Source organism: Triticum urartu, chromosome 7A (assembly GCF_056163025.1).
Source record: "Triticum urartu cultivar PI428250 chromosome 7A, HENAU_Tu73, whole genome shotgun sequence".
Taxonomy (NCBI): domain Eukaryota; kingdom Viridiplantae; phylum Streptophyta; class Magnoliopsida; order Poales; family Poaceae; genus Triticum; species Triticum urartu.
Genome location: NC_141879.1, coordinates 36,144,001 through 36,215,676, shown reverse-complemented (window position 1 = coordinate 36,215,676; position 71,676 = coordinate 36,144,001). Strand labels below are relative to the sequence as shown.

Genomic DNA, 71,676 nt, shown 5'->3' with positions numbered 1-71,676 from the left:
ATTCATAATCAAGTGATTCCAGAAGTCCATCAGAATGGTGTTTCTTCATGCGCTTTACACCAATATGAACCAAATGGCAGTGCCACAAATAAGTTGCACTATCATTATTAAACTTATATCTTTTGGCTTCAATACTATGAACATGTGTATCACCACTATCAAGATTTAGTAAAAATAGACCACTCATCAAGGGTGCATGACCATAAAAGATATTATTCATATAAATAGAACAACCATTATTCTCTGATTTAAATGAATAATTGTCTCGCATCAAACAAGATCCAGATATAATGCTCATGCTTAATGTTGGCACCAAATAACAATTATTCTGGTCTAAAACTAACCCCGAAGGTAGATGTAGAGGTAGCATGCCGACGACGATCACATCGACTTTGGAACCATTTCCCATGTGCATCGTCACCTCGTCCTTAGTCAATCTTCGCTTAATCCGTAGCCCCTATTTTGAGTTGCAAATATATTAGCAACAGAACCAGTATCAAATACTCAGGCGCTACTGCGAGCATTAGTAAGGTACACATCAATAACATGTAGATCAAATATACCATTCACTTTGCCATCCTTCTTCTCCGCCAAATACTTGGGGCAGTTCTGCTTCCAGTGACCAGTCCCTTTGCAGTAGAAGCACTCAATCTCAGGCTTAGGTCCATACTTGGGTTTCTTCACTTGAGCAGCAACTTGCTTGCCGTTCTTCTTGAAGTTCCCCTTCTTCTCTTGACCCTTTTTCTTGAAACTGGTGGTCTTGTTGACCATCAACACTTGATGCTCCTTCTTGATTTCTACCTCCGCAGCCTTTCACTGCGAAGAGCTCGGGAATAGTCTTATCCATCCCTTGCATATTATAGTTCATCACGAAGCTCTTGTAGCTTGGTGGCAGTGATTGAAGAACTCTGTCAATGACACTATCAACTGAAAGATTAACTCCCAGCTGAGTCAAGTGATTGTGGTACCCAGACTTTCTGAGTATATGTTCACTGACAGAACTATTCTCCTCCATTTTGCAGCTTTAGAACTTATTGGAGACTTCATATCTCTCAATCCGGGCATTTGCTTGAAATATTAACTTCAACTCCTGGAACATCTCATATGCTCCATGACGTTCAAAATATCGTTGAAGTCCTGGTTCTAAGTCGTAAAGCATGACACACTGAACTATCAAGTAGTCATCAGCTTTGCTCTGCCAGGTATTCACAACATCTGGCGTTGCTCCTGTAATGGGTTTGGCACCTAGCGGTGCTTCCAGGACATAATTCTTCTGTGTAGCAATGAGGATAATCCTTAAGTTACGGACCCAGTCTGTGTAGTTGTTACCATCATCTTTCAACTTAGCTTTCTCTAGGAACGCATTAAAATTCAACGGAACAACAGCACGGGCCATTTATCTACAACAACATAGACATGCAAAATACTATCAGGTACTAAGTTCATGATAAATTAAAATTCAATTAATCAAATTACTTAATAACTCCCACTTAGATAGACATCTCTCTAATTATCTAAGTGATCACGTGATCCATATCAACTAAACCATGTCCGATCATCATGTGAGATGGAGTAGTTTTCAATGGTGAACATCACTATGTTGATCATATTTACTATATGATTCACGCTCGACCTTTTGGTCTCAGTGTTCCGAGGCCATATATGCATATGCTAGGCTCGTCAAGTTTAACCCGAGTATTCTGTGTGTGCAAAACTGGCTTGCACCCGTTGTATGTGAACGTAGAGCTTATCACACCCGATCATCACGTGGTGTCTCGGCACGACGAACTGTAGCAACGGTGCATACTCAGGGAGAACACTTGTGCCTTGAAATTTAGTGAGAGATCATCTTATAATGCTACCGCCGAACTAAGAAAAATAAGATGCAGAAAGGATAAACATCACATGCAATCAAATAAGTGATATGATATGGCCATCATCATCTTGTGCCTTTTGATATCCATCTTCAAAGCACCGTCATGATCACAATCGTCACCTTGATCCCCATCGAAGCATCGTTGTCGTCTCGCCCACTATTTCTTCCACAACTATCGCTACCGCTTAGTGATAAAGTAAAGCAATTATATGGTGATTGCATTTCGTACAATAAAGCGACAACCATATGGCTCCTGCCAGTTGCCGATAACTGTGTTACAAAACATGATCATCTCATACAACAATTTATATAATCATGTCTTGACCGTATCACATCACAACATGCCCTGCAAAAACAAGTTAGATGTCCTCTACTTTGTTGTTGCAAGTTTTACGTGGCTGCTACGGACTTAGCAAGAACCGTTCTTACGTACGCAAAAAAAACCACAACGCGGTATAGTGATTGCTTTTTGATCTTCAGAAAGAACCCTCTTCATTGAATCCGATTCAACTAAAGTTGGAGAATAAGACACCCACTAGCCACCTGTCTTGCGTAAGCGTACACGTAATGTTAGTCTGAGCCGCTTCATCCAACAATACCGCTGAATTAGGAATCAACTAGTGACGACAAGCAATATGCATATACCCATGCCCACAACTCCTTTGTCTTCTACTCGTGCATATAACATCTACGCATAGACCTGTCTCTGATACCACTGTTGGGGAACGTAGTAATTTCAAAAAAAATCTACAAACACGCAAGATACATCTAGGTGTTGTCCACGTACCCTCGTAGGCCGAAAGCGGAAGCGTTATGACAATGTGGTTGATGTAGTCGTACGTCTTCACGATCCGACTCATCCTAGCACCGAAGGTACGGCACCTCCGCGATCTGCACACGTTCAGCTCGGTGACGTCCCACGAACTCTAGATCCAGCTGAGGTCGAGGGAGAGTTTCGTCAGCACGACGGCTTGATGACGGTGATGATGAAGTTACCGTTGCAGGGCTTCGCCTAAGCACTACAACGATATGACCAAGGTCGAAATCTGTGGAGGGGGGCACCGCACACAGCTAAACAATCAACTTGTGTGTCTATTGGGTGCCCCCTCCCCCATATATAAAGGGAGGGAGGAGGACATGGCCGGCCTAGGAGGAGGCGTGCCCAAGGGGGGACAATACTACTCCAAGTATATCTGCCCCCCCCCTTTCCTATTCCTACTAGGAGAAGGAGGAAGGAGGAGGAGAGGAGAAGGAAAGGGGGGCCAGCCCCCCAAACCCTAAACCAATTCGGTTTGGGCCTAGGGGGGCGCGCCCCACCACTTGCGTGCTGCCCTATTTCTTCACTAGGGCCCATTAAGGCCCATTGACTCCCCGAGGGGTTCCGGTAACCACCCGGTACTCCGGAATATGCTCGAACCCATCCAGAACCATTTTGGTGTCCAAACATAGCCTTCCCATATATCGATCATTATGTCTCGACCATTTTGAGACTCCCCGTCATGTCCGTGATCACATCCGGGACTCCGAACTACCTTCGGTACATCAAAACACATAAACTCATAATACTGATCATCATCGAACGTTAAGCGTGCGGACCCTACGGGTTCGAGAACTATGTAGACATGACCGAGACACATCTTCGGTCAATAACCAATAGCGGAACCTGGATGCTCATATTGGCTCCTATATATCCTACGAGGATCTTTATCGGTCAAACCGCATAACAACATACGTTGTTCCCTTTGTCATCGGTAGTATACTTGCCCGAGATTCGGTCGTCGGTGTCATTATACCTAGTTCAATCTCGTTACTGGCAAGTCTCTTTACTCGTTCCCTAATGCATCATCCTGTGACTAACTCATTACTCACATTGCTTGCAAGGCTCATAGTGATGTGCATTACCGAGAGGGCCCAGAGATACCTCTCCGGCAATTGGAGTGACAAATGCTAATCTCGATCTATGCCAACGCAATAAGAACATTGGAAACACCTGTAGAGCATATTTATAATCACCGAGTTACGTTGTGATGTTTGATAGCACACTAAGTGTTCCTCCGGTATCCGTGAGTTGCATAATCTCATAGTCATAGGAACATGTATAAGTTATGGAGAAAGCAATAACAATAAACTACACGATCATAGTGCTAAGCTAACGGATGGGTCAAGTCAATCACATCATTCTCTAATGATGTCATCCCATTCATCAAATGACAACTCATGTCTATGGCTAGGAAACTTAACCATCTTTGATTAACGAGCTAGTCAAGTAGAGGCATATTAGTGATACTCTGTTTGTCTATGTATTCATACATCTACTAAGTTTCTGGTTAATACAATTCTAGCATGAATAATAAAAAATTACCATGATATAAGGAAATGTAAATAACAACTTTATTATTGACTCTAGGATATATTGCCTTCAGTTGGACATTTTGAAATATGGACACAATAATCCTACAATGTGTATGAGTGTCCCTTTGTGATGCAAATCAAATATAAACAATTCTTTGTTGTTCGATACTAAGGTTACACTTTCTTTGTTGAAGTGCAAACATTCTCCATTCCTAACGCATAGCAGTTTTCCTATGATGGAAGAAGAGACAACCTTTCGGTATTTGTGAAGCTTAGAGTCCTTCGTAATCCTACGAGCAAATTCCTTGAAGAAACTAGTAGGGAAATGAATCTTATTCAAACGATCCTACTCCCAAAGTGAGAGATTGTTCGTCTAGAATGGGCTTAGTGTGGACCCTTTTTTTACATCGTGAATATTTTTGAAGTCCACACATATTTTTTAATTAGTGAACATTTTTTGAAATTAACAAAAAAAATCCAATTCAAAATTTCCTTTTACAATTCATAATAATATTTATTTGTTTCATATATTTTTTTGAAAAGGAGGAAGAGCCCCGGCCTCTGCATCAATCGATGCATGCAGCCATATTATTAATAAAAGTGTAACAAAGTTTGATATCCACAAAAGTTTCACAATCCGAGTGCAAAACAGAAGATAAGATAAAAAAAAGATGCCACATCCGGCGATAAAGAACAGACTAGGATGCCTATACACCTAGCCTATTATTAGCTCGCCATCCAAATCGGCTGAAGATAGCCCGTGCTATCGTTTTCCAACTGTTGCACCCAATAACCAAAAGCTCCATGTAGTCCGCATGATTGAGTAATGACCACATACGGATCCAAGTTGTAGCTCTATAGATAACCTGTAAAAATTAGTGAAGTTTGTTCCATTAAAAATCAAATCATTTCTAGTATTCCATATCGCCCAAAGTAGTGCACATATCCCTATCCGAATATGTTTGGCTATATGTATATCCACACCATTAAGCCACGTCCCAAATAACGTGTTGATGCTCGTTGGGGGATGAACGTTAAAAGCTATATGTATTGAGCACCATAATAATTTTGCAAGTGTACAGTCGAGAAAGAGGTGTTTAATCGTTTCATTTTGATCGTAATAACAACATCTGGAATTAGCAACCCAACTTCTTTTCAACAAGTTATCTTTGGTTAGTATGACTCCTTTGTGAATGAACCACATGAATATTTTAATTCAGAGCGGAACTTTAATCTACCATATGTGCAATGATCTAGACAATGGCCCGGAATTAATTAGGTCCAGATACATAGATTTCACTGAAAAGGATCTATTCACAACTAACTTCTAGGAAATTGTACCCTCATCGGCCGATAGTTGAACATCCATCAACCTGCGGACCAGGTGCAACCAATCGTTCCAACGTTCCCCCACTAGGGATCTCCTGAATTGGATATTAAGCGGTATCGAATTTAATACTGTGGCGATATAGTCTTCCTTACGTTGCACAATATTATATAGGGAAGGATATTGCAGAGCCAAGGGCATCTCCCCTAGACATGTATCTTCCGAGAATCTAGTCTTGATACCATTACTTACTATGAACTTTACCCGTTGGAAGAAGGTTACCTTTATCCTCATTAACCCCTTCCAAAAAGGCGAGTCTGTAGGTCTAGCTGTAGCCTAGACCAAAGTCTTGGTACACAATTACTTATTCCGCAATATTTGTACCCACATACTCTCGGTCTCAACGGATAACCTGTATAGCCAGTTGCTAAGAAAGCATCTATTTTTTACCTCTAAATTCTCGATCCCTAATCCACCTTGGTCCTTTGATCTGCAAATAATATCCCATCGAGCCAATCGGTATTTCTTCTGAGCCTCATCACTTTGCCAAAAGAAGCGGGATCGATAGAAGTCTAATCTTTTCAGTACCCCAAGCGGCATTTCAAAGAAAGATAAAAGGAACATCGGCAGGCTCATAAAAACCGAATTTATCAAAACCAGCCAACCTCCGTAAGACATTAACTTTCCCTTCCAGCAGCTTAATTAGTCTTTTTTCAAATCTATCTTCTATACATTTTCATTCCTAATTCGTTAAACGCCTATGATGAATTGGGATTCCTAGATAATTAAACGGTAAGGATCCTATTTCACATCCGAACAATTGTCTGTACTCATCTTGTTCTTCTTTCGCTCTTCCAAAGCAGAACAATTCACTTTTGTTAAAGTTTATCTTTAGTCCAGACAATTTCTCAAATAGGCATAACACAGGCTTCATATTCCTGGCTTTAGCAAGGTCATGATCCATGAAAATAATAGTGTCATTAGCATATTGTAGAATGGAGACACCCCCCTCTACCAGGTGGGGAACGAGTCCTCCTACTTGGCCATTCTATTTAGCCCGACCAATAAGGACAACCAACATATCCGCTACTATGTTGAACAGGACATGAGACATGGAGTCCCCCTGTCTTAACCCCTTATGTGTCATCATTTACCTTTATCCCAACACTGTCTTTCTGTATGAATGTGTCCATCTGAGATCGCCGGGACTCATTGGACCCCTTCATACGTAAGGCTTGCTGGAGGAACGGCCATTGACCTTATCATACGCTTTCTTAAAGTCCACTTGGAAGATAACACCATCTAGTTTCTTCGTATGAATTTCATGGAGAGTTTCATGTAGGACTACAACCCCTTGTAGGATGTGACGCCCTGGCATGAAAGCGGTTTGAGTTAGTTGAACTACCGAATGAGCTATCCGCGTTAACCTATTTGTACCAACCTTGGTGAAAATCTTGAAGCTTACATTGAGAAGACATATCGTCCTGAATTGCTCAATGCGAGTAGCCTCCACCTTCTTTGGCAACAACGTTATTGTTCCAAAGTTTAGGTGAAATAGTTGTAAGTGACCTTCGAACAAGTCCTGGAACATAGGCATAAGATCTCCCTTAATGATATGCCAGCATCTCTTATAAAATTCCACCGAGAACCCATCCGGTCAGGGGCCTTATTTTGTTCCATTTGTGTTATTGCGTCAAACACCTCTTTCTCAGTGAACGGAGCAGACAACACCTCATTCTCGTCTGAGTTGAGCTGAGGTATATCCCCGATCGCGCTCTCATCTAGAGACACAAAATTTTCTTTGGGTGCTCCGAAAAGCTTCTTATAATAATTGGAGATGTACAGTTTGAGGTTTTCGTGCCCTACAATTGCACTCATCTTGTTCAAGTTGAATAATTTTCATCTTCTATGCTTCCCATTAGCTATCAGATGAAAGAATTGGGTATCATCACCCCCTTCGATGATGTTAGAAACCTTCGCTCTAAGCGCCCATTTCATCTCCTCCTCTCTCAAAAGATCTTGTAACTTCTTCTCTGCCTCATTCTTAATATTCCGGTCAGACATATTAAGAAGTGTGGCTTCCGCTCTCAGATCAAGCTCATTAATAATTTGTATTAGTCTCTCCTTTTCAACTTTATATAAACCACTTTGATTCTTGGCCCATCCTCTTAATAAGAATTGGCACAAGTGTCTGATTTTGTTTTGCCATCTATCAATACTAGAAGACCCACCCGACTCCTTGGCCCATTCTGCCGCAGTGAGATCCATGAAGCCTTCCCTCTCGAACCATCCTAATTCGAAAGAGAAAATATTTTTGTTTCCCACATGGGTCGCTTCCCCATAATCGACCAACAATGGGGTGTGATCGGAGATGGCCCTATGTAAAGTGTGAACCATTACCGAAGGAAATTTCTGTTCCCACTCAACACTAGTGAGAACCCGGTCCAATTTTTCATAAGTAGGAGTTGGTAAAGAGTTGGCCCATGTGAGTTGTCTCCCAGTGCGGTCAATCTCCCTTAAATCAAGACTTTCAATGATCGTATTGAACATGAATGATCATCTTCCATCGAAATTGTCATTATTTTTTTCATCTTGTCTCCTAATGATATTAAAGTCTCCCCCAACCAGAATGGGAAGTCTTTCATCTCCACAAATTCTCACCAAATCTGCAAGGAAATCCGCTTTAAGCTCCTGTTGGGCCGCGCCATAGACGGCCACCAAAGCCCATCTGAAACCATCAACTTTCGACCTTACACGAAATTTGACGGTAAAATCTCCGTAAACCACATTCAACACTTCTAATGATTCGCACTTCACCCTAAGTAAGATCCCTCCGGACAGTGCCAATCAAAATCAACCCCGCCTGAAATGGTGTTGAGAAATTGTGAAGTGAAATTATCTCTATCTGTCTCTAATAAAGCCATAAAATCCGATGTATGCTCTATCGATGCTTCAAAAGGCCAAAGTAAAAAATTCAGTTAAAAACCTGCCAAAGAAAACCCGACGAAAACTGTCATACAACGGCTCGCCTCGAGCGTACGAGCACTACATTGGCGCCAGCCCAGTGCGGGATTTAGCGACGTCTTGTCTGCTGATGGCGAAGAATAGGCGGTCAGGCCAGCTGTGATGTTTTTACCTTGTCGATTTTTAACCGATCACTTAACTTACCACTCCAGTTACTAGCGTGTACGCTGCATGACCTAACTGAAAAGAAATTCATTGTGTAGTCGCAAGGGAGCAGTATACACAGAAATTAAACTTTGTCCATATGTTAGTACCCATTCATTAATCAAAGCAGCCAACATCGCATCATGTATATTCATAGCAACGTGTACCTGATGTGTGCTGCAGAGACAGACAGTATCCACGCAGAAGAAGCAAGAGAATCGCTTTGCTTCCACTGCTTTATTGCAGACGAAATGCACCACACAGCAACGTTTTCTCTAAAACATCTGCTTTCTGTAAAGCAGGCCCAATAATGTTCTTTTCACTTAAAAACAAGAGGGGTAGCAGCAGTACACTAGTAGGTATGGAGACTTTGCCTTTCTTAGTAGAAAATAAAAAGGAAGAAGAAGGTAGTCTGGAGGCTTTGCCAGCCCATCCGGATTGATGTTGGTAGTGCTTTAGTGGTCAGATCAGATGGAGCTACAACAGAGCCACTCCTTTAATTGTTTCCCCGTCATCATGAAAAAAAGGAGCAGAGGCAAAAATGGCGAAAGCTTAGGCCACTGACGTGATGAAAGAATGATGGGGAAAACAAATAATGAAAAAGACACATTGATGTGAAAAATGATGAAAAAAGAGACAGATGCAATAATAACGAAACATGTGTGTAGCCCTTTCACTGTGAAAGAAACGCTGACGATTTTATAATCCAAACGGTTGCTCCTTTATGTCCGGAAAAAAAGCCCCTTGTTAAGTAACTGTGTTGACAGGAGCTTTGCCAAATTAGGCCGCGCCGGATGTCCCGAAAAAGAAAATATATCGTGCGGAACAGAGCAGCGCACTTCGCTCATACATGTCGATAGACATATTAATTAACGTCTTCAAAGAGATCTCAATCACTTATTGATGATAAAAGTGTTCCCCGTTTTATATTATAAAGCAAACATACGAAATATCCAGCTCGCTGGGGCCGCAACACAGATAAGCCTAAAAAGAAAAACAAGAGAAAGAAAAAAGAAATAAATGCTGACACCGGCAGATCAATGAAGAAAGGAAGACCGGAAGACGCTGCACCCTCCGAAGAAGCACCACCATGCATGCTCCCAGCATCCCGAAGCGCCGCGCACCAAGCAACACCTTTAACAAGGGATGCGACGACGACGGCGCTGTTCCCCAAACAAGTTCTAGGGTTTTCCCCGGTACACGGGGTAGTGGGAAAGGGATATACCCGACGCCCCTCAGGAAGGTCCGACGGCGCCCGCAGGTGTCACCGCTTCGGTGTCGGACCAGCCAACATGGATTTCTCCCGATCCAAAACCACCACCACCACCCCAGGCACTGCGAAATGCACCACCCGATCAACCGCCCACCAACCTGTGCCACCACGGTTACCAGACCACCCTCGCCGCCTCTCTGGAGCTACCAACATGAGACCTGGAGAGGGAAAGGAGACATCGGCCACGGGAGCGACCACAACTCGACTAGAAGAAGGGGACAGCCTCCACCGCCGCAATGTAGCCGACCGGACGCGGCGATGAGGACTTGATGGACCCCGACGGCCCGACCGGGCCCACTTGGACCCGGACAGTCCTGTCACCACGCCGCAACTCCCCGACCGACGAAGTCCTCATCGCCCGCAAACCGCCACCACCTCGCCACCACCAGGGAGTGTCGCCACCGAACTCGGGCTGGGTGGGCACCGCCAGCCACCAGTGCTGCCCCACGGCCAATGGCCGCACCGTCGCGTTGAGAGCCACCATGGCACGCGGCACCACCGCCGCCGGGCAACACCAACGTCGGCCTAAGGGCACCGCCGCCAGCCACCATCGCCCGAGCAGGGGGGCGTGCGCTGGGAAAGGCAGACCCACCGCCGCCAGCACCATGCGGGTAAGGCCCGACGGCGTTCGCTGGCAGTGGCAGGAGGAGGGAAGAGCAAGGGGGGAGCGTTGGAGAGGAATGGGGAAGGAGCCCCCGGTCGCCTTGCTCGGGGAGGCGACGTGGGGGGTATGGGGTAGGGAGGGGGAGGGAGGGGTGGGGGAGCGGGAGAGGGGGCTAGCGGTGGCGGGCTCCGGCCGCGGCCGCGGCGGCTACGCGCGGCGGGGGAGCCGGCGGCGGCGCGAGGAACCCTATGGGAGGAGAGCTCGCGAGGCCGCCCCTGAACCTCAACTCTTTCAATCACTTATTCGCCGCACACCTTTGTTTTCCGGAATAAATCTCTTTCTATGGGGAACTTTTATCATCCGTCAAATATTAATTTAGATGTTGTGCCGATTTAGTATGTCGAGGATGCTCATAAGGGTAGGATGTATGTGTGTAAGTTCATAGTACCTCTATCCTGGTCTATTAGTCCCCTCATATTTTCGGTCATATCTTGATCACATATTTCACTAGCAAAATGCTAATATATGTTCACCCATATGTGCATATTGCTACATATAACTTATATTTTATTCATTTAACTTATAGTCAAAATATGACCCAAAATACAAGTGAGACTAGTTAACCAGGACGGAAGTGATAGGTATGAGCGTATATGCGCGCGTGGGTGAACATCCACGATTGCACTAAGTTCAAAAAAGTATCATAATCATGTTGCTTTATTAATAATCATGCCGGACAGACGTGGACGCGTCTATCTTTATAAAGATGGTAATTTATCTATCGTAGTCGACACTTTGGAGTAGAAGGGATACGGCGTGTGCCTGCTGAGTTCATCCGGGTTTGAAAGGACAGCCGGATAAATCCCAAGGACCAAGGCAAGATTAACTCCGTGTTGCATGCAGGCCCGTCTCCCTCCGCTTTGCATGCAGTCTTAATCCTCACCTTTACTTGTTTTCAACCGGACTCTCTCTCTCTGACCCTATTTTCATCTGGTTGTAATGGTGAGTATTATATACTAGTAGTATCATACATAAAACATTAGTGTATGTTACTATCTTCGTAATGTATAGTATCACATAAATGATCTTATTTATTAACATGCATGACACATAGAAGCATAATATTTGTTATGGTACGGTATCATAATATATGATACTCAACTTTTTCTTTCTTCATTTAATTGTAGTTGATGTGCATGATACTAATTATGATACTATTATTATCGGCAGCCACGGAAATATTTAATACACTAGATAATTGCCCACAGATTGCAACACGGCCATAAATATTCTAGTAGGTTTATTTCGTAATTTAACTCTCCATATTAATGTGACTTTATAAAACAATAGGATTTTACTCCTATTTGATAGACAATTATTCAGTGAACATTTATTGGATTACCAGCAAACAAATAATTTTATTTCGGAAGTCAATACGAGGTGGGCAGTTGAGGAGGTTTCTAGGGAGAATTGAGAGAAAATTCTGAGATTGGAGGAAACAATCAACACCAGGAAGAGGGAAGGAGGAAACATATGTAAGGTTTGACGAAGAGGATAATTATTACACTAGTGCAGAACCGGGCAATAGCACCGGTTCGTAAGGCCTTTTAGTACCGGTTTGGTAACCGGCGCTAAAATGTAGGCACTAAAGCCCCCCCTCCTTTAGTACCGGTTCAGCACGAACCGGTGCTAAAGGGCAACCACGTGGCACGAGCCTGCTTCGGGGGCAGGGAGCCCTTTAGTACCGGTTGGTGTCACCAACCGGTATTAAAATGTTGGGGGGTTTTGGGTTTATGATTTCTTTTTCATTTAATTTTGTGTTTTCCATTTAATTCTTTTTCGTTTGCTAGTATTTTACCATACTACATATTGTACACGTTATGCATATATATAAATAGAATTTCTAGTAGAACCGATCATAATATATATATATATATATACACATGTGTGTATATATATCATCGAATGCCTCACAACCACCATTAATTAATTCACACATGTATATATATATATATATATATATATATATATATATATAATTTCTCCTAATTGGTGCCTTCGGAGCCAGTGGCATTAGCCTAGCTAATTGGTGCCTTCGGAGCACGATAACAATTGGAAGTGGTTCATGGGGGCGGTAGCGGGTAATAGTATTCTCCTTTGGGATCTATGACCTGGTCGAGCAAAAATCCCGCTATTTCCTCTTGAATTGCTTCTATGTGGTCCTGTGCTAGGAGCTTGTCCCGCATCTCTTTGAACTGTTAAGAAGGAGATCAATATGCATGTGTATTAGTTGTGTGACTAGATATCGATAATGGTGTAAAAATTGTGAATAGTGTTCTGACAATCGATATCGTATCCACTCCTGTCTTTGAGATTTGCTCCTTTCGGACGCCATCATGCGAATGTTCTCGCAAACGTAGTATGCACATAGATCATTCCCCGGCGCCTGCTTCAGGGCCTTTACGAGAATGGAATTTTGATCAGATAATAATTAATCAAGCATGATAATTAAAGAGATAGCAGCTAGCTAGTAATACTTAATTACTTACCTTGGGTCGATACCATTACAGACTTTGTTTCCATGGGCCTGGAGTGACTCTGATGAACTTTGCCCAAGCCCTACCCGCCGACAAAGAAAATGAACAAATGAGTTATTAAATAGTTGTTATCAGGAAATGACGAATTAATTAAATAGGCCGAGATATAGTTAATAATGATTGAAATTACCTGTTGACTATCCCCTTCACGATGCTGTAGTCACTTGCTTTCTTAAGTAGCGAGTCTAGTACTTCAATTGTTCCTTCATCAACTTTAATGATTAATAAGATCCAGTGAAATCTGCATGCACACATGTTTGTATGTCTTAATTAAGCGGGCATATATATGTAAGTAAAAACATGTAGCTATAGCTAGTAGGGAAAAACAGAATTTATAGTACAAGACAGTGTGACTCACTGGAAGTTGTAAGGAAGTAGTATATCTTCATTGTATTTGAGATCCTTGGAGAACTGTAGCATGCTTTCCTCTACACATTTTGCATGATATGGAACTATTTTCCATGTGTATTCATTAATCGTATTTGGGTCAACGAACCCAATGCCATAGCGTCCACCTTTTTTCATTTCATAAATCTTCATCCTGCATAATACCACAGAAAAGAATATAGTGAGGATAATTACAGGCAATGATTGATTAAAATGATCAGCTAGCTTGAGACTTAAATTACAGAAAGAAATCACTTACAGACAATAGCAACTGACGATAGATTTGTCGAGTGCGTCTTTATTGTATAGCTGAAAAAGTTCTGAATACTCAACGGTCACAGCTTTCTTATGGTAGTAATGCTCCTCGTTGACATTCACCATGAGGGACTCTCGATTGGAAATCTTGGTAATGTCCATGTACCATTGATGCAATACATACATTCTCGTTGGGAGCTTATTGACCTCCTCTGGCTCGACCAAAGGTTGGCCCCGGGCATATTTTTGTTTTATTTCCTCCTCTCTAGTCGGAGACATGGGCTCGATATCGAGGAGTTGTCCAACAGTGATCCCGTTCGATTCAGCCTGCGCAATATGCTCCTCGGTTATTACCACATCGCCCAGCCCGGGAACGTTAACGGTTTGCCCACAATAATATTGGGCGCACCTACTCTCATGTGTTGTTGGCACAACAAGCGGGGGGATTGATTGCGCCGCCTATTCTCCCAGCTGGGGAACGGTTTTACCGCATTTTTTGCCAGCTGATTCGAGCTCGAGCTCGCCTCTTTCTGTAGACGTGCTCGATTTAACTTCCTGAGGTGGCGCTCATAGTCTGTGTCAACAGGCTTGGGAGCTTGTGGTCTAGCCATACTAATGAAGTGGTCAATCTTTTCCACATGCACTTTCTCCCTTGGCGGCGGTGGCGGTTTCGGTGCAAAATGGGCTTCCACCTCGGCCTTCGATATGGCTACGTTTTCCTCCTCGGACTTGTCGTAAGGCCTCTGCGGAAGAGGCGCGAGACTTGGACCATATTGAAATCGCTTGCCTCCGCCTGTACCTGCAGTACTACCTCGACTTGTACCGCTACGCACCATAGCTGAGGCGGCTCTCTTCCGTGATTGCTGAGGCGGCGAAGACGGCTGACGTGGCTGAGTTGGAGTAGGAGGAGTGGCCTGAAGTTGTGCCGGACTTGGAGGAGGAGTGTCCTGAAGCTGTGCCGGACTTGGAGGAGGAGTGGCCTGACGCTTTGCCGGACTTGGAGGAGGAGTGGCCTGAAGCTGTGCCGGACTTGGAGGAGGAGTGGCCTGACGCGTTGGTGGACTTGGAGGAGCGGGAGTCTGCTGACTCGGTGGCGGACTACGACGAGGAGTCAGATGACGCGGTGTCGGTGGCCTTCGAAAGATGATGTAATCCTTTCTCCATAGGATGATACGATGGTTGGCCTCTCCTGGTGTGTGCTCATCGTCACCTCCAGGAATGTCAAGCTCTAGCCCCGAATATTGGTCCATCACCTCATCAACCAAGACACGAGCATAGCCCGCTGGAATCGGGTTGCAATGGAAGGTTGCCTCGGGGGGATTTGTAAAAGCAAGGGCGTCCGCCACCTTCATGGATATGTTCTTCATTTTGAAGTGTAGCTCGCAGTTAGTGTTCTCCATGATGCCATCCACTGGGTAGCTATCCAGCAATGCGTCGCCGGGGGCGGAACCCACGCTGCTTCTCGGCATGGATGGGACGGTGCTATCCATTGGTGGATCATCCGCTAGCTGCTGAGACCCCATTTGCTGGCTAAGTGAGTCGATCTGCTCCTGCTGCCGCTAGAATTTGATTGCCAAGTCCGTGTGCGCTGATTCTAGGCCTTGAAGGCGTTCATAGTCTAGCTCCCTCTGCTCCTCCTCCATCTTCCTCTTCTTCTCCTCCACAATCTTCTTTCTCGCACGGGTTCTGTAGTCGGCGTTCCAGTCCGAAAACCCCTCATACCACGGAATAGCGCCCATGCCTTGTGTTCTTCCTGGGTATTCAGGATTTCCCAGGGCACGTGTAAACTCGTCATTCTCTCTGTTGGGCTCGAACAACCCGGATCGAGCCTCTTCTATTGCAACAAGTAGCTTATCTTCGGCTCCGTCCAGACATGCCTTCTTGGAAACTTTGCCTGTCTTCGGGTCCAACTCTCCCCATGCGCATAGAACCAAGTCCTGCACCTGGGGGGCCAGCTCAATGTTTCTGGAGTGACACCTGCATCCAGCATCTCTTTCTCAGACTTATCCCACTTAGGCATTCCCACCGCATATCCACCTGGCCCCAGCTTATGGAACTTATCCTTTTTTGCGGCATTGGCCTTGTTTATTCTCGACCGTTCCTTAGATAATTCCGAATCCTTGAATTTCACGAAATCATCCCAATGAGCACTTTGGTTCTCTAGTGTTCCCTCGAATACTGGAGTCTTCCTTCCTCCGTTGACGTACTTGGCCCATTCATGAATCTTGTGGTTCTTGAATGCAACCGCCATCTTCCTAAGAGCAGCGTCCTTGACTTTCTCCACATCTACTTTTGTGAAATGATCTGGTAGGGTGAAATGTTCCATGAGCGTTTCCCAAAGCAACTGTTTTTGTCTGTCGTCGACAAAAGTAACTCCTGGACGTGGCTTTGATGGCTCTATCCATTCTTGAAGGGAGATCGGGAGTTGGTCCTTCACAAGAACTCCGCACTAACGAACGAACTTGTCTGCAATCTTCTTAGGCGCGAATGGTTCGCCATTAGGTCTGATTGCCTCGATATTGTACTTTACGCCCTCCTTCAAATTTTTGTTCGGGCCTTGTTTCGTCCTGGTGCCTGAAGATTTGCTCGATCAGATGGCTGAAAGAAGAAAGATCGATTCGTTAATATATCTTCAAGTCATTTAAAACATGTGATGATCACCAGATGCTTGCTTATATAAATATATATACGTCGCCGGTCTTTGTTGTTTCAAGATCAACATGTTCTTCGTCATGTTCATAGTTCACGACTTCATCAATTCGGTCGTCGCGATCGAATATCATATCACCCTCCCCGGTGTTGTTTAGATATTCGGAGCCGTCATAATCTTCTTCATTCTGATCATCATCTGGCCCGCGAGGATTGCGTATGATATTGAACAGGGCCTCTTCTGCCTCTCTGCCGGTATTGTCCGCCATAGGTTTTGTTTAACTAATCCAAAAGAAATATATTCAAATTACAATGCATGGATGCAATCAATTAATAAGGAAAAACTGAATCAATCACAGTACATAATAAGCATCATCGAATATAATCTCGAATACGTCGTCTCGAATAATAGATATAATCTCGAATACATCGTCTCGAATAATAGATACAATCTCGAATACATCGTCTCGAATAATATATAATCTCGAATACATCGTCTCGAATATTATATATCGAGTACATCACTGGCTAGGTAGCTAATAAAGATCGAATACTACAGAAGAATCTAGGACACTCGCGGTTCCTGTGGCGCGGGCGGTGGACACCCAAAGAGAAGGAACCCTCACAGGATCATAGCTGAAGTGAGATCCCTGAAGAAACTGCCAAGTATTGGAGAACCTGCCGCCCTCTAACGCAACCATGTAGTGATGGACGTGCTCGTCCTCCTCCCTGACACGGCGACGTACCACCTCCGGCGGGGCCGGCTCCCTCCGCACCGAAATTGGCCCACGCGAACGCCACCAAACGAGATCAGGGTCGACGACGGGACCCGGGGCCGGGTTCCTCATCAAGCGGCGCGCCCCTCCAGGCAGCACATCCTAGTGCCAGCCCGGCGGAGCCCAGTCCTGGACATGGGTCAGCCGGACGTCGTCGCGGACGGGTCGACAGCGAGGATGCGGGCCGGGCATCGTCGAGAACAAATACTAGCTATATGCCCGCAAAAAGTAACATTTTTTTAATGATTGGATTTTGATAACTAAAATTTCTAACATTTCTATATAACTAACATTCCTATAACATTTCTAACAATGCTATATAACTAACATTTCTATAACATTTCTAATACTTCTATAACTAAAAAACAGAAAAAAAAAATTATAACATTTCTATATATATAACTAACATTTGTATAACATTTCTATAACTAAAAAAAGAAAAATTTCTAACAATGCTATATGTGTGTGTGTGTGCTCACCGGCGAGGCGAGAGGCGGCGGGGGGTGGCGACGGGGACGGCGACGGGTGCGGCGACGACGGGGATGGCGACGATGGGGACAGGGACGGGGTGGCGACGACGGGGACGGGCCGGGGCGCACGGCGACGACAGGGACAGGGCGGCGATGATGGGGACGGGGACGACGCGGGACGGGCCGGGACGACGCGGGACGGGCCGGGACGGCGCGGCGGTGACGACGGGGGCGGGGACGACGGGGCGGCGACGACGGGGACGGGGGCGGCGACAAGGGTTATGGAGACGGGGGCGGCGGGCGACGGGGCAGAGGAGAAGAATCAGAGGAGAAACTGAAATTTTTGAAGTGTTTAGTTATATAGGATGGACCTTTAGTACCGGTTGGAGCCACCAACCGGTACTAAAGGCCTGTTTTGGCCAGGCCAAGCTGCGGGAACCGCACCCCTTTAGTGCCGGGTGGTGGCTCCAACTGGTACTAAAGGCCCCCCCTTTAGTACCGGTTGGTGCTACCACCCGGCACTAAAGGGGGTGCGCTGGCGCAAGTGCGGTGCGAAATGTTTAGTCCACCTCGCTAGCCGAGGGGCGTCCGCACTGGTTTATAAGCCCCAGTGCGGTAGCTCCCTCGAGCTCCTCTCCAAAGCAGGCCTACTGGGCCGAAATGTTCTGTGCTGCCCTGTGGGCCTACTGGGCCTTTCGGGCCTGCATCCTGGCCCAACAACAGGTTGGGTTTCTAGTCGTATGCAGGCCGCTGTGGCGCAGTAGGTGGGCTTTTTTTCTTATTTTTTTTGCTTTATTTATTTTTGTTTGAGTTGTTTTTTTGCTGTATTTAGAGTTTCTTTGTGAATATTTTTGCTTTAGGTACAAAAAATTACAAACTTTCTGTTAGTACCGGTAGTTTACAAATTTGAATAGTTTAAATTTTGATTTATTTGAAATTTGTGTGAATCACTAGTTTGTGAATAACTTAACTTTGAGAATAGATTTTTCAGTGATTCTTTTTTTTATGTTTAATATTAGTGTGTTTTATCATTATATTCAATTTGGTAATGCTTAGGTTATTTTAAAAAATGAAATGCCTTTTGTAACGGATGAGTTTTCGTCCGAAACCCTGATACTTCGAAAGCGATTGTCCATTTAGTACACGAAGTGCATCCAGTTTTTGCGGTAACCCTCTCTACTTTTTTGCACATGCTATGTGGGTGAAATTATGATACCATGCCAACTTTCAACCTTTTCTGAGTTCATTTGAAATGCTTTTCAATTTCAGGGTCATTTAGCTTAAAAAAATCAGTAAAGGCATGAAAGAATTTATTTGCACATAAAATTTCTTCGCGTTTCAAATGCCAAAACACATAACTACCCTAACTATTACAGAGATTCCCTCCTGGGTGTGAAACACAGAAGAAAGTGATGATAGTGAAGCCGATCACATCCCAGATCTTTGGGTGTGAAACTTTTTCTTCGCATGTGTCCCTTTGCGCCGTAACCATGGAAAATCTTCATCATTTAACGGGATGCTCGGGTCAATATTCACTGTGAATGGTGCAATTTCATCAAACTTTTCATAATCTTCTGACATGTCTGTCTTGTCATCCACTCCCACGATGTTTCTCTTCCCAGAAAGAACTATGTGCCGCTTTGGCTCATCGTACGATGCATTCGCTTCCTTATCTTTTCTTTTTCTTGTCTTGGTAGACATGTCCTTCACATAGAAAACCTGTGCCACATCATTGGCTAGAACGAATGGTTTGTCTGCATACGCAAGATTGTTGAGATCCACTGTTATCATTCCGTACCGTGGGTCTTCCGTTACCCCGCCTCGTGTCATATTGACCCATTTGTACCGAAACAAAGGGACCTTCAAACCACGTCGATAGTCAAGTTCCTATATGTCCTGTATATAACCATAATATGTTTCCTTTCCTGTCTTGGTTTCTGCATCAAAGCGGACACCACTGTTTTGGTTGGTGCTCTTCTTATCTTGGGAGATCGTGTAAAATGTATTACCATTTATCTCGTACCCTTTGAAAGTCATTATATTCGAAGATGGTAACTGGGACAGCAAGTACAGGTCATCTTCAATAGAGGTGTCATGCATGGTACGTGTCTGCAACCAGCTGGCGAAACTCCTGGTTTGTTCACGTGTAATCCAGTCATCAGACCGCTCCGGGTGTTTGGAGCGTAGCAAATTCTTGTGTTCATCCATATACGGAGCCACCAAGGCGGAATTCTGTAGAACTGTGTAGTGTGCTTCAGTGAGAGAATGTCCGTCCATACATATTATTTGTTCCCCTCCTAGCGTGCCTTTTCCATCCTGTCTGCCCTTATGCCGCGATTCAGGAACACCAATCGGCTTAAGGTTAGGAATAAAGTCAATACAAAACTCAATGACCTCCTCATTTTCATGGCCCTTGGAGATGCTTCCTTCTGGCCTAGCACGATTATGAACATATTTCTTTAAGACTCTCATGAACCTCTCAAAGGGGAACATATTGTGTAGAAATACAGGACCCAAAACGTTAATCTCTTCGCATAGGTGAACTAGGACGTGCGTCATGATGTTGAAGAAGGATGGTGGGAACACCAACTCGAAACTGACAAGACATTGCACCAAATCATTCTCTAACCTTGGTATGATTTCTGGATCGATTACCTTCTGAGAGATTGCATTGAGAAATGCACATAGCTTCACAATGGCTAATCGAACGTTTTCCGATAGAAGCCCCCTCAATGCAACTGGAAGCAGTTGCGTCATAATCACGTGGCAGTCATGAGACTTTAGGTTCTGGAACTTTTTCTCTGCCATGTTTATTATTCCCTTTATATTCGACGAGAAGCCAGATGGTACCTTAATACTAAGCAGGCATTCAAAGAAGATTTCCTTCTCTTCTTTGGTAAGAGCATAGCTTGCATGACCCTGATGTATACTGTCTTTTCCGTGCATACGTTGCTGGTCCTCTCGTGTCTCAGGTGTATCTTTTGTCTTCCCATACACGCCCAAGAAGCCAAGAAGGGTCACACAAAGATTCTTCGTCACGTGCATCACGTCGATTGCGGAGCGGACCTCTAGGTCTTTCCAATAGGGCAGGTCCCAAAATATAGATTTCTTCTTCCACATGGGTGCGCGTCCGTCGGCGTCATTCGGAACAGGTTGTCCACCAGGACCCTTTCCAAAGACCACCTTCAAATCCTTGACCATATCATGTACATCAGCACCAGTACGGTGGTGAGGCTTCGTCCGGTGATCCGCCTCACCGGAGAAATGCTTGCCTTTCTTTCTTACGGGATGCCTGCTCGGAAGAAATCGACGATGTCCCAGGTACATATTCTTCTTACAATTAACCAAATATATACTGTCGGTATCGTCCAAACAGTGCGTGCATGCGCGGTATCCCTTGTTTGTCTGTCCTGAAAGGTTACTGAGAGCAGGCCAATCATTGATGGTCACGAACAGCAATGCCTTTAGGTCAAATTCTTCCCCCATGTGCTCATCCCACGCACGTACACCTGTTCCATTCCACAGTTGTAAGAGTTCTTCAACTAATGGCCTTAGGTACACATCAATGTCGTTGCCGGGTTGCTTAGGACCTTGGATGAGCACTGGCATCATAATGAACTTTCGCTTCATGCACAACCAAGGAGGAAGGTTATACAAACATAGAGTCACAGGCCAGGTGCTATGGTTGCTGCTCTGCTCCCCAAAAGGATTAATGCCATCTGCGCTTAGACCAAACCATACGTTCCTTGCGTCATCTGCAAACTCCTTCCCGTACTTTCTTTCGATTTTTCTCCACTGCGACCCGTCAGCGGGTACTCTCAACTTTCCGTCTTTCTTACGGTCTTCTCTGTGCCATCGCATCGCCTTGACATGCTCTTTGTTTTGGAAAAAACGTTTCAACCGTGGTATTATAGGAGCATACCACATCACCTTGGCAGGAATCTTCTTCCTGGGGCGCTCGCCCTCGACATCACCAGGGTCATCGCGGCTGATCTTATAGCGCAATGCACCGCATACCGGGCAAGCGTTCAAATCCTCATACTCATGACGGTAGAGGATGCAATCATTAGGGCATGCATGTATTTTCTGCACCTCTAACCCTAGAGGGCAGACAACCTTCTTTGCTTGGTACGTACTCTCGGGCAATTCGTTGTCCTTTGGAAGCATATCCTTTATTATTACCAGCAACTTTCCAAATCCCTTGTCAGATACACCATTCTCTGCCTTCCATTGCAGCAATTCCAGTGTGGTGCCCAGCTTTTTCTTGTCACCTTCGCAATTCGGGTACAACAATTTTTTGTGATCCTCTAACATGCGCTGCAACTTCTTCTTCTCCAAATCACTTGCGCAGTTTCTCTTTGCATCGGCAATGGCCCGACCTAGATCATCAACGGGCTCATCCGATGCCTCTTCTTCAGCTTCTTCCCGCATTGCCGGCTCAGCTTCTTTCCGCATTACCGGCTCAGCTTCTTCCCTCATTGTCGTATCATCGTATTCAGGGAACCCATGGCCAGGATAGTTGTCGTCGTCCTCTTCTTCTTCATTGTCTTCCATCATAACCCCTCTTTCTCCATGCTTGGTCCAAACATTATAGTGGGGCATGAAACCGGACTCAAACAGGTGGACGTGAATGGTTCTTAACGTAGAGTAATTGCGACCATTCTTACAGGCAGCACATGGACAATGCATAAAATCATCCGCTCGCTTGTTTGCCTCAGCCGCAAGCAGAAAAGTATGCACGCCATTAATGAACTCGGGAGAGCATCGGTCATCGTACATCCATTGCCGGCTCATCTTCAATACACAGCACCGAAAACATCAAATTAATACAATACATAAAGTTCATACATAAAGAGCATACAACACTTCAATGCAACAAACAAATAACTCTTTAGCTAAAGAATTTAAATGCAGCAACAAATGCGATCAAGATTGCAACTAAGGTAACAATTGATCCAACAGCATAATGATACCAAGCCTCACTATGAATAGCATATTTTCTAATCTTTCTAATCTTCAAGCGCATTTTCTTCATCTTAATCTTGTGATCATCGACGACATCAGCAACATGCAACTCCAATTCCATCTTCTCCCCCTCAATTCTTTTCAATTTTTCCTTCAAATCCTCGTTTTCTCTTTCAACTAAATTTAATCTCTCGACAATAGGGTCGGTTGGAATTTTGGGTTCAACTACCTCCTACATACAAATATCTATGTCAACTTGATGGGCATAATTTGTCATAAACACGAAATGCAATGAATAGTTTTAAAAGAGAATATACCACATCCGAATCATAACCCGGACGAGGGCCGACGGGGACGGATATCAAAACCATGGCACTATGCATAACAAACAATGTATGGGTAAGATAATTATACGAGTAACTATATATCCAAATCACACAAACATCATTTTTTATATAAAACTTCATGAACAAGAGGCTCACCACAAGGTGGTGCCGGTGACGGGACGTTGCGAGCGATCGACGATGGTTACGACGGAGATTTAGAAGGTACTAAGTAAACCACACCTACATATGCAAAACTAAGTGTTATTTTTGACCTCAAATTGCATATAAATCAAATACTAGCACATATATATAATTCCTCCCAAATTACTAAACTCAAAAATCAATCACTATATAAAGCATTGCACGAGCTAATCTAGCAATGAGAGATGAAAGGAAAGAGTTGCTAACCTTTGTGATCATTTGAATGGATGGGGGCCTTCAAATCTTGGGAAAAATGTGTGGTGAGCTTGAGAGGAAGAGGGGAAAGAACAGAGAGGAGAGAGGAAAGGGGAAGAACAGAGCGAGCTCGGGTGAACGAAGGGTCTATGTAGGACGACCTTTAGTACCGGTTCGTGATACGACCCGGTACTAAAGGTGCTGGAGGGGCCCCGGACTGACAACATCCTGCCACCACTCACTTTAGTACCGGTTCGTGGCACGAACCGGTGCTAAAGGTTCGCCACGAACCGGTACTAATGAGAGCGGCCCGGCTAGCCGTTGGAACCGGCACTAATGTATACATTAGTGCCGGCTCAAATTCAAACCGGCACTAATGTGCTTCACGTTTGACCCTTTTTCTACTAGTGTTAGTTGCAAACGGGAATACAAATATTATAGGTTAGTACGTAAGTACTTACAATTTTTTTTTGTGAAGAAGATTAGATATATTATAAAAGTTTATCAGGAGTATAAAGCATCTCAAACATAATAAAGTAACATCAAGATTCTGAGACCACCGAACGACCACTACAGCCACCAGAACGAGCTGCCAATGCGTCACTGTCGCCGCTCCCCTACAGTTGACGGTTTGACCTTGTCGATAATAGTCGCAAAGTCTTCATGCACGTCTCCCTAAGGACCAGTGTTCTGGAGCCGCAGTCAGCATCATTGAATCCTTGCATAGATTTGAAGCACATGACACCAAATCTCCCAACATGACGAGAAATCCTAACCTTACCGTAACTCGAGGAGGATCGAAGACCGGAAGGCAAACACGAAGAAGAAGCGCCGCCATCCGCCCGAGCGCCGCACCTGTGAAGACTAAAAAACCCTAATCTAAACTACTTCACTCTGGTATTCTCCTCCCTGCCACCGATCGCCGAAGCGGCAGACAAAAGGGAGACGAAACTTTGGCACCCCCAAGAATTTGAACGTATTTTTTTCTATAACTGTGTGTTTGTAAGGACCTTTAATACTTAATGTATGGCCTTAAGCCGTTCCATAAAAAAAATATTTGGTAAGTCAAATAAGATGTAAGGTTGGATGAGAAATGAGCAAATGACAGAATCTTATACCTTTTTTTTAAGTAGGAAGAGAAGAGATCGTTCACAACGAAACATATAGAACAACAACAGGCAGGAGAGGGAACAGCGGGGAGCGAGCTGGAGCACCAGTCGGAAATCCATTGCAAGCGCACACCGTCGCGGAACAAAAACGTAAACACTGATACGAGTTTTACTACACCAAAACAGCAACCTAATAATAATGTATGAAACACCAAGCATCAGGCAACAACACCAAAGGAAACATAATCCGAGGTCGTCCAGAGGAAGACAAGGCTTTAAGCATCCATCGTGTTTCGAATCATCTGCCTTCTTGGCGCCTCTGCACAATCAGCCATGATCGACGCCGTCATGAGAACCGCTTCCACCCCAGCCTGGAATGAAGTATGATCATCCACCTTCAGCAAACCTGCCTAGTACAGTATAAATAAAAGAGCAAGAAGTGAAGACAGCCTCCCTCCAGGAAATGTCTAACAATATGCCCATCAAATAATGTTACGTTGTTACGGGTGGATCAAATCACCCAGCAAATTTCAGGGATGCACACCATATAAAATTTCCACTAAATTTCCAGAAGGAATCGATGTAACCAAGCAGAACTTTGCCTTAAGTTGGTAGGGCAGCAATCAGTCCCTAAAGCCTCTCCAAAAAAACCTGCAAACAAAGCGAGCTAGAGAACAAGTAAAGTATAAGCGATTGGCAGATTCAGCATTATCACATAAAGAACATGAAGGATTGCCGGGCCAATTGCTTTTTCGCATATTATCATGTGTCAAAATAGCATTCTGAAATAATTGCAAGCAAAAGATCTTGATTTTCAGGGGGAGACAAGCTTTCCAATGGGACCCAACAATATCTTTTTTTAACCACTCATACATTGTCTTTGTAGTAAATCTGCGATTGCTGGAAAGGGACCTAACTATACCATCAGGAAGAGTGTTGAGAGATAAGTCTCCGACATGTGCAACTCTATCAAGCCACTGATGACACAAAGCAACACAAACGAGATGTTAAAATCAACAGCGGCGAATTCAGCCAGGGTGCAATCCTGACTCTGACATATGTCAAATGTCCAAGGAATGAGATTTTAAGGGCATTTTCAGAGCACCAAGAGTCATGCCATCATCTTGCTATATCATCACTGTTAACATTCACTTTTCTCCCAGCAAAATAAAACTCTAACATTTTCGTCACTGAACTGGGCCCTCCGGCCATTTCAACCCCGATGCGGACAGATGCGGCTCCATCTTTGTATGATTGGGAATCTCTCAGGCGTCGGAGTGTTTTTGTTTATCATTATTTTGACACCACCAGCAACGTACCCAGCCCAGCAGCAACATGGCTCATTTCCATGTGTATATATACCGTGCATCTCCAGCCCTCCAGAGACCAGATCACCAACTAGTAGGACGATCAACAGCTAGCCAGAGATGGACAGCTCCCCGAAACCTCAGTACCTCGAGGATCAAGAAGCCCAAATGAAGGCAGGCGGAAAGCGAGGAGGATGGATCACTCTCCCCTTCATAGTTGGTAAGTGAATGCAGCCTCTCTGTGTCTCTCTCTATCCGTGTTTTCATGGTCACTCTCACTCACTCCATGGTGCGTAAACCATGGATGCAGCGACCATGTTGGGGCTGGGTCTGGCCGTCAACGGGACGACCAGCAACATGCTGGTGTACCTGCTCAAGGAGTACCACGTGGACGGCGTCAAAGCCGCGCAGATCGCCAATGTCGTCCGCGGCTCCCTCAACCTCGTGCCCATCGCCGGCGCCGTCCTCTCTGACTCCTACCTCGGCTGCTTCCCCGTCATCCTCGCCGGTGCCGTCATCAACGTTCTGGTCCGAACCCTACCGAATTATTTTGTCGCACTCCGTTCCGACCAACTTTGAGAGACGATAACAACTTTTCAAGCGTCATGGCACACTGGTCCTTCCTAGAGCCAAACTATAAGTAGCGTCGGAAACACATCTTATAACTCTACATGACACACCACACGTTACCACAGGAATTGCTTGCAATATATTTCCATGAAATTTTGTTATATAAATATGAATATTTGAATTAATAATATATAAACAAAAACTAGCTAGCAATACATATTATTATGTAACTATAAAATATTTACTGAATATTTAGAGTAATAATATGAGAATAAAAATAAAATACATATTATTTATTGTGTTGATTATTTTATAGTGGTATTAATCAATATAAATAGCATTATGAAATGAATATTATCATGCATGCTTGCATGTTGAGGTGGGCATTCTCCCATGCATGTTCCATGATATGGTGACATGCTTGGATGTTGAGGGCAATAGGTTAGTGGGTGCTAACTATTTAGATATAGAAGATAAGAATATGAATGTGAATATTTGGATTAATAGTGTAAGAACAAAAAAATGAAAATACATATGATTATTATATAATTATAGAGTATTTATTGAATATAAAAAGAATAGATTAAAATATTTGATTTTTTGCATGCATGCTCGCATGTTGAGGTGGCCCTTCGAGCTGGCATAGTTCTATGTTAAGATAAATATGTTAGTGGACATCGCCTACTTAGTCATATTCCTTTTCTGAACCTTCTTATGCATAATTCATTTTCATTTTAAGTACTCCCTCAATTCCGTATTTTTTGTCGTGGTTTTAGATCAAGAACTAAGGTTTTAGTTCAAGAACTAAAACCAAGACATGAATTACGGAACGGAGGGAGTAATCTGCCGTGGAACTCTACTCTTATTTTTTCTTCTAAAAAGGAAAGTCACAGTTCGATGTGCAACAAAAGTATTCATAAGGTCCTGCCATGTAATGTAATGTCAAGAAAAACATGTCGCACTCTATCTGTCAAAATAACCATTTGAATTGTGCATGCATGACAACTTCACATTTATCCGAAGATAATGACAAATAGCGACACATGCTCCTCACATAAAAGAAAGAAAACTCTCTTTCGTGCAACTACCTCAAGATGCATACGCTGATCATTTCATATCCAAATGTGAATAAACGATTACCAGGAACTTTACACATAAATATTTTGAAGTTTAGAGAGGTTTGAGAAGATACATGTCCTGTTGACATGAAACATTATAGTGATTATTATATAATTTTTTGTGTGGTGCAAAATCGATCTGCAAACTCTCAGGCGCGTGAGAACTCACTCACTCTTTGCACAAGACGAGAGGTTTTTTTTTTACGATGCCAACATTTTGTTCATATGTTTGCAACATGTCAACAATTCGTCATTTACACTGTCAACATGTGGCCATACCAATAAGGAAACATGACTGCACAATAACATTTATATGCTTGCAACACCAGCAGTCCCTTATCACCACAAATGAATGCAACAATCCATAGACCGAATTACATAGGGATCATTCGATTTGTAAGATTTTGGAGTATTCCTATATGATTTAAAAAAATTATGTTCCCTTGATTAGGAAACCATGTAAACAGAATGAGCCCTTAGTTGTTTTCAGCATTCTCTGCCCTTTTATGCAACAGAAAAATTGAAGCACTGCAACAAAACTGTTTCTCATGCACTTGAGCCCGGCAGTCCATGGCAAATGATCGTCTTTTTTGTTAATAATATTGTTTTTCACAATGTAATTGTACAGGCTTTTGTGTTGTTCACGCTCACTGCGGCGCTGCCATCGCTGCGGCCGCCACACTGCACATTGTCGCCCGCTGAGTGCCAGCAAGGATCCCCCGGGCAACTCTTCGTGTTGTACGCTGCCATCTGTCTTCTCGCCATTGGCGCTGGCGGGACACGTTTCAACATCGCGACGATGGGCGCGGACCAGTTCAGCAGCACGCGCGACAAGGACAGCTTCTTCAACTGGTACTTGGTCTTCCTCTATGCCTCCTTCATGCTCGGCGACACAGCCATCGTCTACATCCAAGACAGCGTGTCATGGGCGGTGGGCTTTGGTGTTTGCCTCGCCACGACGGCATTCGGCACAATCATGCTTCTTCTAGGCGTGTGTTACTACCGGATGCCGGCGACAAAGGCCAGCCCGTACACAGAGCTGGCTCGCGTCATCGTGGCTGCCGTGCGCAAGGGTAGCATCAAAGTCGGCGGCGCGCATGGCAGTGTGCAGTACAACGTGGGCGCCGGCGCCGTCGTGGACTCGGCCGATGATGGGGCACCAAGTAAAAGCTTAAGGTAAGCTAGTACGTAGGTGGCATTTCCTCCGTAGCTGCTTTCCACACAGGACACCGGATTGGTGAATCATGCATCGGCGGGACCTTGTTGTTGCAGATTTCTGAATCGAGCAGCCATGATCACCACAAGCGACAAATCATCCGGGTCCGGGGATGCGTCAGCTGGCGCCTGGCGGCTGTGCACGGTGCAGCAAGTGGAGGACCTCAAGGCCATCGTCAGCGTCTTCCCGCTGTGGTCATCCGGCATACTGCTGTTCATGTCGATCGGCGTGATGATCGGCATGATCGTCCTGCAGGCGCTCGCCATGGACCGCTCCGTCGGACCACACTTCAGCATCCCGGCGGGGTCAGTCGGCGTCAGCTGCCGCGTCTCGTTCATCTTGGCCACCCTGGTCCTGGACCGCGCCGTCTTCCCTATCTGGCGCAAGATCACCGGCGGCACGCCACCGACCCCGCTGCAGCGCGTGGGCATCGGCCACGTGTTGAACGTCGGGGCCATGGTCGCCGCCGCACTGGTGGAGCGCCGGAGGCTTGCGCAGCCCGGCGTGCCCATGTCCGTGATGTGGCTCCTGTTCCCGATGGGCATCGCGGGGGTCGGGGAGGCCCTGCACTTTCCTGGCAACATGGCCTTCTACTACCAGGAGTTCCCCAAGGCGCTGCGGAGCCTGGCTACGGCCATGGCGCCGATGCTCGTCGCGCTGGGGTTCTTCTCGAGCACCATGTTCATGGACATGGTGACGCGGTTCACGGCGTGGCTGCCGGAGAACATAGACCACGGGAGGCTGGACAACGTCTACTGGACGCTTGCGGCGGTGGGGACATTCAACTTTGCCTACTTCCTCGCCTGCGACAGGCGTTACAAGTACCACAACCGTGCGGCGATGTAGATAAGATTGGCTCTTCATGTATCATGCATTCAGGGAAGAGTTGTGTTGCACCTTTCTACTTCGGAGCGAAGTGAACAAAATGGATGGAACATCGTAGCAAGGAAGAACTATGTAATAATATGCACAATGAATACATTTTAGTGGCACGACACCGGTCTTTTGTGTTGATTGATGCGTGCAACCTTACTTTATTACCAGGTGTTCAGTTGTTACAAAAGCCTAAAAGATCGGTCAACCGATCAAGGCAACACAATAGAGATTACCAGGTGTTCAGTTGTTACAATGCCACGGCCACCTCAGAAATAGGCTGAACAAAGGACGCGCTATCCAAAGTTTAGTGTAGCCCGTGTTTCCACACGTTGGTTGTCGGTGCTTTGAGACTGGCCGTGATGTCAAGTGACGACATATTTGTTTAGAGAGGGGTATGTGAGTGGCACATTGAAATGGTAAGGCACAAGACATGGAGTTCACCTAAATTTGGACCCTGTGGGAGGAGGTAAGACCCTACACCTACCTTTAGTGGTTGTATTGCTCAAGTGCTCGCCGGTGATCGGAGGATCGCCGAAGATATCCGTTTCTTGGGTTACAAGTTACAAGCCCTCGGCTGGTGGTGGAGGGGAAGATGGTGGTAGGTGAGAACCTTATATCTAGGATGATCTAGAATTTGTTGGATCCTTCAAAAAGATCCCTAGCTTGCCTTATATACTTGGTCAAGCTAGGGTTACATGGGTCGGGGCATACTGTCGGTGGGTTGGCGCCCTTTGATCCCATCAAACCGTGTCGTGCGATGTTGTCTTACCACGTCCATGCTTGCAAGTTGTTGTCTTCCTTCATCTACAGCTGGGCTCGAGAAGCTAACTCAGTACTTGGCCATGGATGACCTGAGTCTCCTGCTTTAGCGCGCCCGAATGGCACTTCCTTTGATAGTAGCCCCCGAATGTCCTGCAACCCTCCTGCCAGAAGGTTACATGGGCTTGTTAAGTCTCTTCTTGCTCGATGGGGAGCTACCCGAGAAGGAATTTTAGTGGTTGAATAATGGGCCAGCATCTGGCCAGAAGATCGTGGGAAAAATATTTCCACGATCTCCACTCCACCAATAGGCGATTTTTGGAAGAGGAATTGTGTGCCGCATGACACCGACAGAAGGACTAACGAACTGAGACATAGCTGACGTTGTTTGCCACGCCGCAGTCTTGATCGGTCAGTCCTGACCAACAAATGGCATCCCAAACAAAGTGATGTTTCGGCCTTCTGCCTATAAGACAAACATGGAGAGAGAGGGCTAGGTTACCCATACTCATGTCGCTCTTATCTTCTTTCTCATGCTTCCCTTGCCTAGTGGTGCTCAGATATCAGCGAGATAGAATCACGACTTCTGCCGGCGCGCCTCACCCGCATCCAAGAGTTACTGCACTCTCAGTGCTTTCATCATGGTGTGTTCCTTTGTCGTTCCCTTGGTTACCTCCTCTTCAGATCCACCACATCTATCGTCGACACCCTTCGCGCTTGAGGAACAATCAGATCCCTCCATGCGGTTGACGAGGAGGAACATAGTCATCAGACATAGTAGGGGCTTCCAAGGTGGCGGAGAAAGGAAAGGTTGAGGCGAATGAGCCATTGATGTGGCGTGCTTCAACATTGACTGACGAGATGATAGTACTAGCCTTGTAGTCAAAAAGGCGATAATTCTATTGAAACTTTGGAAGTTGGATTTCCAATAATGTCATCACCACCACACCACCATATTAGATTCTAGGGTTCAAGATGACCTTGACCTATACCAGAATTTTGCTTTACATGGGGAACGTAATAGTTTGCTTGCTGCCTAGGTCCGTAGCTCCCTTGAGGAACTAGTTTATTTATTGTATGGAGGCAAAAACATGGACATGAGATGAAGTGAATAATGAACAAATATTAACAAAATAAAGACATCAAGAATAGAAGAGAAATAGTTTTTTCAATTAGTCGATCATTCAAACGCCGATAACGTCAATAAAATCACATGGCACACCAAGACAACTTATAACCAAATAAACACGACACGCGTACGTACCAGTACATACATCAGCTAAAAAAATAGAGGAAATCACACGGTGGCCGGCCACCTAGCCACCTAGGGGCGCCACGCCCCTGCTTATATATCAGTGCACGCCACCGGCGCCGTGCTTGTGGTTGTGGCCGCCGACGCCGGCGTGCTTGTGGAGGCGGTGCTCCATGGCGGCCTCCCGATGCGCGACCTTCTCCTGGTGAAGCTGCGCCTCCGCGGCGGCGACCTTGGCCCTGCCGCGCTCATGCGCCAGCTGCCGCTCGTCGTGCGACCTCGACGTCGCGGCCTCCGTCTTCTCTGCCAGTTTGGCCCACACGATCTTCGCCTTGGCCCTCAGCGCGCTCGCACCGTCCTTCACCTTCACCTTGGCTTGCTGCATCTCATCACTGATCCTTGTGGTTTTCTTGGGTACTCTGCCTGGTGTCTAGCTAGCTTTCTTCTTCCTCTTTGGTTTCTTCTGGGTCAGGGTGAGTTTCAACTTATAGGCGGAGTGGTGGTCCAAGTGGGTGAGCCGTAGTGCGCCGTGTGGCGGGTGAGATGTCGCTGTTGAGAGGTCGGCCGATAGGGACCTGGCCCGGTAACTGTCGACACGATATGGATGGAGGAAATACAAAGTGAAAGGAATAGATGCGTGCGTACACGTCGATACCCGCAAAAAAAAAGATGGTCACGTGGAAAGCTGGTAATCTAAGTGGATTTGGTCGGAATGGATTGATACTTTTTTTTAGGATAGGAATGGATTGATACTTGGATTGGATTGGGACAGGAAATGTTAGTTCAAACTATCACATCAAAAATCAACACATGCCCACGAAATGCTTGTGAAGTTATCCAACTGGAAAAGGAGAGTTTTACTAAAAAAAATGGAGCATAGAAAAACAAACTAAATATCAAGTGGAACAAATTTCTAAATTATCAGTTGAACAGTGGCACCTAAAAGATGGTGACAAAATGCTATTGGTGGAGATAGGAGAAAACAGAAATAAAGAGAGGAAAGAAAAGCCCCTAGAAACAGAAGGAAAGAGAAGTCTGGCTGAAAGCCACAACACAGTGGCCCTGTTGAAAGCATTGTTTTGAGAACGCGGATCTTTTTCAAGGTGAAAACCTAAGATCTAGGATCGGACGATGACGGTGCATGTGCACTGTTTCCTTCTTGGAGGCATCGTTTTTGGAGAGTTTGGACTTCGGGTGTTGTATAGGTGGTGGTTCGTGTTGCAGCTATAAGGAATTGATCACTGTAGCAGGATCTTTCTTTCTTTTTGTCTATTTTTTTTTTGTCTTTTGGCTATGTGCATTCGTAATGTCTTTGCGATATTGTGTTGTTGTAGAGGCGGGGTGTAATTGGTATCTCCATGATATTAATATATTCCCCTTGTCGGAAAAGTAGTGTACTCAAAATTGAACTGCCCAATTATATGGTACCTCTCGAGCTCTAGCCCTCATATATGGTCCAGCCAAGGGGGAACAAAGTTCCTCCTCGTCGTTGCCTCGACACTACCAGGGTCTCCGATGTGACACATTGTGCGTCAACATGGTGTACAATCACAGAGAGCCTTCATTTATGGGCCGGCGCACCTCGTCGCTGCCTGGGTGCTCGTCCCGATATATTTATTTGACATGATTATTATTTTTCTTTTGCTTTTCTAACCGGTTTCTTTAAAGAACAGTTTATAAGATTTTTTCCTAAAATATAAAAAGTAGTAGCATCTTAAAAATGTCTCGATCTTGTTGTAAAATTTGAAACCAATGAGTGAACATTTTTCGAAAATGCAGCATATAAAAAATAGACTTTTTCTAAAAATCGTGAACACATTTTAAATAGTTTGTGAACATTTTTCTATAACAAACTATAGAACAATAGATATATGTGAACATATTTTGTTGAAAATTTGAACATTTCCTAATTTGTGAACTTGTTTTAAATTTTGTGAATATTTTAAAAATTGTGACATTTTCTTAATTTTATGAGCATTGTTTTACAAAATATGAAAATTTCTTAAAAGGAAGAATATAAAATAAGACGTAGATGGACGAAGAAAGAAATAAAAAATTCTTGTGAGGTTATTCAATCAACTAGGAAAAAGGAGTTCAACAGAAAAAAAAAGAAGAAAATAAAAAATCAAGTGGAACAACTTTCAAAATTATTAGTTTAAATAGTGGCATTTAAAGTATGGTGACAAAACTGATATTGATGAAGATTGGAGAGACCGAAAACAAAGAGACGAAAGAAAATACCATGAAGACATTGATGAAAGAAAAAGCCAGCCGAATGACAATGTATAGTATACTCGAAATCGAACGGCCCAGTTATATAATACTGCTTCCATTCCAAAATATTTGTCATTCTAGGCATTTTAAATGGACACAACGTACAGATGTATGTAAACATATTCTAGAGTGTAGATTCACTCAGTTTGCTCCCGTGTGTAGTCATTTGTTGAAATCTCTAGAAAGATAAATATTTAGGAACGGAGGGTCTCGAGGAGGGAAAGAAGATCCTCGTCGCTGTCTCTCTATTACGTACCGTTACCTCCTATTTAATACATTGTGCATTAAAACGGAGTATAATCACAGAGAGCATTCATCTATGGGCCAGCCCACTTCGTCGCTGCCTGGAGGCTCATCCCGAGCGATTTTTAAGATTTTTACCTTCGGTTTTCAAATAAGTTCCCTTTTAAAAAACTGGTTTCTTAGATTATTTCTGAAAGATTAAAAGAGTTTGCGTAGCGCTCACATGCATACTTTTCCACGTGACTCGCCCACCAAGTGGTATTTCTCTCGTTGCCTCCCTCTGGATTGGTATCGTCCTCTATTTTTCATTCCAGCAACCATTCGCTCCCACGTGACACGAACAGCCGACTTTTTCTTCTTCTTTTTATTACATTGTTGTTCTTTTTCTTTGTCTCAATATTTTACGCATATGACACCCATCTTACCTACAGAATACATTTATTTAAACAAGAGCATATATTTGTACATGGATATCTATAAATATTTTTATATAATATACATATCAGAAACATTTTTTTTTGATAAAACGACAGTCATTGTAAGTCCAAAGACTCTTTTCTGAAATTATGTTCTTGCAAACACGACCATTTGTTTTGAAAAGGCATGAACATTTTTAAAAATCTGTTAACACTTCTTTAATTCAATGATCTGTTTTCTGAATGTGTGACCCCTATTACAAAAATGTTCATTGCCTTACAATTTTGTAGAATGTGTATTTAAAAAATTTCATGGTGCGATTCAAAGACTTGTTATGTTGTGATCCAAATTCAAGTATAAATATAAATGACGAGCGGAGCGGAGCTCCTGCCCATCACCGGGAGCCCAGAGGTCACTGCTATTATATATATACCTCTTGTAAGCCGCTGCACGGGATAAGGTGATCGGTTATAAATCCCTTGCGGTTGTACCCTCTACTGATATAGTGAAGTTTGCTGGCTGGTGCCCGTGGTTTTTTTTTCTCCATTCGCCTTGGAGTGGTTTTCCACGTTAAAATCTCATGTCTCGCTGTGTTGATTTCTTTCTTGGTTGTTCGATTTGCCTGTCATAATCTAACAAAATATGTATTGTGTATTGAAAAGTGGTACCTGTGTATTTAAATAATTTTCATTATGTATTTAAAAAACTAAACATGACAAACTTTTAAAAATACAATGACAAACCTTTGTAAGTACACTATGAGCATTTTTCAAAAAACATGAAGAAAAACATGAAGAAAAACGAAAACGAAAAAATATAATGAAATAAAGAAAGAGCAAAAAAGAAAATAATAAAAACTAAAATGAGAAACAAAATAATGGCAAACTAAACCAGTCCAGCACATAGCGTCTTGCGGGAGAGAAAAACCACATACTCCAGCGAGGCGACTGCAGGAAAATAGAAATTGTTTGGTGGGCTCACACCTTCTGATTAACAATAAGTGAGTATAGTTGTTGCACCAAATTGCAGCGACGCCGAGCCCCTCCAACCTAGTTCGATTCTATCAGTGGCAAGTCTCTCCTCATAGCTCCATCGTGGATTATTACCACTTGTTGGCAAGCCCCTCCAACCTAGATCGTCTATAGCTCGCTTGCTACAAGCTGTAGGATGGACTCCCCTACAGAGCACATCGACGCATGGGCCAGAGCCATAACATGGAGCACTGGAGTATTCGTTGGAGCTATGTTTGCTTATTACGAGAAGCATCTCCGGCTCGTCACTGGCACCGATACTTGGACGGACCGGTAATGTAGTTCTCCGGCAAGTTTTTTTTCTCGGTGGTTATCTTTTTTAGTCTTGGTTTTTCCTTTTTCCCCTGCCTTTTTTGTATTGTTTGTTTGTTTCTTTGGTTTTCACCGATTTTCTTATGTTTTAAAAAATAATTTTAATTATTATTTTCTTGTTAGTTTCTTTTTAAAAAACATTCATCGCATGTCAACTTTTTCCATATACATTGTACATTTTTTGCATATACTAGAAGTTTTCTATAGATATTAAACCTTTTTATGTCTATTTTTCCTAAATTTATGGTATACATCTAAAATATTTTTTATAAACATCTAACATTTTTAAGAAAAATGATTAACAGTATTTCAAATACATGGTTTTCAATATTTTTCCGTGTACGTGTTAAATGTTTTTCAAATACACATTGGAACATTATTTTTTCGAATAGTATTTTTTTCAATTATGCCAACATCTGTTACATTTTATATGCAAATTTCAAAATGTCAAGAACATCTCTTGGAAAGTCGTGAATATATTTATGAATGGTAATTATTTTAATTGGAATTATATGGACATGGTTTTACATTGTGAAAACATTTTTCAAAAATGTGACGTACATTTATTCAAACTCGTGGATTTTCTTTAATGTCACAAACATTTTTATGGATGCTATCAATATTTTCTAAAATTATGCTGACCAACTTTTTACACTGGGTTATCATTTTTCATAATCGCTGTGAACATTTTTTTGTAAAAATGAAGTAAATTAATTTTTGTAATATATGATCTTAGATGTCTAAAACTACAAATAAAAGGTAAAAGAATAAAAAGAAGAAGAAAAGAAACTAGTGAACTAACGCTCCTCGGCCGTCTCACTCAGCATACCTGTGTCTCGATATAAGAGAGACAAAAGACGCGCCTGTTTTTATTCTTTAATATTGTTTTCTAACAAGTTTGTTATTAAGTGAAAAAAGACAACGTGCGTATGCACTCTCAAGAAAAATAGACAAACATGCGTGTAAAACATTTGTTTCGCACATATATTTTTAACATTTAGTTTGCTAATTTTTAAATAAACAAATATTTGCATATTTAAAAATTATATTTATCTATATACACAAACATGTTTATCATGTATTCGAACATTTTCACCATGTACTAAAAGAAGTTTTATCACGTATTAAGAAAAATAATGTTCATCGCACATCCGTATATAGTTCACCGCGACATAAGAAATGGTCGTCACGTGTTTAAAAAAATGTTAATCTAGTATTTGAGAAATGTCTGTTGTATATTTAGGAAATATTCACTGTGTATTCAAAAAATGCTCATCATATTCATAAAGTGTTCATCACGTATTTATAGAATGCTAGTCACATATTAAAAATATGCCCATCATGTACTAAAAAATGTTCATCGTGTATTAAGAGAAGGTTCAACCTGTAACAAAAAAGTGTTATCAAGCATTAAAAATATATTCATCGTGTATTTCAGAAAATGTTAATCCTGTAATCTAAAGATGTTCATCGTGTATTAAGAAAATGTTCAACCTGTGTTCAGAAAATGTTATCATCTATCAAAAAAATATTCATTGTGTATTTCAGAAAAATCTAAACATGTAATGCAAAAACATTCATCGTATACTAAAAAGTATTCATCACGTATTAATATGTTCAACCCGTATTAGAAAATGTCATTGTACATTAAAATAATATTCATCAAATGGAGGGAGATGAAAGAAAGCAATGTGACACAAGAATAGATCACATCCGACAACCAGTCGTGCCATTAGATAGATCTGTTGTGAGTCTTATGTAGCATGAGGTCCACTTGGTCTTGCGATAGGGGCTTGAGGAGTAAGAAGAGAGGATATCTAGAAAAAAGAACGAATCTCCTACTTTATAGAGAACGGGACTTGTGGAACTAGTGAGGCATTTGTTGGTCAAACAATTTGCCCTCCTCACTTGAAGCCGAAGAGATAACTTACTAAGGCAACTGAGAGCATACTAGAAGAAAAAAAACATAACATTTCTCCGATCCATGCTACATTGTCATAAAATGAAAGAAAATACGGCATTATGGCGGCCCATCTCTCAACGCATGTAGGCTAGCGCGATGTAGCCCCCGCACCAGGCAAGATATAGTGTTTGCGTAGATAGGGGTCACATGAGTAGTGAAGTGCTTGGGAGTTGCTAACAGCCAACTCGGTCGAGTTACTGGAAAAAAAATCAATGTTTAGTCCCATACCCCTCATGGGAAATAATAGCAGTTTAGTACTTTCAAATACCTACTAATCAACATTTTTACTAGTTTTGAAAGAATCAAGGAAGCAGCTGGAACAACAATTAATTTGGCAGCAAAAACCTTTTGGCACTCAAATTGTTCTTTAGGCAGTTACTACTAAGGCTCCCTTTTTGAGCCATTTTGATATTTTGAACAATAGAAGTAACACTAGTTTTCTCATTTTAGAAAGCTTGAATAAACATTTATTATGTACATTTATGTATGCTTGCACACTTCCAAATTTCTTCGGGATCTATGCACCTCACGAGAAAATGTTCGGTTGTACAATGAGCACCCCTTGACAACTATACCTTTAGCAGTGGGGGCAGAAGCTAGGGGGTCATCCATCTAAGTCATTGTCCCACCAGTTGAAACTGATGTTCTCCAAGCCTAGGAACAAGTAAATTAAGACAACAATGAATGCCAAACCTGCACGTAGTGCACCCGAGAGCAGATAATTGTGTCCTTCCCACCAGTCACGTCGATCGTAGTGGCAGGAGGCATCTTGACGGTGCAACCCATCATAACAGGCATGTTTATGAGTAAGATCCAGTTTTGGCTTGGGAATGTCCCCCCCAAGAACAGCTGGTCCACTGCCGAGTAAGTTCCCATGACGCCGAATATTCTGCATGGGCCAATAAGACCTCATATGAGTATATGACTGACGCATCATAGGACACATGACCCCTGGGGCACGTCCAAGGGTTGTCTATAGAGAGAAGCTCAATGTTGCAGACGTTAACGTTGGGGATTGTGTCCATGAGCCACCATGTCGTTCCAAGGTACACAAATGCTGCAACCGATGTTCCGGCCACCTGACATTTTTTCGAGGAGGTTGTTGCTTATTATCACAATAGAACATGTCTTATGTGGCCCTGTGGAGTGGAAATGAGAGATAAACTATGTATATGGCTTAGTGGAGCTTACCTGAGCTATAAACATGGTTCTTGGGGCAATCTTCATGTTGTGGCTCAACTTAAAATCTTGCAAAATCATCAGAGATTGGTGCATGCTGATATAACCTTATACCTTGAAGCACATATTCACGATGGGTTGTCCAGGGTACAAGTACCCGATGATGTAATCTGTGACGGTGTTCTTTTTTCTTTTTGAGGTGACTGTGATGGTGTTCAATCCCAGGGTCTGCATACAATGGAAGAATGTGAATAAAGCATTGGGCCCATGCAGATAGAATGGAGAAAGAACGCCCCTAGTTGGATCAAGGCCTACCTTAAAAAGCCCGGACCAAGGCGTCCCACAGCGTTGCAATTGTCTATGATTTGTCGCTCTCCCATCCTTCTATACCTAATCCTCACTGACATTCCCTCCACAATTTTTTTCTTCTTCATTGCTATTATTCTAAAAATGAAATCCCTCACTACTATCATGCAGGATCATTTCTTTTAATTTTTTTATTCTCACACTCATAAAGCACTCTGTTTTGGCACAATTTGATCATTAGGCACAAACCCTATGTTTTGTTCTTTCAAATCTATCAGAAATTTCCCGACGCCTTTTATCCGTAGCCGTATGCGCTAGAAACAATGGTGCACATTTCGTAGCTTGTGAATATTCTGATGTACTCCTTCGTTTCAAAATAAGTGACTCAACTTTGTACTACGACTTAAAAAAAATGTTATTCTTACTCCTGCCTACTGCCATCGAGATCCATACACTTTGTCTGTTACATGGTTGCCTTTTCTGTTTTCTCCATAGCCATATGTGCTAGGAACAATGGTGCGCATTTCGTAGCATGTGAATATTCTAATGTACTCCCTCCGTTCCAAAATAAATTGACTCAACTTTCTACTACGACTTGAAAAAAATGTTATTCTTACTGCCTACTGCCATCGAGATCCATACGCTTTGTCTGTTACATGGTTGCCTTTTCTCCATAGACATATGTGCTAGGAACAATGTTGCACATTTCGTAGCATGTGAATATTCTGATATACTCCCTCCGTTTCAAAATAAATGACTCGGCTTTCTACTACGACATGAAAAAAAAATATTATTCTTACTGCCTCCTGCCTACTGCCATCGAGATCCATACACTTCGTGGCTAAATTTCGTGTTTTGGCCCTTTTCTGAAACCTATTTGAGATTTGACCCTAGTTTGAAATTTTTTCGAGATCTGACCCTTTTGCTACCGTCAGGGACCATGGCGGAAGAGTATAACAGCCTACCGCCAAGGTCCCTGGTGGTAGAGTTGCATGCCCTACCGTCAAAAACCTCCTAAGTATTGAACACAGTGCGTGCTCGTGCCTACCGCCAAGCACCTTGGCGGTAGGGTTGTGCAGGCTACCGCCAGCCCGGTTGGCGGTAGCGATGTTTCCTACCGCCAAAGTCCCTGGCGGTAGGCTGTTAGACCCTACCGCCATGGACTCTGGCGGTAGCAAAAGGGTCAGATCTTGGATTTTTTTTCAAACTAGGGACAAATCTCAAATAGGTTTCAGAAAAGGATCAAAACACGAAAATTTGCCACACTTTGTCTGTTACATGGTTGCCATTCAGGTTCCTACAGGTGCTAGTGTGGAGCTGGAGCATGTTGAGGAGAAAATAATCCCTGTGCCTCTCTCTCGGCGACGGTCGCCCTGCTTGGGGCAGCGGTTATTAGGGCGAGAGTGGCGGTGAGGTTTTAACCCTATGCTGCAGCCAGCGAGCTGCCTCTCCCGAGATCGGTGACGAAGAGCCAAGAACATGATGCAGCGCCGCATGTGGGCTTGACACGAGTGATGGACGACCAACACGATACTATCTGTGCTGCCGGCCGTGTTTTTTGTGACATGCGGTGCCACTTCTCGTGTGCTGCAGACTGTGATTTTGGTGCCAGCCAGAGCCTCCTTTTTTGTGTTTTGGACGCATCGCAGATCCTCGTGGGCTGATGGATCAATAGCAAAATCTTTTGTTCAGGTTTACTTTGAGTAAGCTACAGCTCGTGGTACAGTCATCATTTCTCTATGGATATATGCAACGTCACGACCGCAATGCAATTCTGGTTTGTGTTGCCCTTCACCATAACTGAGGGGTTTTCAGGTCCATCGAGCACCGCAGCTGCTGCGGCCAGATGACTCGCACATGTTTGAGTGGAAGAGAGGGCGAAGAAGACCATGTTGGAGAAGAGATGGTGTGAGAAAGAGGGAGAAGTGGCCTGCTGGTATGGTGTGCTACCGTGCTACTGATATTCTTCTTTTTACCAGCAGAATACTACAAAATGGCTAGAGCGTAGGTGCGTGCAATCCCATCGACCCTGCCTTTGCGCGCGGCTGTATGGGAGTGGGACTACACGCCATCTCAACTTTATAATATGTCCACTGTTGCAGGTTTTCAAAAATGAGAAAAACTACTGAAATGATTGCCTATATCACACTTTCTTACCGACCACAAACCATACTTTTGGGACCGAATGGAAATGATAGCTTATATACCCACATGTACATCAGGAAATCCCTGAAAATTTTCTCGCCCTCACTTCTACCATGATTTTTAACGTCATGAACGGTCCAAAGAATGTCATGCAGGTCCGCCTCCAGCCCGACCAGGATGAAAAACCCATTTTCTATTATAATTTTTTTGTCATAGAAGTATAGAGTCTGCCACATTTATGACGATACGTATTTTTTTCACAATTATTATCATGGAAGTGTCACTTTCATAAGAGCATCTTCAACGCGCGCATAAAAGTTTCGTGCGCTAAAATAGTTTTAGCGCGCCAGACCCAACATTGATTTAGCATATGGCCAAAAACGCGCGTCCAAAAAACACGCAGTGCAAATTGTGAAGTGTGCGTAATCGGGCGCCCTAAATTTGCAGGTTCTGATAGCGCTTTTTAGTGCGTGCACTATTTTGCAGCTTCTGCTGGAGCTGTCCGGCGCCCAAAAAACCCAAATTTTAGCGTGCGGAGCCCTAAATTTGCAGGTTCTGATAGCGCTTTTTAGTGCGTGCCCAATCCTTTTTTGCGCGTGCACTATTTTGCAGCTTCTGCTGGAGCTGTCCGGCGCCCAAAAAAACCCAAATTTTAGCGTGCGGAGCGGTTTTTGTGCGCCTGTTGGGGATGCTCTAACAGAAAATATTTGTGTTCGGGTCATAATGTCGCGGATGTGTATTTTGTAGTGCTTCTCCCTCGACCCGTGGCTCGCCCCTTCCATTTAGTCTCCTACTCGCAAGATGAATCAACTTATAGTTAGAACATTTGCCAAGCCACAAACTTAGAGCTAGACCAATTGCCATGCTAAACAGTTGTCCTTTATTTTGTAATGAGGATGCTCTTGTCGGTGGACTTTGGGTTTTGGTGGTGCTTGAAGGTTGTTGGTCGACTTTCTTTTAGCCTTTGTATGTCTTTCTATGCTATGTGAACTTGCCGAGCTACTATGGGGTCATGTAAACAAGACTATGTCAACTTGTCGTGAATTATGTGATGGATGTGACATGTATGTCGTTTTAATGCTATGTGTAACTTCGTTTGGACGACCGCGGTGAATTTGATGCTATGCATGACTTTGTTGGGGCTATGTGATGGATCCGATGTGATATAGTATGTGGTTTTGATGATGCTATGCGTAGGGGCGGAGACAGGGGGTGCGAGCAGGGGCCAGACACCCCCCACCGCGTCGCCCCCCCCCTCCCCCCCCCCTCCCCCCCCTATAATATCTCGTTACTGGTACGTGCAGCGTGCTAGTTCTACCAGTAGTTTGTACGTATAAAGTGTATTGCCATTTGTCGTTTAATGCTAATTGATTATGGCCCAACGTGGCAACTTTCTAGCCCAAAGGCCCAAACATGGGAAAGCACCGCTTGAGCCTTGATCGTTAGTTGTAGAGGTCAGAAAAGATCAGGCGTGAGATCGAGCAGTTACTTTCCTATCGATCTACCCTCCTCGTAATTTCGTTCGTGGCCTAGTTACTTTTTTCAAAAAGGGGCGCTTTATTACTTAAAAGGTTTAAGCATTACACCCAGTCTCTGCATAACTAAGATGCACACAGCCACACAAAGTCCTCTGCAAGAACGAAAAATAGATAGGCGGAATACAAATATAGAGTTTGTATAACGCCTAAAGCGGAGGTGGGTCAATCCTATGATCATGTTGCCATCCATGTTGGATAAAAGTATCCCTCGCCGTATCCTTCAATCGTGTACAAACCTCCGTAAATAGGTCTTGATTCTTCACGCGTTGTAGAAAGGACCATAAACGAAGAGTCCCGGTACATCTGTAGATAACCTGCATTAGAGAAGTGCTTTTATCGTTAAAAACCTTATCATTTCTACATAGCCAAAGCGACCAAATAAGCTAGCGCTCCCACCCTAAGAAGAGTTCTAAACCTGTGATCAATTCCATGTAACCAGTTGCCAAATACATTGGCAACACTACAAGGAGGATACAAGCCAGAAGCTATCTGGATGACTGACCATATAGACCGAGCCAATTTGCATTGCAAGAATAAATATTTTATTGTCTCATCATGATGACAAAAAACACATCGCGGACTTACATGCCAATTCCTCTTGATAAGGTTATCTTTAGTAAGAATGACTCCGCGACGAAGATACCATGCAAATATTTTATTCTTAAGAGGTATCTTCATCTTCTGGATCTTTTTATTATTATCAACTGGCACATCAGACTGGATTAATGCTCTATACATAGACTTCACTGAGAATTTTCCATTCTCATGTAGGTTCCATCGAAATACATCAGACCCATGTGACAATTGCACCGTGGACAACCGTTGAAGCAGGATGTACCACGATTGGAGTCTAGGTCCAATTAAATCTCTTCTGAACGTCACATTTGGAGGAAATGATTCCATTACAGTGGCAATAGTATCACCCTTGTGACGCACAATGTTGTATAGAGCCGGATATTGTTCCCGGAGTGTGGCATTTCCTAGCCACTTGTCCTCCCAGAATCTAATTTCCGAGCCGTCCTTAATCGAGAAGGATCCATAGGAGAAGAAATATTTCTTCGTAGCCATTAGACCCGCCCAAAAGTGAGAATCCCCAGGCTTCCAGTATACTTAGGATACCGCCTTGGAGCCCACATATTTCATCCTCAGGAGGGTTTGCCATACACCATTTTCAGTCAGTAATTTAAACAACCATTTGGCCAGGAGAGTTACTTTCCTATCGATCTGCCCTCCTCGTAATTTCGTTCGTGTCATTCTGGAGGTTCCGTATCGCCATGCATCGCCGCCCCTCGCTTCTTGATAGGGAAGACCGGAAGAGGGCAGTCCACTTCATGGCGATTGAATCCATCGGCGTCCACGAGACAACGACTGCTTGTGTGATTTACCAGTATCATACAACAACAGATCAAATTCAACTTCAAGGAATCAAGGTATGTCACCGTTGTATTATAATTTTGACAATGTTTTGCTTCCTTTGAAGAAAATAGTTTAATTTACTAATTTGATAAGGCAAATTCTAATTTAGAAATCTAGTGCCGCTCTTCTGTTTAATTTTTCAATGATTGAAAGATGAGGAGAAAGAATACAAGGAAAATAGATTCCCTTTTTCAAGTCCATTGCTTCCAGCTCAAACATATGTGAGTGCAAATCCATTGATAAAAATGTAGTTTTTTTCTGTTACCCGGCATATACGTCACCCCCCTCATATCCAAATCCTGGCTCCGCCCCTGTATGCATATATTTGGGCATGTAGCTATTTTAATTTGCAGGGCAGAAGCAAAACCGGCAAAAAAAAAAGACAAAAACTATGCCGACGGCTTTGCCGTCGCCATAGCCTTGGTACCAAGTTACCAGGTGACAACACATGGCATATATGCTGACGGCTTCTGTAAGCGGTGCGTGTCTGTGGTATGCCGATGGCCCAATAAGCGCCATGTGTCAAAAGTATGCTAACGGCAATGCCGTCGGCATATCTATGACATGATGAGCACTCAAGAAGTGACACATGGCAGAGGTATGTCGTCGGCACAACTTGGAACTCTGCTGATGTTACTGCCGTCAGCATACCACTGGCACGTCGCATAACCTAGTGGTGGCATGTGTCTGAACAGCGTTAGACGACATGCACTCTGATTTTCTTTGTCGCCATAGATCTATGCCGACGGCCATGAGAAAAGCCGTCGGCATAGGGTATCTATGCCGACAGCTGACAACCCTATGCCGAGGAAATCGAGGACGACGGCCATATGCCAACGGCAGATGACAGCCATATGCCAATGGCAGCCTTTGGCATAGTCCTATGCCGATGACCGCGGGCCATCGGCATCTATTTAAATTCCTGTAGTTGAAATAAATTTTAAAAAATACAAGCACCAGGACTTGAAGCATGATTGGCTAGTTCTATCACAAGGAACCTAACCATCTGTGGTACACTTAGTTCGGAGTAGGCCTTTCCAAGATAGTATACGTGCAAGTCTATCAAAACATACATGCATGCATACAGTGGACAACCTGGTTTAGCAGTCCAACAAAAATACATAAAATTCATCTAAAAAAAGAGTATGCACAATTCCCAAAGATAAGTGTCGCAGATGAAAAAAGTGGAACAAGGAAGTGTAAGAATTAGTAGGAAAGTATGTGGGTTGGCATGGTAGGACATAGACCGTGGTTTTTTTTTGGTATTTCATTGTCACACATCAACATCTGTATCCAACTTTATACACATATGATGGAAATATTAATACCAAAGTTTAATCAAGTATTTTTGACTGTGTCCATTTTGGATGTATCTCTCTATACAAATATTGATTTAGCGACTCAAATGAAATGCCATCGTAGCTGGATCTCTCGGAAAAAAAACTCAAATGAAATAAGATACATAGAAAAACGTGTCAAGATATAAAATATGTATTGCAAATCTAGCCGCGCATTTTGCGCGGGTCAACATGCTATTTTTGTTATAGAAGGAAGGAAAAAGTCTAAAAAAAACCTTGAACTTGTAGTCGAAAGCTAAATCAAACCCCAAACTTCTAATCTCTGAAATCAGCACACCGAACTATGTGATCCCGGTCTATTTTGAACCTTAGCCTGTTTTCAATGGGATTGTCGGCAGGTCTGGGCTGCAGCCCGACGCGACTGGGCCGGCCCACCAGGTGATTTAAAAATTTCGAGACTCAAGGGAATCGAACTTGGGTGCTGGTGCTTCAAAAACCATCACGCTAGCCAACCTAACCGACGACAATTATTTAAACAAAGAAGCACGAAATTATTTAATTACATACCACAACATGCTTTTTCTTCAAAAAGTGTTCACACTTTAAAAAATGTTCAGGTTTTAAAAAAAAGTTCTCGTTTTCAAAATTTCTTTGTGTTTGAACAAAATGTTCATTCCAATATTTTTGACAATTTTCAAGAAAATTAAAAAAATGTTTTGAAACGTACACATTTTTATATAAAAATGGGAACATATTTTTAAAACCTCAAAAAAATTAAATTGTGAGCACTTTCTATTTTGTTACAAATGGGAACAAATCTAAAATATTTGTTCAGGTTTCAAATTTTTCCGCACTTTAAAATTTTGTTCAGGTTTAAAAAAATTCATTTTTTTCAAAAAAATCTTTTGGTGATTTAAAAAGGGTTCATGTTTTCAATATTTGTTTGTGTTTTTTTTAAAAGATCGCAATTCCAAAAATTCGCGAAAATGTTCGGATTTCAATTTTGTTTTGACAATTTTCAAGAAAATCTTTCATAAGATTTCTGAGATGTTTCCAAATCTCGGCGCTGTTATATGTTAAATAAAGTCGCTATTGTCTATCACATAAATAGATTGCAGTGGCAGTGGCAAGCAATACGAGTTTTGCACCACCAAGGTCTTTAAGTTCGACTCACGGTACCCTCTTTTTGTAGACTTTTCGTAAGTCGCGAGTTCAGTGTGCTGATTTCAGGGATTAGAAGTTCAGGATTTGATTTAGCTTTTGTCTACAAATGCAAGGTTTATTTTAGACTTCCTTTCCGAATGAAAGCAGAACGTGCGGAGCAGAAGAGCGCACTTGACACGAAATATCGGGAACGAATAATCCGTAATCATGGCTGAGGTTTTGGCATACAATGGTTAAGGCGTGTAACTGCTACGGGCGGAGTTTCGAATCATGGCAGAGGTTTTGGCCTAGCAGTGGTTAATTTTTTTTGTAACTGCTACGGGCGGAGTTTCGAATCGGGAACGAATAATCCGTAAACGAAGCCAAAGCAAGGTGGATGGATCACTATTCCCTTCATAGCTGGGACGTGCACGTGCATGCACTCTCTCTCTCTCTCTCTCTCTCTCTCTCTCTCTCTCTCTCTCTCTCTCTCTCTCTGCACACATATCGTCACTCACTCCCTGTCTAGCTTGTGTGCAAAACGTGCATGCAGCGACCATGTTGGGGCTTGGGCTTGCCGTTAACGGGACCACCAGCAACATGCTGGTGTACCTGCTCAAGGAGTACCATGTGGACGGCGTCGACGCCGCGCAGATCACCAACGTCGTCCGCGGCTTCCTCAACCTGGTGCCCATCACCGGTGCCATCCTCTCCGACTCCTATCTGGGTTGCTTCCCCGTCATACTTGCCGGAGCGGCCATCAACCTTCTGGTGCGACCCCTACCCAAAATACTCCCTCTGTCATCCGCTCCGAGCGCCATCTAACTCTGGATGGAGAGCGATTATAACAGAATGGTCCACGTTGCAGTTCATAGTATGGTCATCCTATAACTAGATGATACGACGCGCGTTGCAGCAGAAATTGCTTATAATGTAGTTTAATATGGTTTTGGTTACACGAAGTTGAATATTTGAATTAATAATATAAAATAAAAAATGAAATGCATAACATAATTTTAGAATAAAAATATTTATTAAATAAGTAACATGATATAATTACAACATTCGAGCCTTTTGTATAATATGCTTGCACAAAAAAACTAAAAGTACATATGATAACTTTATAACTATATATGTTTATCCAATATAAGTAACATAATGTAATTGCAATGTTTAAGGCCTTTTGCATTGATCATTGCATGTTAAGGTGTGCCTTTCAGATGTCATAGTTGAATATTGAGATAAATTTGTTAGTGGGGATCACGTACTTAGTTATAGTATAGGAACATGAACATGGATATTTGGATTAACATATAAGAAGAAAAATAGAAAATGCATATGATTGTTATTGTATAATTATATAACTACAAAATAATTATTGAATATAAGTAACCTAATATAATAAAAGCATTTGAGGCATATTCCATGCATGGTTGGACCAAAATTGAAAATACATATGATTATTGGATAATTATATAATACATAATATGATGAAAACATTGAAGTCTTTTTGCATGCATTGTTGCACGTGTTGAAATGGGCCTTTGAGGTGGAATAGTTACATGTTAAGATAAATATCTTAGTGGGGAATCACCTAATTATTAGTATATCGGATGTTCCTATATATTGTTTTTAGAACATCCCTATGCATAATTACTTTTTAGTTTAAGTAATTTACAGTAGCATTCTCATCTTATTATTTTTATGCTAATAAACGTAACTCATTGTTTGATGTGTAACAAAATTATTCAAATGGTCCTATCATGTAATGTCGAGAAAAACATGCTGCTCTCTGTCTATCAAAATAAGCATATGAATTATGCATGCATGATCACTTCACACTTATAGACGGTAAAGAGAAATACCAACTATATCTCATGCTCCTCTCACAAAAGGAAAGAAAACTCTCTTTAATTCAACTACCTCAATCTATATAATGATCCTTTCACATCCAATAGTGAAAGAAGTATTACAATATTCTTCACACGTGAATATTTTGTAGATAAGAGAGGTTTGAGAAGAGAAATACTGGTTGACATGAAAGTTTATAGTGATTGCCGTTGTGTGGTGCAAATACTTAGCCGCGTGAGAAATAACTCAATATTAGCAACAATTATTTTTCTCGGTGCCAACATTCTATAGCCTTTTACACAATAAAAAAATGGATGCTCTGCAACCAAACTATTTCTCACGCACTTGAACCAGGAAGTCCTTTGCAAAAGGTCATATTTTGTTAATACTTTTTCACAATGTTATTATACAGTCTTTTGTGTTGTTCACTCTCACCGCGGCACTGCCATCCTTGCGGCCGCCACACTGCACCTCGCCGTTGGCCGACTGTCAGCAAGGATCCCCTGGTCAGCTCATTGTTTTGTACGGTGCCATCTGCCTTCTCGCCATTGGCGCTGGTGGGACACGTTTCAACATCTCGACGATGGGTGCGGACCAGTTCGAACGCAGGAGCGACAAGGACACCTTCTTCAACGTACATGGTCTTCCTCTATTGCTCCTTCATGCTCGGCGATACAGCCATAGTCTACATCCAGGACAATGTGTCGTGGGCCGTGGGCTTTGGTGTTTGCCTCACCACGTCGGCATTTGGCTTGGTCATGCTTTTGCGCGTTCTCCCTCCATTTTTTTAGTCTTCATATAAGATTTGGTCAATGTCAAATTTTACAAAGTTTGACTAACTTTATAGAAAAAAATATCATTAGCTACAATACCAAAATTATATGTTATGAAAACTAATTTCATCATTTATCTAATAATGTTAATTTCACAGTATGAATGTTGATATCTTTTTTTACAAAGCTAGTCAAACTTTATAAAGTTTGACTTTGATCAATTTTTATATGCAAACTAAAAAAACGAAGGGAGTACGTTAGTACCGGATGCCGGCGACAAAGGCCAGCCCGTACACAGAGCTGGCTCACGTTATCGTGGCCGCCGTGCGCAAGGGTGACATCGAAGTTAGTGGCGCGCATGGCGGTGTGCAGTACAACGTGGGCAATGGCACCGTCGTGGACTCCGCCGGCGACGGGGCACCAAGTAAAAGCTTAAGGTAAGTACTCCCTCTGTAAAAAATAATATAAAGGCGTTTAGATCGCTAAAAAACACGCTCTTATATTTCTTTACAGCGGGAGTATTTAGGTGGCATTCCGTAGTTACACTGGATTGATGCATCATTTGCTGTATCTTGTTGTTGTAGATTTCTGAACCGAGCCGCCATGATCACTGCAAGCGACGGCTCTGGGTCCGGGGATGCGTTGGCTGGCACCTGGAGGTTGTGCACGGTGCAACAAGTGGAGGACCTCAAGGCCCTCGTCGGCGTCTTCCCGCTGTGGTCCTCCGGCATAATGTTGTTCATGTCGATCGGCGTGATGATCGGCATGATCATCCTGCAGGCACTCGCTCTGGACCGCTCCGTCGGGCCACACTTCAGCATCCCGGTGGGGTCAGTCGCTGTCAGCTGCCGCGTCTCGTTCATCGCGGCTACCCTTGTCCTGGACCGCGCCGTCTTCCCTCTCTGGCGCAGGATCACCGGCGGCACGCCACCGACCGCACTGCAACGCGTGGGCACCGGCCACGTTTTGAACGTCATTGCCATAGTCGCCACCGCGCTGGTGGAGCGCCGGAGACTTGCGCAACCCGGCGTGCCCATGTCCGTGATGTGGCTGCTGTTCCCGCTGGGCATCGTCGGAGTCGGGGAGGCCCTGCACTTCCCTGGGAGCATGGCCTTCTACTACCAGGAGTTCCCCGAGACGCTGCGGAGCCTGGCTACGGCAATGGCGCCCATGATCGTCGCGCTGGGGTTCTTCTTGAGCACCATGTTCATGGACGTGATGACGCGGGTCACGGCGTGGCTGCCGGAGAACATCGACCACGGGAGGCTGGACAACGTGTACTGGACACTTGCGGCAATGGGGACACTCAACCTTGCGTACTTCCTCGCCTGCGCCAGGCAGGCGAGGAAGTACGCAAGATACAAGTACCACAACAGAGCGGCAACGTAGAAATTCAACCTTGTGTGAGTTGCTTGTCTACGAAATTTAGAAGGGCTACCTCTTCGTGTGAGTTGCACCTTCCTACTTCACAACAAAGTGAACAAAATGGATGGAACTTCGTAGTAAGGATGAACTATCTAATAATATGCACAAAGGATACATTTTAGTGTCACGACATAGGCCTGTGTTGATTGATGAGCTCAACACGACTAGCCACAATGGGAGTACCTTCAATAGTAACTTCAAATCCAACTCAGCAAATTTATCTATGTGGCAATGAGTTAATGAAGAGAGAGATAGTTCTAGTAACTTAGCTAGTTACTGTAACATCACATGTCCCAATGCAGTATGAGTCTATAACCTAATAAATAGAGTTTTGCATGACACCACACCTATGTTACTACCAACTATGAAGGTAGTAATATAGTCTAGGAATATGTGCATGTTACTAGTGTATGTTACTCTTCATTGTGGCTAGTCTTAGTTTGTTACCACAAGTGCTTATTAATTGTTACAAAAGCCAGAAAGATCGGTTGAACGATCAAAGGCGCCGCAATAGAGATTACAGCGCACATACTTATGCATAAAAATCTATGTACAATGCCACCACACAAATAGTCTGAAAGCACACGCTATCCATTAGTGATTGCAAATTGATGCCTTCCTTGACCTACAGTTGAGTTTCCTTTTTAGTTGGTGCACCTGTGTACCCGTATCCTCATTAGTAGCCCCCCCCCCCCCCCCCCCCCCCGCGGTGCCGCGCAACCCTCCCGCCAGGAGATTACAGGAGACTTCTACCCGACAAGGAATTTCAGTGGTTGAATCATGGGGGGCAGCATCTGGTCAGAGGGTCCTGGGAGAAAGATTCCCACGATCTCCAGTTCTCCACAACCAATGGGGAAATCGTTGAAGGGGAACCTTGCACCTCATGATGCTGACAGTGGGCTGAGGAATCGAGGCGCCGCTGACTTTGTTTGCCATGTCGCAGTCTTGATCGGTCAGTCTTGACTGAGAAATGGTGTCCTAAACAAAGCGACATTTTGGCCTCCCCACTCTCGTCTACTAGACTCATGTTTCTCTAGTCTCCTTTCTCTTGCTTCCCTTGTCTAGTGGTGCCCACATATTAGGGAGAGTCCTCCCAGTGCGCCTCGTCAGTGTCCAGGACTTACTGTCAGTGATTTCGTCATGGCATATCCCTCTTCCGTTCCCTTGGGTACCTCCTCTTCAAATCCACCACCTCCATCCTCGACACCAGTCGCATCGGAGGAACAAACGGATGATCCCTCCATGGGGAGGATCTAACAGTATGCGCCGATGCGGTAGGAGGGGGAACACGAGTCATTAGACATTGTACTATAGTAGGGGTGTCCAAGGTTCCGAAGAAAGAAAGATTGTATCGAAGGAGCCATTGATATGGCATCCTTCAATGTTGATTGAGCACAAGATGGTAATATTCTTATAGCCAAAAAGGCGAGAGTTCTGTTGAAACTTTGGAAGTTGGATTTCGAATAGTTTCATCAGTCATCACCACCATATGAGATCTTAGGGATCAAGATGAACCGTGTTTCTTGGTTTTATTACAAAATTATAATTCGTAGCTCCCTTGGACTGGGGAACTGGTTTCTTTATCTGAGAGCGAAAACATGGACATGAGATGAAGTGGATTATGGACAAATATAAAGAAAATAAATACGCCAAGAAAGTTTTAAAAAATCGTTTCTTAGTTAGTCAATCATAAAAACGTCCATAACGTCAACAATTCACATGGCACTCCGGATACAACTTGACCAAATAACCACGACACGCGTATGTAACAGTACATAAATGGAAAGAATATAGAGGAAATCACACGGTGGCAGCCTCCCTAGACGCGTCACGCCTCAGTGCACGCCACCGGCGTCGTGCTTGTGGTTGTGGCCGCCGACGCCAGCGTGCTTGTGGAGGCGGTGCTCCATGGCGGCCTCGCGGTGCGCGACCTTCTCCTGGTGCAGCTGCGCCTCAGCGGCAGCGACCTTGGCCCTGCCGCGCTCGTGCGCCAGCTGACGCTCGTCGTGCGACCTCGACGTCGCCGCCTCCACCTTCTCCGCCAGCTTAGCCCACGCGATCTTCGCCTTGGCCCTCAGCGCGCTCGAGCCGTCCTTCACCTTCACCTTCGCTTGCTGCATCTCGTTGGTGATCCTTGTGGTTGGGTTTCGTGGATACTCTTGTGTTGTCTAGCTAGCTTGAGCTTCTTCTTCCTCTTTGTTTTCTTCTGGATCAGGGTGAGTTTTTATATAGGCGGAGTGGTGGTCCAGCTGGGTGAACCGTCGTGCTAAGGGTGTCGGGTGAGAGGTCCCTGTTGAGAGGTCGGCCGATAGGGACCTGCTGTCGGTCGACACGGAGGAAATAATAAATGAAAGAAACGGATGTCCAAACGAGCTGTAAATTGGTACGGACCTCACGCACTGAAATATCTTACATCCAAAAAACAGATTTGTTTTAGTTCTTCTAGTATTTTTATTTATCTTATTACTGTTCATGGCGGGAACTGATGACCTCGGAGCCAAATCTCCGCTCTCCTTTGCTAGCGGTGACATGATAATGTGGAAATCTGGTAATCAAAGTGGATTTGGCCGTAACTGATTTGGACTGTGACCGGGAATATAAGTTGAAAAGTTGACATCAGAAATCTAAAAATACTAAAAGAGGCATGTGAAGTTTTTCAACTAGGAAAAACTAGTTCAGCAAAACAACAGAGCAAAGGAAAAAATGCTAAATATCATGTGGATTTAAAAAAAAAAGTATTAGTGGAAACAGTAGAATTTAAAAGATGGTGAGAAAATGCCATTGGTGGAGATTGGAGAGAAGGAAAACAAAGAGAGGAAAGATAAGCCAATATTCAATTCGGTGCCAGGGCTCATCTGCACCCAGTGAATAGTAAAAAAATCAGAGTTTTTTTTAAATCTGATTTTTTTTGTGGTGCACGATACTCAAATGTCTGATGTTTGTGCAAAATTGTGGGGTGTTTGGCCGTTCGAGGAGCTCGTGAAAAAATAGACAAAATCGGGTGTCAACAATGTTGTTTTGAAAAGTTAAGCAACTTTTTATTTTAGCAAAGTAAAGCAGCTGAAAAGAACAGAGAGGAAAGAAACGGCTAGCTGAAAGCCCTAGTATGCTTGAAATCACACGGCCCAATTATACAGTACGCTCGAGCTATAGCCCTCATATTATCCACCCAAGGGAGAACGAAGGGGCTGTTTGGTTCTAGACCTAACCATGTGCCACACTTTGCCATATACTGTTGCCACACTTGCCTAAGATTAGTTCTTCAAAATGAGAGCCACAAGTTGGCAAGCCTAAGAGAATCTTATCATATTTTTTGAGTGTATGTGATGTGGGACCCTAGTATGGCTTGCCTAAGGCGTGACTTGAACCAAATGCCCATCCAAGTTGGTCAAACTTGCCTAACCTTAGGTGTGACAACCTTAGGCAAACTTAGTCTCAAACCAAACAGCCCCTAAGTTCCTCCTCATCGTCATATACACTACCGGGACCTCCTATTTGACACATTGTGCATTAAAGTGATGTGCAATAACAGAATGTTCATTTATGGGATAGCGTACTTCAACGCTGCCTAGAGGCTCATCCCAAGCATTTTTTTTAAGTTTGTATTTTCCTATGATTTTCAAATCAGTTCCCTTCAAAAAGATCGGTCTGCCTTTTCTGGATCTATCAAAATAAACTACATACTTTTAAAAAAGTACAGAGTTTTTTTTCTAAAGTATAAAAAATGCAACAAATTTGGTTTGAAAAATCTATACATTGTTGAAAAAATTGATAGTTTTGAGATATGCAAAGCTTTTTAAAATTATTTCTAACCATTTTTATCAAGATTTGAATAAATTTTAAATCTCTGAACATTTTTTACTGAATAATACGAACATTTTTGCCAAAAGCTGTGGAATTTTCAAAAACCATTTGTGAAGATTTTAAAATGGTGAGCATTTTAAAATTTATGATGTTTTGAAAATAGACATTTCCTAAAAAAATTGATCATTTCGAAAAGGAAAAAAACATAGAAGAAGAAAAATCAAACAAGAAAAGAAATAAACATATATAAGACTAACAAAAAAAAAGATTGTAGAATCTTTCTAAATCTGGAAAACCCATCCCAAGAACCTTCCCAAAATAGTGAAACAGGAAAAGCAATTTGGGCGGGCCCAATTTTGCTCCGTTTATTTGTTATCACAATATTCTGTCGCAAAGCGCGCCAAAAAGGATTCACCTCCACTATGGATCCCCTAAATAGCGGGCGCCTCTGCATCTCTCTTCCAATGAGTTCTGGCAGTCACCATTTTTTATGCAAGAACGGGTAGCACTCCCATCATTTTTTCTACGTAACTCACCCAACAAGTGTTTTTTCTCGCATTGCCTCTTACTAGATTTGTATCATTTTTTTGTTTTTCATTCTTGCAATCTTTCGCTCACACGTGACCGAAAAGAGTAGACAACTTTTTATTCCCATTTATCAGGTTGTTGTTCCTTTTTTACGTTTTCGATATTTTAGCATAGGAACACTGTCCTTAACCTGCAAATACATCTTTTAAAAACATGAACACATATTTTTGCATATGTATAAAACAGTTGTTATAAACATTTTATGATAAAATGATAGACATTTAAAATTCATGATTTTTTTGAAAATTACATAAAAGTTTTGAACAAGCGCGACCATTTGTTTTGAAATTGTATGAACATTTTAGAAAAATGTGTTAACACTTCCTTAAGTTATTGAAAATAAAATAAAATCAGTGAACACTTTTTAAAAAGTGTTCATCATGTAAAAAAATTTCATCACATTATTGCAATTTAAAACTTGCATGTTGTAATGAAAACACATATTTGTATTTATCAATTGTCTCCGTGCATTTAATAATGTTCATTGCATATTTTTAAAAGTCATACATGATTATTTTCTAAACACTATGAAGATTTTATAAGTACATGTTGATTTCATAAAAAAATATGATTAACATTTGAATACAACGACAAACATTTTAAAATACACAATGAGCATTTTTCCGTGAACACTATGAACAAAAAAACAACCTGCTTAAAAGAGAAAATAAGAAACAAATAATAATAATGAAATAAAAACTGAATAAAGAAAATAGGATAGAACAAACAAACAAAAAGAAACAAAAGAAGAAGAAAATGAGCAAGAATTTTTTTGGCAAACAAGACCTGTCCAGTACATGGTATCTCGCGAGTGGACGAACCCACATACTCCAGAGAGGCGAAGGCGAGGAAAAGGAAATTGTTTGGTGGGATGAACTACTTGCAAGAGCACCGAAGGCGAGCGCAACTTATAAGTCACGATAAGCGAGGTATAGTCATTGCGCCACACCGCATCCACGTCGGGCCCCTCCAACCTTGGTTCGATTCTCTCAGTTGTCGACCTCGCCCCATTAGCTCCACCGTGGACTAGTATGAGCATAGCACTTTTTGGTTGCAGTTAGTAGGAGAAAACTAGGTGGACGCATGAGTAGTGAAGTGGTTGCGAGTTGCTATCTGCCAACTTGCTCGAGTTATAGTGCAAAAGTCAATGTTTAGTCCCATACTGCTCATGGGAATAATAGTAGTTCACTACTTAAAAATATCCTAGCGATCAATATTTTTTTACTAGTGGTGATAAATTTCAATGCAAACTGCTTTTCCTAGGTTTCAAAGAATCAAGGAATCACTACTTTTACAAGCTAGAACAATAGTTAACTTGGCAGCAAAAATCTATTGGCACTAAAATTGTTCTTTAGGAGGTTACTACCGAGGACGTTCCTGTTTTCTGATATTTTGAACAATAGAATGACACCAGCTTTCTCATCTTTGAAAGGAACAAAGATATTTTATTTACATATCAATGCATGCTTGCTCACTTCCGGAAAAAATCAGGGACCTGAGAAAAATGTTCAGTTGTACACAGGGCACCCCTTGACAACTATACCTTTAGCAGTGGGGCAAGAAGCCAGCGGACATCCATCCAAGTCATTGCCCCACCAATTCAAACTGATGTTCTCCAAGCCTAGGCACAAGTAAATTAAGACAGCCATGAACGCCAAACCTGCATCTAGTGCACCTGAGAGCAGATATTGTGTCGTTCCCACCAGTCTCGTCGATATCTATAGACCACATAACCTGACAAAAACCCAACAAGTATCCATGTGGTGTAGTTTACAGCGGTGGCAGGCGGCATCTTGACGGTGCAACCGATCATCACAGGCATGTTGATGAGTAAGATCCAGTTCTGGCCCGGGAATGCCTTGTGTGCAAACCATACCAAGAGAGGAGCAATGGCACCTCCCAAGAAGAACCAGTTCACTGCCGAGTAAGTTCCCAAGGCCCCGAATATTCTGCGTGGGCCAATAAGACCCCATATGACCGATGCATCATAGAACACATGATCGGCGGGGCATGTCCAAGGGCTGTCCGCTGAGAGAAGCTCGATGTTGCAGATGTTGGGGATTGTGTCCATAAGCCACCACGCCGTTCCAAGGTACACAAATGCCGCAATCGATGTTCCTACCACCTGCCATTATTCCAAGAATTTGTTTCTTATTGTCACAATACAAAATGATCTTGTCTAGTCTGGTGGTGTGGAAATGACAGATAAATTATGTATATGGCTTAGTGGCGCTTACCTGAGCCATAAACATTGCCCTTGGGGGAATCTTCATATAGTGGCCCAACTTAAAATCTTGCAGAAACATCAGAGCTTGGTGCATGCTGATATACCCATAAACCTTAAAGCACATATTCGCGACGGGTCGTCCAGGGTACAAGTACCCAATGATGTACTCTGTGACGATGTTCAATCCTGGGGTCTGCATATAGTGGAATAATGTAAGTTGTGGATCCGGTGCTCTAGATCATGCAAGTTGTTAGAACCCTTACCTGGTTTGTTGTCGCCGTGATGATTCCAATTGGGAGGGTGAAGAAAAAGGCAATGGCGCATGCAAGCAGTACACCCCACCAGGGCAGCTGGAGCTGCTCGATGTAGTACTCGCAAGCAAATACAGTGGCAGCAATGCTAACAAGAAGGATGCAGATGAACCACCACTCAGGGACCTGCTTATATCTCCTCATTAGCTTTGTATGTACGTCCACACTTTTTCCTCGAAATGTTGATCTACTTAACTGCAAAATTTCGCTGGACACAAGAATCAGGACTCTTAGTTGCCACGACCATGTGATCTTGCACAACAAATTGACAGATTTTTTACCTTCCGTGGAACAGAAGAACATGAACAATCGTCGCGCTAAGGGATGCAAAGCTAACACCGTATGTGATTGCCAAGAGAGTGCTGAGGTATAGTGGCCCGTTTCTCTCGTACGCCTCCTTGTCGAAATGGAAATGGTCGTCCACGATGGCCGAGATGTTGTACTTCTGCCCGGTCAAGGTGAAGAGATCGGCAGAAAAGATGGGGAAGGTCTGTGCCTTGTAGAAGTTAAACCAGTACCCGATGGGGGTGATTACGTACATGATGATGAAGAAGCCTGCAGCGACATTCACGGTGGCGAACCACGGGCTGACAAGAGGGCTCCCAAGGTAGCTAGAGACGGACGCCCAGTCGAGGCCGATGGCGCCAATGCCGAGCCCATGGAGGCCTGAGCCGAGCTGCTGGGCAAGCACGGAGTGGGGGAAGACCCAGCAGATCCAGGAGAGGGAGGTGAGCATCTGGAACAGATAGCCCGGGAAGACGTAGTACGCGAAGCTGCAAACGAATGCCACCAGGAAGAACTGGTTGCGCGTGAAGCCGCCTTTTCGGCGCCCTTCTTTCTCATGGAGAGCCCTGACGAGAAAAATGCATTAAGTTCTTTTGAAGAAAAAATGTACATTTTCATCATATGTTTGTGTAAACTTCTAGTCTTTTATACTCCCTCCGTTCCTAAATACTTGTCTTTCTAGGCATTTCAACAAGTGACTACATACGAAGCAAAATGAGTGAATCTACACTCTAAAATATGTCTACATACATTCGTATGTAGTAGTTATTTGAAATGTCTAAAAAGACAAGTATTTAGAAACGGAGGGTGTAGTAAATTACATTGGCCGTAGAACAACTAACCACATGAAAGAAATTTTCATACAACATGTCCTAAATTGCTCGAGCGACACCTCCGGTTTGAGGGAGCAAATACTCTCCAAAGTATTTCCTCTGTAAAGAAATATAAAAGCATTTAGATCATCAAAATAGTAATCTAAACGGTTTTTTATTTATTTATAGAGGGATATGTTTTGGTTGCCGTATGTACGCGTCGACGAGGCGGTCTAACGTGACAACCGGTGGAAAAATTCTCATGTGCCGCACTCATGAGGGAGGTGACGAGGCGGTCCAACATGGCTACTGGCGGGAAAATCCTCATGTGCCGCACTCGTGCGCGAGTCGGCAGGGAATGTATCTGGTGCACCGGGGCAATTTGTGCTACCGGTGCACCGGTCACCCGTTGCACATTAAAAAATATTTGAAAAAATCCAAAAAAATATAACGCATTGACACAACATCAATGTATGTTGTCACAAAATTTTAATTCAATATTTGAAACATTGCTTGAGATATAGAAATAACAAATTTGACACTGAATAGTACGTAAGATAAGTTGGGCTTCAGTTTTGGCCCATTAGCACATTGAGGTCAAATTTATCATTTTTGTATCTTGAGCATTGTTTTGAATTTTGATTTGAATTTTTGTGACAACATACATTGATGTTTTGTCGATACACTGAATTATTTTCGAATTTTTTTGAATATTTTTGAATGTGCAACGGGGTCCGGTGCACCGGTAACACCAATTGTCTTGGTGCACTAGATACGTTCCCCGAGTCGGCATGGGTAATTTTGACGAAAACCCCACCAAATTATTGAGTTCCTTAGAACTGGCTACTTCCCTCCAACTCAGACCACGTGATCATGATGTAATTTTGACGTGTCATGATCCATGACAGGTAGCTAGCCAGCTATACTGGTCTTTGCTCAACCAAAACAAAGAAACTCTTACTTGCAATAAGTATACTTTTCTTAATATAAGAAAATAATAATAAATAATCATGGCTTGTGAATTAAGCTCAAGCATCAACAAGTCAACCCTCTGAGGCTCTGACCAAGTACTATTAAGTTGTGTGCAATGTGATGACTAATTAGCGGTTAAAACTAATCATGTTGCTTGCCGGAGATGTGGGAAGGTGTACCTGAAGAGGGAGACCTGCACGAGGTTGGACGGCCACCACATGCTCGCCGGCTCCACGAGGTACCGCCGGAATATGCCCGCCCACCCGAACCCGAGCACCTGGGTGGTGAGCACGACGAGGAGAGAGACGAAGAAGGTGAGGTCCTTGCCGTAGAAGACGCGGACGGCGGTGACCACGTGGATGGCGTAGACGGTGCCGGCGCCGGCGTTGGCGAAGATGGTGATCAGCACGTGCTCCTTCACGTTGAACGGGCCCGGGTTGAGGGTGAACTCGTAGTGTGTGCCACGGAGGAAGGGACGCTCCGGCAGCGCGGCCGCCATGAGCCGGCCGAGCGGCACGACGGCGACCTGGGCGGAGATGGCGGTGACGGTGAGCGGCTCCTTGCGGTACCAGAAGAACTGGTTGAGGAAGGAGAGCACGGCGCAGGAGAGGACGCCGAGGACCCACATCCGGAACGTCAGCACGGGGGTGTCCGGGTCGTCGCCCACCGGCACCGTCAGCGCCACCTGCTCGATCGGCGAGTTCTCCCCCTCCTCCTCCTCATCCCGCAACGGCGAGCTGCGCGACGTCGACGCCGGCACTGCATGGGGAGCAGAGACCGGTTAAATGGCCAGCAGCAGCGGGAGCAGGGGTGCGTGCGTGGGCGGAAGGAGCTTACGGAGTGGGGAGGTGATGCGATCGCCATGGAGCTCCCCGTCCTCCGCTTCTTGGTGGGAGCGGGAGGAGGACGCCATGGCTACCGCGTCCTTTGTTGCGTGGCTGGCGTTCTTGTTGATCCTCCGCGGTAATTAATTCTTCTTGACCTGTGCTGTGACAGACGGTGTCGTCGCTGCATCGTAGTTTAATTGCTATAAGAGCATTCTGCGCCCTTGAGAGGCCCTTTTAAGGCTGTTTTTTAGCGCCGGCGTCGAAAAATCGACCCAATCACATCCTCAAAAGCCTGTTTTTTGCTGGATTGGATCGAAATTGACGCCGGCGCACCCAACCCGAACCCGGCGCGAATGTTTTGGCGCTAAAGAGTGGCGGGACCGGCGCGTCAGCGAGACGAAGGCTGGTCGTCCTCATCGTCTCGGTTTTCCCCCGGGGAATCAATGCCAAGGCTGCCGCCGGTCAGCCTGCCATTGATTCACGGACGGCGAAGTGCGGCGACGCCGCCCCCCTTTCCGCCACGTGGCCGCCCCCGAGCCGCTATAAAAGGCGCCCCTGGCCGCGCCGGTGAGGCACTCATCCATCGGCATCGGCAGTCCTCCCCCTCCTTGCCGTCGCACTTCCTCCCCTCTCTCCGCCGCTCGAGCCCCTCCCCCCCCCTCCCGCGGCAACCATGAGCGCGAGGTACCCCGGCGACGCGGCGGCGGCCAACGGTTTCGGCCGCCGCTCGCTGCATGAGTGGGAGGCCTACCTCCTCCACGAGGCCAACTACCCCGCGCCGCCCGACGTACACGCTCCGTCCCGGTGGAGGCTCAGCGCCGGCGGGGTCCCTGTCCCCCCTCTGCCCGTCCCCGAGACGCCCGCCTATTTCCACGCCGAGATTGAGCGTGCGCGGGCGTCCCTGACGGTCGCGGAGCGGGTGCTCCCGGAGTACGTCACCGGCAACCACGCGGCGTGGGCGGCGTACTTCAAACGCCGGCAGGAGGAGCGGCTCGCCTCCACCAACAATGCGCCGACGCTGCGCGGCCGCAACAACAGCGAGGGCCGCCGCCTGTGGTGGGGCGTCCCGGGCCGCACGCTCAGCGGTGTCCTCGCGCACCTCGAGGGCGGCAATGACCCGCCGTTCGAGTACCCGACCGCTCGGAGCGGCGGCGCGTGGCTGCCGAGGAGGATGATGGGATGGTCATCCTCCTCTTTCTCCTCCTCCTCTCGATCCTCCTCTCACTCCTCTGGCGCGCCGGCGTTGGTCAGCGTCAAGCCAGAGCCGTCCGACATGCTGCTCGGTAGGCGCACCCGCGGCGCCGGCCTCGTCATCAATGACGGCGGCCGTGGCTCCTCCTCCTCGGCCCCTCCTCGCCTGGTCAAGCCGAAGAGGGAGCCAGGGCTGGCGACGGTGAAGCCGGAGCCGGGGCTCGCATCCGTGAAACCGGAGCCCGCTCTCGCCGAGGAGGCCGACAAAGAAGAGGCCGCCTTGAAGTGGGCGCGCGAGGACTACGCGCGCATGGAGCTGGACCGCCAACGCTGCGCCCTGGAGGAGATTGCCGAACGCCGCCGCTGTGAAGCAGCGCGCCGGGGCGAGGGGTCGAGCAGCGGCGCCGGCCGTGTCAAGGAGGAGAAGCAGGAGGATGAGGCCGGCGACGACTACGCCTTGCTCAGCGCCTACTTCGGCCCGTAGTTTAGGGTTTTTTCCGTCCATTTTATTCGTGTAAAAACGTCTAAATTTCGCTGAAATATGTCGTGTTTGTTGAAATTTGGCCGTGTTTGCTGAAATTTGGCCGAACTGTGGAGACGTCCGGGGCCCGACCTGGGGGCGACGGCTGGGACGTGCTCGCCCCCACGTCAAAAAAAACGCCGGCTCGTCCCCAAACGGCGATTTTCGACGCATCTTGAGGACGCAACGGCTGAAGATGCTCTAAACATGACACGCAATGCGCGCGCCCATATAGATATATATATAACCTGACTAGTACGAGGATGCGTACGCTCTAATAATATCATAAACTACCCTAAAAAATAATATCATAAACAAAAATGGCAGAATCCAAACATAAATTCCACACCGAAAGCAAACTTCGCAGACATAAGCATAAATAGATTCCATTTATAATTTGTGGCCTAGCAGTGTCGCACATTTTACTACATCAGAAAACAAAAACCGTCGAGATAATCATGCATGTCGGCTTGCTGCTAGAGTGAGCGAGAAATTAATCACGCCGAATATGATGTTTTGTACGGCTCCTGCTTTGGCAGCGGGGCCAAAGAAAATCTCAGCCAGGCATGCATTCGCCAAGGAGCAGCATCAGCATTGCAACATCAGTGGGAGTGGGGTGCCCATCAAGCGTACGCCCTCCTTTAATTAGAGGTCCTTTTCTGGAAGAATTGACGAGCCACTAGTTCCAAATCCACCAGAGCCACTGGATACATGGCTGGTTACAGCATCTGCAATGAAGCCCTCGTATCCGCCTCAAATATTCACATAGTCTGCCTGAACAAACAGAAAAGAGCCACCCAATCAGACCAGACAAATTCAGCCCAAATGGCAGGGGTGACCAGTAGTCCCCATGCCCGACCCATATCTGGGGTAGATATGGGGACGCCCGCCGCATCCACCATATAGGACTGACCGCAAGGGCCTATGCCAGTTTTGTTATTCTTTTGGTCATTTCTAGGTCACTAATGGATTTGTCGAGGAATATGGCTATGGAAACACGGACCTTGGCAAATTCATATTCAACGAGTTCATCGATTTATCGGATTTGAAAGACGGAAATGCTGACATGATGATGACGAGCATCCAAGAGGAAATGTAGAAGCCAGAGGAGTACGTACTAAACTTCAAGGGTCCCATATATGGACGAAGAGTTATTCCCTGTGATAGGATTGCCGGTGCACGGCTTCTGTCCACAGACTACGTACTTCACACTGAACCCAAAATACCATGAGGGTTTGTTCTTATGCGTAGTGACTGCCCTAAAGAGAGTTGATGACAAATTCAAGCCGAGGAAGGATTGTTGCAAAAAACTTTCTTTCTCTCCTCTGCAGAAATGCACAACCGCTCTTATGATGCTTGCTTATGGTAAGGCCATAGATGTAATTGATACTGAAATCTGGTGGAAGAGACCACAGTCCTGAACACACACGGTGCAATTTGCACGCACTATGGTGATGGTGTTTGGACCATAGTACCTAAGAGAGCCAACTATGGTGGACATACAAAAATATTGTTGGAAATTAGAGCATCAAGAGGATTCCCATGTATGCTGGATTCAGTTGATTGCATGCACTGACAATGGAAGAACTACCCAAAAGGTATGCGTAGTTAATACCAAGATCAGGTCAAAGTGATCACCATCATACTTGAAGCAATGGCAAGTGGCAACGAATGACTTGTGGATTTGGCATGCTTTATTTGGCACGCCTGGTTCTAATTAACATGACATCAATGTACTCCAACGATCTTCTTTGTTCAAGAGACTTTGTGATGGGGTTGCTGCCCGGTGCGGCTGACAACTCATCACCGGCGTGGCGTCACGCCGGGAGGCCGACACACATTGGCACATTAGTGGAAGAAACGGTTAGTGGCCATGGAAAATATTAATTCCTATTATAAAAAAAAGTTCAAGCATGCTGAACACAAATTTAGCGCAAGTGGATAATTTATGATTACTCTCGGAACAAAATTTTAGTACACACGGAACAATTCACAATTACTAGTGGAACACATTTTTAGTTCTTGTGTAATAATTCACTATTACTAGCACAAAATGAATAACTAGTGCTCCTAAACAATTCATGATCACCAATCGAACAATTCCGAGTGACTATAAAAACCATCAATATGTGAAACAACAATTTAGTTGTCATGAGCAATTCGTATAATGTCAATGGAATACCTAGCCCTCACGGAACGTTGGTGTGATTGTAACGAGAGAGCACAAAGGTTCATACAGGACTATTCACATCCTAAATGCGACGCATACGAATAAATGAACAATGCTCGCAGTCCATTTCACAACTATCACAAAAAAAGTACATATAGCATAATTCACAATGGCGAGTGAAACAAAAATTTAAATGCAGTACAATATAAGAAAAGTACTCAAGTCTCATTTTGGGGCCATAAGTATGAAAAAAAATGCTAGATCGCATCAGCAAATAAAAGGTAAATACTTTCTTTTGAACAACTTTTAAGATTATTAGTTGGAACGATCACATTAAAAATCTAAAACACACACTTGTGAAGTAATTCAACGAGGGGAAAAAAGAGCTCAGCGACAAAAGAAAAGGGAGCGATAAAATACTTCGCTAAATTGTGAGCCTCGACATTCAAGCTACTAAACTAATGAGCCGATTGAACATGCTATTGATATTTTATTTTAGCAAAACAAAATGCTATTGATGGAGAGAATGGAAAGCAAGAACAATAAAAAAATTGTCCAGCCCAAGGCCCAGGTAGGATACACGCAGAATGGAACGGCCCAACAATATATGGTAGTACTCCCTCCATTCCAAATTACTTGTCTCAAAAGTAGATAAAAATTGATGTATCTACAACTAAAATACGTCTAGATACATTCATTTCCGTGACAAGTAATTCCGAACGGAGGGAGTAGTAGCTATCGAGCTCTGGGCGTCATATGGTCCAGCCCAAGCGAGAGCGGGTAGAATATACCAGTCCCTCGGCCTCGTCGTCTCCAGCACCGAGCCATGCCTTGCCGGCTTACCGCTGGCCAGCCCTCCAATCCAGTTCAATTTTGTCAGTCCCCGACCACCCCGTAGCTCGGCACGTGGATTAGAGTAAACCCTACTGTGAATAGTTAGTAAACCCTACTGTGAATAGTTAGTAATGCGATGTGTAGACTACGCCTGCAAGCCTAAAACTTCTTATTCTGTCAAGTTGTCATCAGTACTTTCTGAAGAAAATTCTTGGCACTGTGGTCTGTCACCGTGAAATAAGAAGATTATTACCGTATTCCTTCCATATATTGATGTAATACAACATGGTTCCATTTCAGTTTTTGGAGGGGAGAAATCTGGACTGCTAATGTCAGAGGAGTAGTTGAGCGTTCCCTCTATCATTATCTCTGTGTAGAGTAACAAAATTGCAGTCATATAATGGCAACGGACAAGTCGAGGAATTTGCGTACTGCTTTTGCACCTTGCAAGGGTTTCATTCTGGTGAATGGAACCGGGTTTTTTTTTTCGAACAAAGAATAAGAATTTGCAGTCATAAAGATACTAGTTGTGGTACATTGTGTGTGAGAAATTCAGAAATTTCAGTTAAAAACTTGCAACTTGCAAGTCCCGTGCTACCTGCTTTTACTGGACTTCAAACAATCAAGGAATCAGTTATTTACTAGTAGCTGGGATAACAGTTAATTTGGCAGTGAAAACCTGTTGCCACTAAAGATTGTTCTTCAGGCAATCTTTGTGGTACTTTGCACAATAGAATATAAAATAAAACCCATTTCTCATCTTTAAAAGGTCCAAACAAACATTCGCTATTTACATCGATCTCTGCTTGCTCACAATTCCAATTTTTCCAGCGTCGGCCGCCGCAGATGAGAAGATGCTTAGTTGTACACTGGGCAGCCCTTGACAACTATACCTTTAGCAGTGGGGCAAGAAGCCAAGGGACATCCATCCAAGTCATTTCCCCACCAGTTCAAACTGATGTTCTCCAAGCCTAGGCACAGGTAAATTAACACGGCCATGAATGCCAAACCAGCATCTAGTGCACCTGAAAGCAGATAATTGTGTCGCTCCCACCAGTCACGTCGATATCTATATACCACATAACCTGATAGAAACCCAATCAGTATCCATGTGGTGTAGTTAACTGCTGTGGCGGGTGGCATCTGGAAGATGGAACCCAGCATCACGGGCATGTTGATGAGTACGATCCAGTTCTGGCCTGGGAATGCCCTGTGCGCTAACCATACGAGGAGCGGGGCGACGGCTCCCCCCAAGAAGAACCAGTTCACTGCCGCGTAAGTTCCCAAGTCCCCGAATATTCTGCGCGGGCCAATAAGACCCCATATGACCGACGCGTCATAGAACACATGATCACCGGGGCAGGTCCAAGGGCTGCCCGCTGAGAGTAGCTCAATGTCGCAGATGTTGGGGATTGTGTCCATCAGCCACCATGCTGTCCCAAGGTACACGAATGCCGCGATCATTGTTCCGACCACCTGCCATGTTCCAAAATATTGATGCTTAATGCCTTCTGTGCACTTATGCAGTGGAAATGTTAAATACACTATGATGGCCAAACAGAGCTTACCTGAGCCATAAACATGGTCCTTGGGGGAATCTTCATGTAGTGGCCCAACTTAAAATCTTGCAGAAACATCAGAGCTTGGTGCATGCTGATATAACCGTATACCTTGAAGCACATATTTGCGACGGGTCGTCCGGGGTACAAGTACCCGATGATGTACTCTGTGATGATGTTCAGTCCTGGGGTCTGCATACAGTGGAAGAATGTGAGTTGTGGATTTGGTGCTTCAGATACGTATGGCATGCCGTGATGAAAGTTGATAGAATCCTTACCTGGTTTGTTGTTGCTGTGATAATTCCAATTGGGAGGGTGAAGAAAAATGCAATGGCGCATGCAAGTAACACACCCCACCAGGGCAGCTGGAGCTGCTCTATGTAGTATTCGCAAGCGAATACAGTGACGGCAATGTTAACTACAAGGATGCAGATGAACCACCACTCAGGGACCTGCTTGTATCTCCTCATTAGCTTTGTATGTATGTCCACACTTTTCCCTTGAAAAGCTGATCTGCTTAGCTGCAAAATTTCCCTGGACACAAGCATTTTGATTCTTAATTAGTTGCCGCAACCATGTGATTGTGCACAACAAACTGACAGGATTTTACCTTCCATGGAACAGGAGGACATGAACAATCGTCGCGGTAAGTGACGCGAAACCGATACCATATGTGACAGCAAAGAGAGTGCTGAGGTACAGTGGACCGTTTTTCTCATATGCCTCTGTATCTAGATGGAAATTGTCGTCCACGATAGCTGAGATGTTGTACTTCTGCCCGCCGGAGGTGAAAAGACCGGAAGAGAAGATGGGGAAGGTCTGCGCCTTGTAGAAATCAAACCAGTACCCAATAGGCACGATGATGTACATGACGATGAAGAAGCCTGCAGCGACATTCGCAGTGGCGAACCAGGGGCTGACGAGAGGGCTTCCTAGATAGCTGGAGATGGATGCCCAGTCAAGGCCGATTGCGGCGATGCCGAGCCCGTGGAGACCTGAGCCGAGCTGCTGGGCGAACACTGAGTTGGGGAACACCCAGCAGATCCAGGAGAGTGAGGTGAGCATCTGGAACAGGTAGCCTGGGAAGGCGTAGTATGCGAAGCTGCAGGCGAACGCCACCAGGAAGAACTGGTTGCGCGTGAAGCCCCCTTTTCGCCGCCTTTCATCCTCGTGGAGTGCCCTGGTGGGAATATGCATTGAAAGCATGAGTTCTCACTTCTCAGGGAAAACTGCTCAAACATATTCAGTATATATTATTCAAACCATTGATTTCTCTGATCGTCAAAGCAAATAAATGTTTGTGCTAATCTTATTCTGCCTGTCTTAATTAGGTCACTGTATTTCCCTGAGATGGACACGGGATTTCTTTATTTTCTCCATGTTTTTTCAATGAATGGAAGGCATGAGCATGTCAGCATGATACCATTCAGTAGTCGTTGTCAGAACCAGGAACCTTAAGCTATATATTACTCTCAAGTGGTGTTAACTGAAAAAAATGCCATTGACTTAAAATGAGGATGGCCTCGATGGCCCCAACAACTCACAGGGGCCATATGCTAATTTAATCCTCGATCGGAGTTTTTTTTTCTCTCTTAATCCTGAGTTTTATGGTTGTGTTCAGAATCTTTGGGTGGCTAAGCTGTTGCAATCATCTAATTTTCTTGGATGTAATTAAGCAGGGCCAGCCTGACGTGTCATGACCCACATGAGGTGTCTACTTCTCCACACCAACAATAGCTTATGCCAATTTGCTCAAAATTCAAATCTCCTACTACTTGGAAGCATATAGCAAGTACACCCTCTGTTCATAAATATAAGACGTTTTGGCAGTTTAAACAGAGGCATATATACATTGCTTGCACGCATCAAACACCAGTAATTGTACACAAGTTTTAAGAAAAGAATTCATGATCAAATTGTTAACCTAGTTTCTTTCTGAGTGCATCATTTTGACCGGCCAATTAAATTTGGCCATGTAATAAGGCAATGAAAAATTCGAAAATGAAGTTGCCTGCCGGAGAGGGGAAGCGTGTGTACCTGAAGAGGGAGACCTGCACGAGGTTGGACGGCCACCACATGGCCGCCGGCTCCACGAGGTACCGCCGGAAAATCCCCGCCCACCCGAACCCAAGCACCTGCGTGGTGAGCACCACGAGGAGGGAGACGAAGAAGGTGAGGTTTTTGCCGTAGAAGACGCGGACGGCGGTGACCACGTGGATGGCGTAGACGGTGCCGGCGCCGGCGTTGGCGAAGATGGTGATCAGCACGTGCTCCTTCACGTTGAACGGCCCTGGGTTGAGGGTGAACTCCCAGCGCGAGCCGCGGAGGAAGGCCCGCTCTGGCAGCGCCGCGGCCATGAGGCGGCCGAGCGGCACGACGGCGATCTGCGCGGAGATGGCGGTGATGGTGAGCGGCTCCTTGCGGTACCAGAAGAACTGGTTGAGGAAGGAGAGCACGGCGCAGGACGCCATGCCCAGCACCCACATCCGGAACGTCAACACCGGCGTGTCCGGGTCGTCGCCCACGGGGACCGTCAGCGCCACCTGCTCGATCGGCGAGTTCTCCGACGATCTGCCATGGCCGTCGTCGTGGCGCTCCGGCGAGTTCTGCAACGTTGACGGCCGGTTCGCTGCGCCATGAGAAGAGCAGAGCAGAAATGGTCAGCTGGCGTAGCAGGGGTGCGTGCACGGACGGAGCTAAGCATGAGAGGAGGCGGCTCACGGAGGAGTGGGGCGGTGATCTGGTCGCCATGGCCGCCGCCGTGGCCATGCTCGTCCTCTTCTTCCTCTTCTTGGTGGGACTGGGAGTGGAAGTGGGAGGAGGACGCCATGGTTATCTGTCTCAAGCTGGCTAGTCTCTACTGCTTCAGCTGTCGTCTCTGCATCGTAGTACTGTTTTGGAAGGTTTGGACTTTGGAACGTCGAGATCTAGGAAACATCCATCAGCAGCCACGTTCCCGGCCAGGTTCAGCGGGCATCCATAGGAGCGTAGCAACAACGTGGTCTGGGTCGACGAGTACGTCCGTTTCTCAACGAATAGTTAATGTTCGACTACGACTTGGGTATCAGCCAGTACGACTCTACCAACACCATATTTTCAACGTACCAATTCGGTCGTTGGATCGCCATCCAACAGCCACAACCGCGCCACACTGGACCTCTCTTTCTTCTTCCTCCCGCCGAACCATCGACCCCGCCCCATCCGTCTGACTACACCCCCGCGGCCAGCACGCGCTGTCACAGGCCGCCTTGCCGCCTCATCCTCCCCTCACCCCTTCTGCTTGTCTCCACCGCGACCACCCCTGTAAGCCCAGCTTATCCGTAGCAGTGCCGACGACACCCGCAAAGCCCCCACCCCCACCCCCCTCCCTCCTCCCTGACCCGCACCCGTCAACCTGCTTCCTCGCCTTAGCCTGGACACCACAGCTTGCTGCCCTCTTAGCGTTGTCCTGTCTCGAGCGAGGTCCTATCTCAGCCTTGCCAGGCATCGCCAGGGTCGACGTCGCTGAGCTCCTCACGTCGCCCCCACCAAACTGACATCAACCAAAAATTCAGACATGACATTTAGCAAAACCCCAAAAAATAACTACAGATTGACATGTTGTGCCGAACAGGAAAGACAATTCTAGACATTTTTATTATGTTCTCCAAACGAGCAGTTTCCAAGATTCCAACATAGATCTTGACAAAAAAAGGCCGGTCCAGATAATGGCTGCATCCTGCATGTGCACGGGTGCTATAAACAACATAGATCTTGACAAAAAAAAAAGGCCGGTCCAGATAATTGCTGCATCCTGCAAGTGCACGGGAGCTATAAACAAACTCTCTATATCTGTTACTACTTTTATTAGCTCAATAATAAATCAAATTGAGTAATAAACCGCGATTGAACACATCAGGAGGGACGGTGGTATTACAGGCATGGCCTCGTTCATGAAACGAGATGCACCTTGTTGGAATTATCATCTGGTTCTCAAGACCACTGGTGGCCGGTGACCCCGAGAGGTCCAGGCTCGGCAGGTCAACCACCTCTATGAAACAGCGCAACTAACACCTCTATACAACAGCGCAACTAACTGACAATGATGTTCTTTTGGGAAAACTCGCCTCAGAGTTGTTGCAGGTTGCAGCTATAACTTGCCAAATGCCAAAGATCCAGAAGGGAAAGGAGGGTTGGCTCCGCCTCTGCTCAAGACACTACATAGTGTAGCAGCAATGAAGCACACAGACTCAACCAAATTATATAGCCTCAACACATCTGTATGTTTCTGTACTCTGTGCTCATTTACTTGTCATATCAGTTCTCGTATGTGGATTTCATTATTCCAGAATAAATGTACCTTGTTGGGATGTATCTTGAAATTATATGCTTCGTCTGCAATTCTCGGTCGTCTGTGCATCTTAATAACAAGCGCAGCATGAACGGCCATTTTGATTTATAGCAGCAAGAAGAGAAGAGTCGATGCCCAGGTGGTGCTACGCACTGACCTGATTTGGCATTCCTTCTGTTGCCACCTTTTGAAGAATCCCTTGCCACATCAATTTGACTTGGAAGATCAGATCAGAGCGGTTCATGGGCAATCACAGATCACTTTTATGATCACAGTCTCTTCACATCTCTAGGAATTTAGATCT

The 71,676-nt window shown here is 44.5% G+C and overlaps 6 protein-coding genes and 2 pseudogenes across 6 annotated transcripts in view; 2 read left to right on the top strand and 6 right to left on the bottom strand.

Moving 5' to 3' along the window:
• Positions 1–25,898: 25,898 nt before the first annotated feature.
• On the top strand, positions 25,899–29,736 carry LOC125524903 (protein NRT1/ PTR FAMILY 2.3). The gene is made up of 4 exons (XM_048689932.2): positions 25,899–26,057; positions 26,148–26,365; positions 28,154–28,701; positions 28,798–29,736. The coding sequence occupies exons 1-4, from the start codon at positions 25,958–25,960 to the stop codon at positions 29,585–29,587; spliced, it is 1,656 nt and encodes a 551-aa protein (XP_048545889.2). The 5' UTR covers positions 25,899–25,957; the 3' UTR covers positions 29,588–29,736.
• A 1,791-nt stretch (positions 29,737–31,527) lies between these two features.
• LOC125521011 (uncharacterized) lies at positions 31,528–32,102 on the bottom strand. The gene has a single exon (XM_048686057.2). It carries the CDS (start codon positions 32,011–32,013, stop codon positions 31,729–31,731), a length of 285 nt encoding a protein of 94 aa, XP_048542014.1. The 5' UTR covers positions 32,014–32,102; the 3' UTR covers positions 31,528–31,728.
• A 5,160-nt stretch (positions 32,103–37,262) lies between these two features.
• Positions 37,263–44,104, bottom strand: LOC125518212 (oligopeptide transporter 7-like; annotated as a pseudogene).
• Positions 44,105–44,310: 206 nt separating this feature from the next.
• On the top strand, positions 44,311–50,906 carry LOC125518213 (protein NRT1/ PTR FAMILY 2.3-like; annotated as a pseudogene).
• Positions 50,907–52,574: 1,668 nt separating this feature from the next.
• On the bottom strand, positions 52,575–53,158 carry LOC125521633 (uncharacterized). Its single transcript, XM_048686695.2, has one exon. It carries the CDS (start codon positions 53,060–53,062, stop codon positions 52,778–52,780), a length of 285 nt encoding a protein of 94 aa, XP_048542652.1. The 5' UTR covers positions 53,063–53,158; the 3' UTR covers positions 52,575–52,777.
• Positions 53,159–56,758: 3,600 nt separating this feature from the next.
• On the bottom strand, positions 56,759–60,968 carry LOC125522093 (oligopeptide transporter 7). The gene is given in 7 exon segments (XM_048687169.2): positions 56,759–57,024; positions 57,027–57,459; positions 57,572–57,754; positions 57,825–58,080; positions 58,154–58,723; positions 60,121–60,700; positions 60,779–60,968. Coding segments are annotated over 7 exon segments (2,280 nt in total). The 5' UTR covers positions 60,855–60,968; the 3' UTR covers positions 56,759–56,842.
• Positions 60,969–66,219: 5,251 nt separating this feature from the next.
• LOC125520674 (oligopeptide transporter 7) lies at positions 66,220–70,358 on the bottom strand. The gene is made up of 6 exons (XM_048685638.2): positions 69,764–70,358; positions 69,080–69,671; positions 67,653–68,222; positions 67,321–67,576; positions 67,052–67,234; positions 66,220–66,959 (listed from the first exon to the last, which is right to left on the bottom strand). Exons 1-6 carry the CDS (start codon positions 69,870–69,872, stop codon positions 66,342–66,344), a joined length of 2,328 nt encoding a protein of 775 aa, XP_048541595.2. The 5' UTR covers positions 69,873–70,358; the 3' UTR covers positions 66,220–66,341.
• Positions 70,359–70,580: 222 nt separating this feature from the next.
• LOC125520675 (Pentatricopeptide repeat (PPR) superfamily protein) overlaps positions 70,581–71,676 on the bottom strand; it is a 2,836-nt gene continuing 1,740 nt past the window's right edge. Inside the window, exon 2 of the mRNA XM_048685639.2 lies at positions 70,581–71,676. This exon is cut by the window's right edge and continues 607 nt beyond it. Coding sequence (XP_048541596.1) covers positions 71,669–71,676 — 8 coding nt within the window. The 3' untranslated portion in view covers positions 70,581–71,668.

Bases quoted from the DNA above. Each gene is read 5' to 3' on its own strand.
- LOC125524903 (XM_048689932.2), top strand. From the start codon at position 25,958: ATGGACAGCTCCCCGAAACCTCAGTACCTCGAGGATCAAGAAGCCCAA. The intron at 26,058-26,147 runs GTAAGTGAATGC...CCATGGATGCAG, and splicing joins CACTCTCCCCTTCATAGTTG to CGACCATGTTGGGGCTGGGT. The intron at 28,702-28,797 runs GTAAGCTAGTAC...TTGTTGTTGCAG, and splicing joins GCACCAAGTAAAAGCTTAAG to ATTTCTGAATCGAGCAGCCA.
- LOC125521011 (XM_048686057.2), bottom strand. From the start codon at position 32,013: ATGCAGCAAGCCAAGGTGAAGGTGAAGGACGGTGCGAGCGCGCTGAGG.
- LOC125521633 (XM_048686695.2), bottom strand. From the start codon at position 53,062: ATGCAGCAAGCGAAGGTGAAGGTGAAGGACGGCTCGAGCGCGCTGAGG.
- LOC125520674 (XM_048685638.2), bottom strand. From the start codon at position 69,872: ATGGCGTCCTCCTCCCACTTCCACTCCCAGTCCCACCAAGAAGAGGAA. The intron at 67,577-67,652 runs GTAAAATCCTGT...GCTTGTGTCCAG, and splicing joins GTCCTCCTGTTCCATGGAAG to GGAAATTTTGCAGCTAAGCA. The intron at 66,960-67,051 runs GTAAGCTCTGTT...GGAACATGGCAG, and splicing joins GGACCATGTTTATGGCTCAG to GTGGTCGGAACAATGATCGC.